Source organism: Maylandia zebra, linkage group LG8 (assembly GCF_041146795.1).
Source record: "Maylandia zebra isolate NMK-2024a linkage group LG8, Mzebra_GT3a, whole genome shotgun sequence".
NCBI lineage: Eukaryota > Metazoa > Chordata > Actinopteri > Cichliformes > Cichlidae > Maylandia > Maylandia zebra.
The window spans coordinates 21,947,902-22,009,039 of NC_135174.1; the positions used below are offsets into that span (position 1 = coordinate 21,947,902).

The 61,138-nt window shown below is 41.5% G+C and overlaps 1 protein-coding gene across 5 annotated transcripts; it reads right to left on the minus strand.

The window, feature by feature from the left end:
• Positions 1–2,109: 2,109 nt before the first annotated feature.
• usp54b (ubiquitin specific peptidase 54b) lies at positions 2,110–59,264 on the minus strand. Of its 5 annotated transcripts, XR_191331.2 has the most exons (21): positions 59,134–59,264; positions 47,853–48,450; positions 39,030–39,122; positions 30,986–31,120; positions 29,621–29,734; positions 29,403–29,485; positions 27,554–27,659; positions 23,983–24,129; positions 21,271–21,420; positions 20,519–20,711; positions 20,118–20,300; positions 19,568–19,787; positions 17,315–17,695; positions 17,105–17,232; positions 16,852–17,010; positions 12,204–12,351; positions 9,172–10,004; positions 6,949–7,076; positions 6,731–6,856; positions 6,369–6,508; positions 2,110–4,404 (listed from the first exon to the last, which is right to left on the minus strand). XR_191331.2 is itself a non-coding variant. In XM_004556592.3 (20 exons), exons 2-20 carry the CDS (start codon positions 48,006–48,008, stop codon positions 4,318–4,320), a joined length of 3,570 nt encoding a protein of 1,189 aa, XP_004556649.2. In that variant the 5' UTR covers positions 48,009–48,450; positions 59,134–59,264; the 3' UTR covers positions 2,110–4,317. The 5 variants fall into 5 exon arrangements, 4 of the variants coding, with proteins under 4 accessions (XP_004556649.2, XP_012776107.2, XP_004556651.2 ...); XM_004556592.3 differs by lacking the exon at positions 6,369–6,508; XM_012920653.3 differs by lacking the exons at positions 6,369–6,508; positions 59,134–59,264 and adding an exon at positions 59,045–59,129.
• Positions 59,265–61,138: the final 1,874 nt, after the last annotated feature.

Here is a 61,138-nt window from a genome sequence, read left to right on the forward strand (position 1 = left end):
GCCTTATTGTCTTTACTTTTCCTTTCACTACTGTTCTCAGGTTGAAATTACTTCTAACTGCGGTTCTCACTTCAGTTCTATTGTTTAGTTTTATAAGAATGAAGAGATAAAGTGCTGCAGAGAGGATGCAGGCAGTCTAACAAGGTGTAACCGAAAATTAAAACTCAGAGTTTACCTGACAAACTGATAAAGATTAATCTTTACATGAATATTTTTCTGCAGTGCTGTGGTGGTCAGACTGCTTGACTAATGCTGAAGACATTTGCAAGGAAGATACACACTTCTCTTAGCAACATCTCATTAATTAAATTTGAAAGGATCCCACTTTCTATTCTGACTCCAACTAGAAACAGTGGCATGACATCAAATTAATGCAATGTTGTGTGTTTTATATGTGATCAATCAACTTTCTCTGAGTAGCTATATAAAAATATATTTTTCATGTGTTCATTATGGAAGCTCAGTTGTGTTCTTGATAAATAATCATCACTTATACAAAATTCACTTCATCATCAGTGTGCATCTTCTTGATTATTGCACTGTTCATGGCTTCCGTCATCTCTTCATCTCACTCTGAATCTTTTGCATTTGCTAAAGATGTAAAATATTTATTTCCTCAACACACAGTTTCATACGTTCAGTAGTAATAATAAAAGGCTGCCTGGGTAAGTGCAATGTGTGTGCGTTTGTGAGGGTGCTTATGAATTATATCAACACTACTGTGCATGAGTGGGAGTGACTGATTGTAGCGGGTAAATGCAAGTGGCAGGCCAGCGTATCACTGCTTACATCTAGTGGTAGGCAGGCTAACTGCAGACTGACCTAATGGAAGACATTAGTAATATAGCTTCACAGTTTCACACACATTTAAACACTGTTTAAGAGAAATATGATGCAAAAAAAATTTTGTAGCAGTTTTTTTTCAAGTACTGCAGGAACTAACGCTGGTCAGTTACTGATCCCTAAACAATATAAATGATCCCTGAATAAATTAAAAAAAAAAATTGTATTAGAATATACAGAATATTTTTTATTTCGTTTTTGAATATTTAAGTGATTAAATAAATCCATCAATAAACTTCTGGCATAATTACAGCTGAATATTTGACCACTCTTCTTGGTAGAACTGGTAGAGTTAATTCAAACTGGTTGATTTCTTGGCAAAAACCCCGCTTTTAAGCACAGACCATAAATTTTAGGTAGGGTTGAGAATCAGCACTATGGAACGGCCATTCCAGAAGTGTAACGTCATCCTGCTTGATGGATTTGAAAACCAGTTTTGGATCACTGTCCTGTTGGAACAGCTAATTATGTCTAAGTTTCAAGCATCTAGCTGTTAATTTGCAGTAAAGCTGAAGAATTTGGAGATCGTCCTCCTTCTTCATTATTCCATCCACTTTGTGGAATGTATCAAGATTACTGACAGCAAAAAAAAAAAAAAGTCTCAGAGCACGCTACCACCATGCTTGTCTAACCTTAAATCCTCCATAGATATGTCTTGTTTTTTATTTGGTTTGTCCATGTGGGCAGCTGGAAATCAAGCTTGAAGGTATAGAATTTGTAGCTGGGACATCTTTCTTGGTTGGCATGCTCTCGGTCCATAGTGATGTACAGAAAAACCTGCTTCACTGAGGACAGTGACGCTGGATTTTCAGCAGTTTCCAGTTCATGACAGACTTGAGCCTTGGTGGTTGCTGGGCTGTTCCTGAACATCCTAACCAACTTAATTTGAGGTTTTAGAGGGCAATTAGTTTTTTACACAGGGTCATGTAAGTTTGGATTTTTCCCTCCTTAATAATAAACACCTTCATTAGAAACTGCATTTTGTGTTTTCTTTGTGTAATATTTAAATTTGTTTGATGAGCTGAAACACTAATTTTAAGCATTACTATTAGTTTCACTGACCAAAAATTCTTAAATTTTCTATATTTGAGGAATATTTTAGCTGTAGATTAGTGTATTATATGTAAATATATGAAAAACACTGCTTAAGAGCTTAATTAGTTTTCCTGTTAATTTGGATTAAGACCAGACTGGTGTTGGTTTCTTTTTTCTTGAAAGTTAAGTTCTTTTCGCTCTCCTCCCCACAAACAAATAATGAAACACATGTTACGGTGGTTACGCCCCCTTTGGGAGTGCATTGTTAATAACTTTATTGCAAAAATACAGGTTCCCTCTTTCCCCGAGCAACACCACCCCAGAACTGACACATAAAGTCTACACACACCCACAAATAACCATCTTTGTCAGTTAGCTTCCCACCCTCCTCTAACGCAAACACACACTTTCATCCTTTAGTTTACATTCATTCGCTCTTTCTCCCTCTTGCTCTCTGCGTCCTCGTTGCTCTCTTTTTGCATTCCATTGGTTGAAACATAGCAGTAGATGCAGAACAACAAAGTTCACCAGCAGCAATAAACATGAGATCTTCTCTTCCTCCTCTCCGTGTCTCTGCCAGAGTCCATGAGAGCACCCGTGAGGGGTGGGCGTGTCTGCCTCCTGACTGTCTCCAGTAAAGGACTGTGAGGGAAGGTTGATTTGCATAGCGGACTCATGCGCTACAATTGGCTACATTCTCCCACATCCAAAAAAACAACAACAAAAAAAATCCAAAAACACAAAAAAAACGAAGAAAAAAACAAAAATACAACCACAAAATCTGAACCTAAATGGAAAAATAAATTCTTACTTTAACTCTCTGAGTTAGGTGCCATCCTTTGGTTTAGTTACAACGTTCATTCAACATCAGTAAATTCTTAAAGAACATTACATTGGCCTTTTGTTTAATAAGGACTTTGTTAGTTTATACGATATTTAACAGAATAAAGCATATAATAAAAGTACTCTACACACGTCAGAATGCTACCCAATAAAGGGAAGAGTGAATTAAGTCGTAATAACTGTTCATACAACTGAGGAATGGTTGACATCTCTGATAGCTCACTGGCTGAAAATATACCTCTAATACATATCTATCATATAAAGCATGTTCATATTAGACATGTCACTGTCTTAGGTTGAAGATGAGCATTTTTCTGAACACATCTGAGGTCTCAAAACCAGTTTCAGTGGGAGGAGGGAGGGGAATAATAAAGTGTGAATTCATAAGTGTCACTGAAGTTCACCTGAGGCCTTGGAGTGAAAACAAACGGCATCGACTTCTCTCCAGCTGCTCCACGTTCAAATAGCCTTCAGAAAGTGCACTTCTGCCGAGTCACCTTGCAAAGTGCACTTGAGTCATCTGTTTTCATTGTTAAAAGCCTAAGAGAAGGGTTTCCTAACCTACATTCTCTCATTCCTTCTAGACTTTCCTCCGCTGCTGGCCTATTTCTGGTGCTACTGTTTCCTGTTTGGAACAAAGAAAGCAAGCGAGAATATAAGAGAGCAAGAAAAGAGGAGCAGAAAGAAAAGAAGAGGGAAAGAAGCAGAGAAAAAAGGAAGCGCTTTTCTTGTTCAAGCTCCCGGTAGAAACGGGAGAGCTGTCATTAGGTCGGCGAGCGGTTTGGGGGCAGAAACTCCAGCTAGACACTTGTGAAGTGCACTCCACTCCTATTTGAAATGCAGACATGAGGAAGTATCACTTTAAGTTTATCAATATTTGTTAATTATCATTATCAACATTCCATAAGGTCTTATTAATTAACATACAGGTTTCATATGTGAGTTTTCTGTACACGACTTAGTTATTAGAGAGTTCAGTCTCGGCAGATTAACTGTGCGCACACACAGGAAGAAAAACAAACCCAAAAACAAAAAGAGAAAAAAATATGGCTGTCCATCTGAAACAGACCTAGTTCAGCTACGTGTGCGTCCAACAAGAAATGCCCGTGAAGAGAGAGGAAGAGGCGTGGCTACTTGGTTAGAGTCCCCCCCTGAGCTAAAGGTCCTGTGGGTTGGAGGGCGAGTCTACAGAGAGCTCTAGTCCTAGTTGGATGCGGCTGGTGAGCGACTGCTAAAAGCAGCAAGCTCACCTGGAAACCCTCTGAAAACCCCAGGGGGAGACGAGAAACAGTCCCGGAAAGCAGGGGGAAAGGTTGAGGTTGTAGTTGGGGGTCAGAGTGACTGCATAGACAGAATAGTAGGGGGAGGAGGAAGGGAGGAAGGCAAGAAGGGGCTAAAGCAGGGTGCTGCAGGCGCTGAGGGAGGCTCTACGTCAGTGCAGATGTGCATGTGTGCGTGCATGTGTTTGCGTGTGCATGTCGTCTGAAGGAGGAGGAGGAGGAACAGGATAGGAGCTGAGTCGATCCTCCTGAGCCGATTCCAGGTCCGTCAAGGTGAAGCGGTTGTGGACCCACGTGGACGGGTTGCGGTAAGATATTAGTGAAGCACTGAAGGACCATGGTCTGAGGAAAGCTTGACCCCCGTCAGACACAGCCAGAAACTCCCTGAACTGTCCGACAGCTCCTGGACATGAAGATAAAAGGTCAGATTAGTAAGAAGGTGCACGTCAAACATGACAGATGTGGTCATTCACAGGAATATGCACACATGCTTCGATTTTACACATGTATCTTCAATCATGGGATTTACAGAGTGTAAAAGACACAAACTGTCACACACTGATGCTTTAAACACAGTTTTCAAAGATCTCAAGAATTATTTCCCCAAGCTCTACTTAAACTTGTCCCATACAATCTGATAAACTATAGCTGTACAGCATCCCAGGGGAAATCCCTGTGGGACACCTTAAAAATACTACGCTATCTTTTCTTTTTGTACATCGATACAAAAGCAGAATCTTATATATCTATATATATATAAGATCTATATCAAACAATGCAGGATGCAGTGACACCTCTTTTTAAGATGTCATTAACAGATATTTGACTGTTGATAAATAAAAATTTAAAAAACCTGTGGTGATAGAGGCTAAAATTTCAGAACAGCCATGCTACTTCTTTATAATCAGCATTTATTTGCTTCTTTGGCCCAAATGGGGAGATTAAATTATAAACTGTGAGTATGGATGCAGAATTTCCCAATCAGTGCATCACCCTCAGCTTCATATAATCTAAATAGTAAAATCTGTTAAATTCCACATTTGATTCTTTTTATATGGAACATTTAAAAACTGGTCATTCTTCACTGTGTATACATGCATATTCTAAACAGTGCACGGTTTATTTAGGATCTTTTGTATCTAGCATATCCTGGTTTCTGAAAACAGCATATAGCACTGTTTATGCATAAAACTGAGGCAGTCTAAAGACCTGCACATGTGAATGAAGCGCAATGCAAGACAGCCAAGAGCATTTGGCAAGTAAAAGCATAGTGCCGGGAGGCAGGTTATGCATAATTTCACCTTGAATTTAAAACAGAAAAGATCAAAAGGACCAACGTGCATGCTTGTTGATTCTTTTTTTCCCTTGCTTGTTTATTATAAGCTAATAACAGCTCAGATGCATAACTTTTCCTATAACATACAACCAACCATAAGACATAAAGAAATTGTATGTTAAAAACTACACATATATTCCAATATTTAATGCATGTATATTTTTAGATTAAGAAGTTGAAGAAAACCTGATTACTCAATTGCTGACTTTTTTAAACCAATTGTTTTAAGCCATGATTTAGTGAGAATTTTGAATGCACTGCTAATTAATTACTAGAAATTATCATTTCTTCTTATGTTTTTCTCTGCTAAGAGAGACCATTGGTGTGTGACATGTACAGCCGCTTGTAAAAATACTTTGGATCGATGCGCATTAGCTTCAGCTCCCACAGCGAGGTGTTATTTTTGCACTGTGAAGCTGAAGTGTAAAAACCTGAAACGACACTTCTGCCTGTCAAACTATTCACCACAATTTGAGTTTAAAAACTAATATGATGCAAACAGAGCCGACACATCTGCAGATATGTCGTGTGTAATACTGACGTAACAGAAAACCTAACAGGCTGAAATGTTTTTGCTTCGGGGGCCTTTTTAAGACATCCCTCTTGTTTTCAGCTTTTTTCCTTATAGAGAGTGGGAAGGTGTCTTTTTTTAACCTCTAAATCAAGGTATCAGTGTTTACTTTTCAGAATTTCAAATTTCCTTCTGTGAATTTTAGATGAACTGGACACATGACAGATTTGCAGGCCAAATTTCTTTTAAAATCACCTTTGGGTCTTCACATTTTTTGCAAATCAGTGAGGATTCCCTGGTTTTAGATATATGGATATGCAGCCTACTTTTGTGCCAGATGAGCCCAATTTGCCAGGAGGCGAATATTCACGAGAAAAATAATAAAAAAAAAAAAGAGGAGAAGACTTTTACTTTGCTCTAAAACAGACTTATCTGGCACATAAAGTAGCCAGCCAAAAATCCACTCTTGATGCAGGCGAAACACACAGTGCAACATCATATGAGCCAGCGCGGTGTTTACCTGTGAAGCAGTGGAGGGAGGTGGTGATGAGAAGGTGTTGGTGATGAGGAGGATGAAGGAGATGATAGTGGTGGAATAGCAACAGGGACTCAGAAGAGAGGAAGTAAGCAAGGAGAGGCACTGACATCAGCCTGCTTCACCTTTGAGAGAGACAGAGGACAGAAGAGGAAGAGAAGAAGAGAGCGGGAGGACAGATTGCAAGTAGAATAGCAGGACAAAAGGAAGAAACAAGACAAACAGCGGGGGGGAGGGAGGGGGGAAGAAGAGCACAGGGAAAAGCAATGTGACCGCAAGACATCAGGCAGGTGCAGTTTAACAGCATAGCCGCAAGGAGGCAGCAGAGCCCAAGTAGTCACACTCACAAAGCTGCGGGTTGCAGTCAGGCGGCTGCGGCGCGAGGTCACTACTGTGCCGCTCAGGCTGCGTCCAATTCTCCTCAGGTTTTCCCCATCATCAGGCTCCACCCCAAAATCCCGCAACATCATTGGCTGCAGAGGGAGAAAATGTCTGTCAGACGCTGGAAAATGGATCCAACTGATGACCCATGAACAGTTTCTGCAAAGGACTATGTAGGTGTTGCCTTGTTGAGGTAGGTGGGGGTGCTGGTGCAGTCCGCCCCGTACGCACTCCTCTCCATGTCTGCGTTGGGGGTCTTGGAGCGAGCCTGCCCTCCCACCCTGGATATGAGCCTCTCCGATGGGCTGCAGCCTGGGAACACACAGATGGTGAAAATATGAACAGAGCGTGGTCTGCAAATTATGTCAGACTGACAGCTTACATTTCCTGTGTCGTTCATGAATTCATTAATAAGTAACTTAAACAAACTTTGCTTATGATTTGACAAATGTTTACATACAGTATATATCAGGCGTGTCAAACAGAAGGCCACAAGGGCCAGAATCATCCCGGAAAAGACTCAAATCTGACCCAGTGGATGGCTTTGAGAAGGAGGTAATACATTTTGGACTATATTTTCAGAAATTTTGCAACTTTTCCCACTAAAGCAGACCTCCCACATGGCCATTTATACTACACCAATGTAAATAAGTAATAGATAATCAGTTACAATCATAGAAATTTCTGGGGTTTTTTGGTTTTTTTTACAATGGATCCACGATAAAAACGAATAAAAAGAAATGTTCTGTGAATGAACAACCTTATAATTACAGCACAGTCTGGGCAATGAGCTACATTTTATTCATTTTAAACATTTATTTCTTACAATTTATGCCCAAAAAGTTATGCAGATTTCTTTCATTTGCTACGGCAGCATTTTTTTTATCATGTAAAAGACAGTTGAAATTGCACGTCTTCTTTTTTTTTTAAATTGACATATTTAAGAGATTAAATGTGTAATTAAACTTTTTACACTGGCTAAAAGGGGAGTTTCACTGGTTTGTCCTATTTAGGATCAAAGTGGGAGATACAGTGTGGTGCCCACAATGTAAAATAAGTTTCACATCCTTGGTATATATTTAATGAGCCAGCGCGATGTTTACCTGCGAAGCAGTAAACAGACCGAGACCGAGGCCTTCACTGAAACTCCAAAGTTTTTTTTAAAGCATTTCTTTAATGTCTCTAAAATTTTACATTTAACACAGAGAGAAGTGACCCTATAGAAAAATCAATATAAAAGTGGAAAGCAGTAACATCTGCTGCAGTAGCCTGTTTACTGCAGTACTCTTTACTGTGTCTCAGTTCCATACTACATACTGATATGCACAGTATATAACATGAGGTAATCTCAACAATATACTGTTGTGCATGTTGGAAATTAACAGCTACCACTGCTAATTACAGTAAACAGACCAAAAAAAATACTGAAATTGTTAAATTGTCCCCATGTATAAACCAGTGTAAAATCCTCATTTTCAGTTCACAAAGTTCTGTTGATCGTACATATAATTTTGTAGCGGTTTTATACTTGAGGACATAAATTAAAAATGTGCTTATAGTTGGACTACAGCTGAATAAAAAAATCTATGGAGCATTTTAGCTTGCTTCAAAAAGTGAGCCTACAAGCAAAAAGAGTTTTCTATGTTGTAAATAAAAGACATGCGGTCACATTCCTTGTAGTCTCCACCATTTAGTTGTTTCCTGTGTTATTATTGTTTTCACATGTGCCTCGCTGTGGTTCTACATTTCCCTCCTTTCTGTCTTTGTATTTAGTGTTTTTCACCACTTTGCCAATTTTCTTAATCCATAAAACTTGCAGAGATTGTCAAAAATCTATCACAAATTTCTAAGATCTTAAGAGTCTATGTATGACATCCTTAATTCCTTTCTTTATCGTACATCAAAAGGCCCAAACACACTCACTACATGTATTGAATCAGCCATACAATATGAAAGCAATAAAACGTGGTCAAAAATGTGAACTTAAGTTCAAATCAAATATCAGAATGGACAAAAATACAAATCTCTTTAAATATGAGATGTTTCTGGTGCCAGACAGGCTGGTCTGAGTATTTCAGAAACTGCTGATCTACTGGGAATTTTCCCACACAACCATCTGATGGCTACTTCCAGCAAGCACAGAGCTCAGATCATCTCGAACTGGTTTATTCAAATGCCCTACACAGTCACCAAATCTCAATCCAACAGAGGCCTTTGGGATGTGGTGGAACAGGAGATTTGCATCGTGAATATAATTTAAGTTGATAGTGAAAATTAATAATTTAGTCATTACGCCACAACGGTATGTCATATTCTGAGCACAATTAATTTCACTGAATGGTGGGTTTAAATGTTCCAATAGTTACAGATTGTGTTATGGTGGCTATGTGTGTCTGTGTGTGTGTACCTGTCTTTCCAGCCAGCAGACTGGCCTGGTAAAGGGAATCAAGCTCAGAAAACTCAGCCTCTTTGCGGTCACAGCAGGGATTACTGTGTCGCCCTGGGGCATGCTGGGAGCTGTAGTGACCTGGAGAGGACTGGCAACTGTAGCTGTAGTTTTGACTGGATGCCTGCGGCCTGATGGGAATGCAGCGGTCTGGGGGTGTCTCGTACGGCGTCACCACTGCGTCGGGGCGGTCCAAACTCCAGGAGGACCAATGACGTGTCTCTGAAGCAGCTTCTTCCCTCGGCCAATGCTGAGCAGTGCCCGCGGGGGAATGGGGCCGCGGTGGTTGCCAGAGCGGCGTGAGAGGTTTCCTTTGCCCGGAGGCTTCCAGAGGGGAAGACAGGGGTGGATTAGAGGTCGGAGGGGGAGGAGGTGGGGGAGGCTGTGCGTGAGTGGGTTCAAGGTGTGCGGAGTGTGAGGTGTGTGTGACTTGTGTATCCCAGAGACGCAGAGGAAGCGAGGGCAGAGAGATGGCTAAGTGCTTCCCCAGTGGTCTGACACTCACCCCCCCTGCCTGCAGCAACTCACACAGCCTCACCCCTGTCCCCTCCCTCCCATCCTCCTCCTCCTCCCCTCTCCTGCCCGCGCATCCATCCTCCTCCTCCCCTTGGCTGGAAGGTGCGCAAGGGTGAGCGATGCTGAGGGTGAGCGGGGGTCGAGGGGGAGGGGGGCGATAGGGCGGAGGGGGCGGGTTCTGGCCTTGGCCCAGAGCAGCATCCCTGTTGGGCGTTGCCTGGTCCTCTTCCTCCTCCTGATTGGGCGTCAGCAGTACTTGGACCGGGCCAGGCTGTTCACTGGAGGACACAAAAGAGGGAGCGCGTCAGTCAGCCGGCAGCAGGACAGAAAAACAAAGCTGCTCTGACGTCAGGTGAGTTACTGCATAGAGGGAAGGTCACGACAGCACATCAGGTAAACAAACACACACACACACACAAGCTCACTTACATACCGGACAAACAGCCTTGTGCAAGCATCGCTTCGTGTATGAGATTTCACAGCCATGCTGTTTATGAATCAGGCACAAGCTCAGGTGCACTGACTGACTGATGACAAACTTAAGTGTCTGATTTGAGCATTTCCATCTTACACAGAATGTAATCAGATTTCCACTACTCTGCACTGGTGCAGTATATCAGCACTGAAAACAATCTATGACATAGACTAATTCAGTCTCATATCCTTTTATTGATTTGCATATATTGATAAATGAGGGATATGATATATGTTGAACATTAGTGGATTTTCTCAGCGACATGAGACACTATTAATGTTTGTGCGTGTGTGTGCTTGTATGTGTGAATAGAAAGTCTGTACATTTCTGTGTAGTGTGCACAGACACACGTGTGTCTATGTGAGCGCCCACCCCCGTCCCCCACTTTAACTTTCCTGTCTCTTTTCAGCGTTAGTAATTACCCAGCAGGCTTTGCAGCACTGAGCTATAAATCAGAGGCTTATGTTGATCAATAGAGGAGAGGAGGAAGGTAATAAAAGAGGCAGAACACTGAGAGCTTTGCCTCCACCTCCTCTTTTCCCTCAGTCTCGCTGTTAACAGTTTGGATTTACAATTTATTATTTTAGAAAAAAAAAAGTTTTACTCCAGTTTAAGTTCAGTTTTAATGAAACACAGACTAAAATCAATATTAACATGGCTTAGTTTGCACATTCAATCAGTCTCTGGTCTGTGCTGGTTCTTCAGAGTGGAGCAGCAAAACTAATTACAAGATCTAACAAAAGAATATTTGAGGTTTTAGGAGTTTAATGACCGCCCTTTAAGGCACATTTGAGATTATACATCTAATTTCCTGACTCAGTAAGAATCTAAGATCCTGAGAAAAGACTAGAACTTCACAATAAAGCTCACTATATTCATTCTTTTTTTCTAGGACATTCTGTACATTTTTTGCACTTGCATATTTTTAAAATCTAAAGACATTCAGGTTACTATAAACAAATTAACAAACAAATGCAGTGAGTTTTCCTAGGAAAACAGTTGGGATGATTAATTGGCAAAAAATCTGCAGGTCAATAACCAAACTGACCTTTTCAACTAACTTTCAGTTCTATTCTTTTAATGTTTTCATCATTAAGCCTCGTGTCTCTTGCATGTGTTGCATCCAATTGGGAATTTTTAAAACTATGTGTGTTTGGCTATCAAAAGTCATCAGTGCATCTCAGATTCTTAATACTTTGATTTCTGAATATTAAAACTGATGAAACTGATGTTAAAACTCACTTTCCCCTCCTTACGCAACAAAACTAACACGTCAGTAGGAAAGCAGACTGAATTTTTGTAACAGACAAACATAGAAGCAGAGAGCACGGAAACAAAGCGCGGCACAGGATCTGTGACTGCAGTCGCGTGGCAGCACACAGGACAGAAACACAGTGATGGACTGCAGCTTTGCAGTGCACAGAAGGACAGATCAGCAGCACACAAAGAGCAGAGGAAAGCCTTGGCAGCACAAAGCTACAAAGAGCAGCACAACAACAATGAAGGGAAGCAGTGAAGCACAGAAAAGCCGAGAGAAACTCTCTCTCCCTCTCCCTCTTTTTCTTCTTGATGGCAACACAGAGAACAGCAAAGCAGCTTTTTACTGCATTGCAACAAACACACAAACACAAAGCGGATAATAAGTTGCTGTATATAGTCAAGGGTGTGTGTTTGAGAAAACGTACACATTCAGACACACACACACACACATACATACACAGAGCTGGATGTGAGAGTGCAGTGCTGGGGGAGTGGGTTACAAAATCAAGCTTTCTGGGATTTTGTCCAGCCAGAGCTGAAGACGCACACATGAGGGTGTTGAGGCGTTTCTACACAGCCAGCACCCAGAGGACACACACAGCGGAGTCCTGAGGTGGGTTTGAGGACAGCTTGAGCTTGGACAAACACGAAGTGAGGGAGGAAGGGGAGGGAAGTGAGGGGTTTTGAGGTGATTTTGAGACAGGCACCGCTGTGGATACATAAGGGTTGACAGTGGTGGTACCTGCGTGGGCCCTGTGGGCGGGCGCTTCCTGTCTCCCGTTCCATTTCCTGTTCCTGCCTGCGTTTGATTGGGGCCCCAGTGCTCCTCATGCACGCAGCTACAGCCAATCCGCTATGAGCGTTAGCCTCATGCAGGGGTCTGAGCACAGCTGAGGATGTTAACAACAGAGCAGGAGATAAAAAGGAGAATAAGACAGAAAGATATAACGACAGAGTGGAAGCGAGAGAAAGTTTGAGGAACGGAACAAGAAAGGAGACACGAGGAGGGATGAGAGTAAACGATTATAATACAAAAGGAGAGAGAAAAGAGAAGCAGAGCAGAAGGAGTGTTTGTGAGGGGGCCAGCATGCATTACACTCTGCTGCTGTAAATCAATGTGTGAGTATTTTACATAAGTAAAGAGTTGCAAAGTGGGATGTCCTCAAAACCTAACCTAACTTCAATCCCCAATCATTTTGGTGAGAAATATCCAATCACTTAGAAGCTTACAATTCAGGTTTTTGCAGCAATAACAACAAGTTTTTACTATTGTGTTCAGAAGAAACTGGATCCAACACTCAACAGCTGCGATCAGTGGCTTTTAGATAAATGTAGAAACCATAGTGCTGTGTTTCCTCCAAATTTACTGCAAATTTCTTCAGTGCCACAGCTACTGCTGCTGGTACCGAGGGTCACAGATGTCATAGCATTTTGGCATTTAGTGCCTATTCCAAAGCCAAACTGACAGAAAATGCTCTAAATAAAGCAAAAATCTCACCTGACTTAAATTTGACTGCTCCCTGTTTCAAGGCAGTCTACTTGTCAGACTCTTAGCTGCCTCAAAAGCTGGTCTTTACTTAAATCACTCTGTGGAGGTCTCATTCTGACCACTTGCATGTGCCCATAATGTTCCTTACACTACCTACCCTCACTACTATGCTCGCCTGATTTAAATCCTTGCAGCCCCTTCACCAAAATGAAACCCAGACAGAAGGTGCAGAAGGAGACAACCCTTTAGGGAAGATTAACAAATTGCACCACATAAACCTGTTAAATCTTTAAAACTGAGATTGTGAAACCATGAAAGAGATAAAAAAAGCGAATGAAAAGTTATAGATGCATGAAAGAAAACAGACCCCCGCTCCGTTTAATGCACTCAGATGTTTTGCTTCTTAAGTCTTCCTTTGTTTGGTATGACAACCAGTTTATGCAGGCTCACTGTCAAGTCAAAGTTTGTGCCTCTTCTCTGCCTGGGCTACATTGTTTACCCTGATCCTGTGATTTCAACTTGCACAAAACTGGCAGTTATTTTTTCTCTGAGGACACCCTCTTGTTTTCAAGCTGACAGACACTGGCAATATCATAAGAGGAAACAATAGGAAGATTTCATAGCAGGGACCCAGCATCTTTTCCCACTTAGCAACTCTGATGTAATCACATTAATATACTAACTTGTACTGTTGGTGACTCAAAAATTGAACATTAGATAAATGAGTTGAAACTGGGGCTGCGTTCATGAAGCCACACACACCAGACAAGGGAATAAACTACAAAGATATTTCTAAGACCAAGGTTTTTTTTAGTGTGCACTCTCAGTGGTGCTAGTTGGTTACAAAGAATGCACAAGTGGACAACAAAAGAGCAGCCATCATCCGTTTTGGCTTGAGTTTATAGACTTCAGATTGATAGAGGCAGAAGAAAGGAAGGCGGATGGCAGCTCTGTTGTTGCTGTTGGCTGTAACCTCTGAAACACTGAGGCAGATTGTTTGAAGTATGCCCGAATCCATCGATACGGGTGTGGGAACTCAAATTCTGTTACACAATAGCACTGATAGTGATGCCATCTGTTCGTTCACAACTCGTCCTTTCACTTCATCAAGGTTGAATGTGCACACAGGTGAGTGTCAGGTACATGAGACTAAACACAGTGAAGCAAACACAGTAGGGCAGACAGGACACAACATAATAATCCCTGATGTAGATTTAGTTAGTTCTGAGTAGGAGGGGAAAACCTGAACACCTGCGGTTTATATAAAACTCTCACTTACACACACCTAAACACGTCTTCACAATAAAACATGACAGAAAAATATCTTTTGTGGATGAACTGATCAAATATTCATGAAAAAGTCACACACACAGGAATATGGACACATACTTTGGGAACACCATGTGTTCCCAAAGTCGATCTAAAGTCAAGCCTGAAGTCACACAGACCGTGCCCAAGTCTTTAATTTGAATGTTGAGTCGAGACAAGATGTGAACATAATTCTTTCACTGCTATTTATAAAGCTGGTAGCTGATTTGCAGCTGAGGTTGTTTTAGGTATAACTACTTAAACAGCATGAATGACTTTGTAAGTGGTGCCCGACACGAGCTTATTTGTTTTTAATTGCATAAACAACATTTAAGATGTTGATTTTGTGTGTGAGCGTGTTAACATTTGCTAAATAAAGCTAAATAAAGAGGCTGAAAGTATAAGAAAACAAAACATTTGACTCAAGGAGCATGCTAAAGGAAAAAGTAACTGATGTCATCTGCTTTCAGCAGAAGTTATACTATTTCCATTAACACCAAAATGCCTAATTGACATTGCTATCCACAGAGCTGCATTGCTGTTGTGGCTAAAAAGCATGTGCAAAATATAATACTCAGACCTGATTAAAGGAATAACTGAAAGTTTTTGTGATTCTGTGTATAACAGGTAAAAATGCATGTCTGGCTAATTTCCAGTTTAATGCGGTCTCCCTGTGAAGCACTGCACCAGCACTGGGTGCTACTAGTATGGAAGTCCCATTCTGACAAGCTGCACATCTGCAGTGTGTGCTGGATCCCAGTTCAGTTTAATTCAATCTCATTTCTATAGCCACAGATCACAACAACAATTGCCTGAATGAACTTTATATTGTAAGATAAAGACCCTGTAAAAATATAGAGAAAACCCCAACAATCAGATAACCCCCTATGATCAAACACTTGGCAAAAGTAGGACAGAAGACCTCCCTTTTAACAGGAAGAAACCTCCGGCAGGACCAGGAGCAGAGAAGAAAAGCCATATGATGCGACTGCTTTGGGGTAAGGGGAGGGGGGAAAAGGGTGAAGGATGCCTAGGCTGCATCACCTGATCCACTATAAGCTTTATCAATAAAGTGGATTTCCAGGAAGCAATCTTAAAACCGAAGAGGTGCAAGCAAAAGCCCAGAAATGCACAAGGAAGCAACCTTAAAGTGAAAGTTAGCTGTACTTTTACCCACGAAATGAAACTCATAAGATTTAGAATTTAATTTCGCATGATTCTTTTTTTTTTTTTGGCAGAAGAAATTGAAGCTTTCAAAGAAAACCGGGCATACACGCGGAGAACGTGCACGCCAAAGTTAGAATCCAGAACCCTCTTGCTGTGAGGGAATAATAACTAAACCAGGTGGAATTATAAAACTTTGTGATCCCACTTCATATGAGTCAGGCACCACAGTCTTCTGCTCTCCCCATGAAGCAACTCTGAGAGTCTAATATTAGAACCTCACGTCCTGGTACATACCCAAATTTTGAAGTCCATATGCACAGTTTATTATAGACATTTAAAGTCTCAGAGGGCATCTGTTGAGTAATTATCCCAGAGCCGATACCGATTCTCCAGAGACGGAGAAGAAATCACAGAACGTTTTGTTACAGGCCACATAGCAATACTCATAAACTAACTGTAAAATTAATGGAATGACCCTTAAAGTGTGACTCGAGTCAAAGAAAGACACAATCTAAAGCTCACACCATAACACACAGATACCCACATCATTATAGACCACACAAGAACGAAAAAGGTAGAGAAACACATTTTTGGAAGCAGAGGAATACACACACTGTAAACTCTGGAGGATAGCCAGGATATCGGAGCACTGAACTTGGATTGTGCTTGTGATTCTAAATAGGAATCACCCAGAAAGAGTTTCCTGCTCTGTGCCGGTCAGTGAACGCCCCACAGGAGTTTCCATTTTTGTAAAAACTCTGCTCTGCTCTGTTCAGCTACACTGAACACAGCTGGAACTGCTAGATCCACACACACAAACACACACAAACACACACGTCCTCTGAAATAAAACACACTGAACTAATTGACGGATGAAAAAAAAAAAAACATCAGAGAGAGACAGATGGAGAGACAGACCAACAGATGGGAACGAGGACAAAGACGAGGTCAGACAGACACATGGACGTACAAGTCACTGTGACTGTTAATCTAGACACAGGTGACCTCAAAACTGCACCAGGCAAGATTTTAGCATAAATATACATGTTATCAGCATAAAGCATAACATTTTAATACCAAAGATATATCCACCTTTTCTTTTTTGGAAGCACAAATTGAGACATGGAAGTGTCTAGATGGGCCTTTGCTATGCGGGTTTCTGCTTGGCGCAGCTTTAAATGCAATTTTGAGGGGTAAAGGTTTAAACACATTAAATTTACATAAATGGTTTCTTACTCATCAGCTGTTGTATAAGTAAATCAGTGTTGATGCGGGCAGTGAAATAGCAGGAAAGATCAATTAAACATAGGCAAATGAAGCCCAAATTGCATTCCGCTGGAAGTATTTCATAAGCATATAACTCCCATACATATTCACTACCAACTTCCAGCTGCTGATTTTCTATGTTTCCATATTTCATCCATACCCTGGTGTTGGAGCTGGTCCAGGTCCATGAACTTGCTGGGTTTGGGATTAAATCCCATGGCTGCCTCCCGCTCCGCCTCCCTTCGCTTCTGCTGCTCCTGCAGGCGGGCTCTCCTCACTACCTCCTCCTGAAGCTCGTCTAGCTCACTACGCCCTGGGCCTGAAAACACACACACACACACACGAGAAATATGGGGAATGAAAATATTCATCAATTTAAATGCATGTTGAAGAAATTAAGCAAAAACACACACCTGCATTAGTGCCACCACTCCAAGTAGGTGGGGGCAGCTCCTGCAGGATGGCACTGCTGCTCTTGGACTTGGGCACTGAACGCCATGAAGGACCTGACATCAGCACCCGTTTTTGTTGCCCCACCTCCCTGTAAACAAAGGAAAAGGGTAAACGAAAGGCATAAATGTTGATAATGCAAACAAACTAATCTGTATCTGTAAGTTTCCTACCTGTCGGGGCTGCTGCTGTTCCTCTCGCTGCTCTCGTAGCCACTCTCCATCCTCTGAATCAGACGTGGCTGGTGCTCCACCCCTCTCAGAGGTGGAGGGGCAGGGGGACCCATCGTCCGCCCACTGCCCAGAGACCTGGGCTGCCCAACCAGCCCAAACCCCGCCTCCAACTCCCCAACTTCTCTGGCTTCTACTTCTTGCAATCCGAGCAGTGGAGCAGGTCCCTCTAAAGGGAGTGAGTCCTGAGGCCCTAGAGGGAGAGGCGGGCCAGGCACAGTGTTATAGCCCACAGAGGAGCCTCTCTGTCGGGTGAAGATGCTGTCGATGTTCAGCGCTTCTCTCCTGGGCCTCCAAGTTGGCCTGTAGCGGCCTCCAGAAGAACTAGAGAGCAAAGAACAAGGATTCAATGCTGAACATGTCTACTGACTGAAAAAAATTAGTCTTCTGGTAAAAATTATTTAAAAACTGCAAAAGAAAGTAAAATTTTCTGCAGAATGTCTACTTTTGTTTATGATTCATTCTTTTACTTAAAAGTACAACACGTATAATTTTTCTTGTGTTAAATCCCAATTTCACATTGCACAAGAGATGAGAGCGAACAGTGGTTGTCAGGCCACTGATTGGTCTTTAGGCCTCTATGATTGTCACAGTTTCTCATGACGTTAGTTGCCGTGTGTCTGCAGAACAGTAATACCTTTATTTATGTGCCCATAATTTAGGACATGTTTTAGAGAAGATCCAAAGTGACATCTTTTCATAATATGGAGTACACTAATCACTAACATAACAAAATGACCACCTTGCATTACTTTATCAGCAAATTTTACAAAATAAGCACTGCCAGATTCAAGCGGTCTAGCTAAGCTACAACTAACTTACTTACTGTAGCTTTCTTGCTAGCTTACATTACTGCAGGCAAATTCAAATCTCAGTGAAAATGCGACTTGGCTAGCTTGACAAATTACCTGCTAATGTGATCCGTGATACTAACTTGTCTATAATGTTTTGTTTTCATGCAACAATAAATCTTGCAAAGGTGTATAACTGAAAATGTTTCTTCAAAGAACTAGCCCAGAGTGATGCAAGGCAGGGCCAGTTAGTCAGCTAGCCGTAACTCAGCTAAACAGTCTGGTGATCGATCTCAAGAGTGAGGTTACAGACTTTGATTGAGAAGCCAAAGCAATCTAACCAAGCACAAGTCTGTATGATATCAACCTTATCTTAACAAACGCACATTTTATTCATATTGTCACTACTGGAAAAATTGAATAGAAACAGCAACATTTCTGATTGGTGGAGGTCGCTGTTACCAAGAAAATCTGATTTCAGTCAAGAGTGAAGGACTGTAACATGTTGCTAATGAGGCTATACTTTGTTACATACACATCACAAAATACAAAATATATTCCAACCTTTTGTTATACACCAGTATGATAATGAAACCTATTAAATTCAAGAAGGTTGAAAGTCCTTTGTTGTGGAAACTAGATTTACAAAGGGTTGCTGGATGAGAAGTTCCTTTACCTTTAAACGTAATTATGTAAATAGTCTTGCACTTTTAGCCTTTTTTTTTGTCGTTTTATCCAAATCAAATCTTTTTATGGTCACGACTCACCTCACAACTGTTTGGCTTGTTTCAGAACTGAAAACTCGTTATATAAGGAAATCTCCACTGACATTTCACAAATGCCATTTCAGAAATAAATTGAAAATTCACTTCCAAAACTCTTAAAAAAGTGGGCATTCACAGCCTTTGAGCATGTGCCCCACAATAGGATGCTAGCTACAGTTCACTTAACAGCCACGATTCTTGTGATATTGTGCATTTTATTTTCTTTAAGCTGTGTTGTGTTATTATCTCAAACTTTCACTTAAAGATCAGAAGGAACAGACTGCTGTGTGTCTCACAGTGTGCAGAGCTGTTTAACTATGAACTCAAAGCGAGGAATCTGAGATTTTTCCTCATCTGGATTTTTTTCTAACAGGCTGAAGGGCAGCGTGTTAACTTTTCAATTCAATCTGGGGTACAGTGTTGAAATATATATATATATATATATATATATACACATTATAGTTATATTGAATGAGTAGCCTAACAACATGAAAATAAGCTCCATATCTAATAAGCACTTCTACTTTTTCCCCTGAAGAGATGTGAGTATTTACGTGTGATTTGAAGAAGGCATTACCGTGAAATATTTTCATCTTGCTTTCACCTAATTCTACAGCCGATGTGTACGAGTGCTGCAGTACCTGGACTTGCTCTCACTGCTAGTGCTCTCATCCTCCCAGTGGGGACCCCCAATCCCCCCCTCGCAGCCCCCAACTCCGGAAGAAGAGGAGGAGGACAGAGGACGGGAGGAAGAGGAAGAGGAGGTCAGAGGCCTGCGGGAGGAGAGGAGGAAGACAGCCGTCTCCTTGTACTCCTGCAGCGGAGGAGAGGGAGGGCGCGGAGGACCCTCCACTGCTGACTCTGAACACGGGAGAAAAGGAAGAGAAAATAAATCCAATAACATTTTTATTTATCCCACAGGGGGCAATTATGCAGGCAGCAGTGCAAATAAATGTGAGAGTAACCACTAACGAGGCGCATAACCTGAAGACTCTGCAGAACCCATTTCCCTTCACCGAAACTTGAAAACGCATAACTGTTTGCTCTTAACTATATCAACAATGATACTTTCTGCATCTCCCTGAAAACACTTGAGTATTTGCTGTTATTTTTTAAACCATTAGGGTTTCTTGACTGAAGGTGCAACTGCATTTTTTTTAAGGGGAAGAACATTTGGACCAGCAGCATTACCTCCAGCGTCAGCACCAAGCGGCGGTGTGCCAGTGTCGTAATTACAGACCACTGTGGTCTGGGATTCACTGGAGAGGTGGCTGCCTGTAGACTGGTGGAGGGATCGGCTGCGAGAACCTCGGTGACTCGAGCTGTCTGTCGAAGAGTCCGTGCGAGTATCGCTGGATATGGATGGCTCCCGACCTGTGGGAGAAAGAGAGGTGACCTTTTAGGTAATCCTGTATGCGCATATGTTTCCACTTAAAGGCATGATAATACTATAGCACAGGCTCTGCAGTATGCAGAGGCAGATTATAGGGTTGAAGGTCAGAGCTTTAAAGCTATAACCCCGCATGTTCTCAAATAATAAAGACAGATCAACCCGATCTGATATTTAGCAGAGTGTATCATCTTTGCTGTACCAGAGTCTTCACTGTCGTAACCAGCCTTGCTGCTGCAGTGCTGGAGCTCCAGCTGCGGGTTGGAGCTGGTACAGGGGTTTGGGCTCTCCTGCAGTATCACCGGCGTCCCACGGGGGTCAGCGTAGAGCAGCAGCAGGGGCTGATAGTGGCCTTTGATACAGCGAGACACTACGTCCTTCCACTTAGGGCCGATCTAGAGATGCAGAGCACACACACAAAAATATATATTTATATAAGCACACACACATAAAAAGGAAGTATAACTATCTGTTTTAGGATATAACGCTACTCATATTCCTCTAAAAGTAGAAGGTCAAATACACTTGGTGCTGCTGTGTCTTCATTGATATCATATTATCTCAGTCAATAATCTAATATGACCCTCATTGTGAACTATGATTGATAGCCTAGGACAGGTACATGCACACAAGTTCGTTCTCTTATTTCTGCTGAGTATTCATGAGGATTTTTTTAGCCTTTAAGAAAAGGACTCACACTTAAATTACATACATAATATGAACACAGTTCTTGCACTGAGATTTAAGCGCATAGATCTAAACAAAGACAGGGATTAAACCTTAAACACATAATCAATCTAAAGCTGCCTCTACTGCAAAAGACCTGACTGTGCAGCACTTAAACTAACATACAGCACAGCTCCTGTCATTTCTGCTCTCACAGGCACAAGTGAAGATGCAGCAGATGCTCCTCGTGTTGCAGCGTGCAGACTCGGGACTCAAACTACGTCTCACCTCTTTGACGTGGGCGTCGTCGAAGTACATCCACTTGCGTATCTTGGTCTGGAAGAAGAAGGTGGAGTAGTGCTTGCCATAGTAGCACACCATGCCCACCAAGTAGAGCTCCGCCTGGCGAGCCCTCTCCTCTGTCACACGGTAGAACAACTACCGAGAGAGAGAGAGAGATAAGAGGGAGGGGGAGGAGACAAGAAGGGAGGGGGGCATGCAGGGGAGAGGTGTGCGGTATAGGAGAGAGAGAGAGAGGGAGAGAGAGAGACAGAAGAGTTAGTTAATGTGAATACAAGCACATTTTTGCTCACCTAGTATATGCTGTATGCAGTAATTCTTCACTCTCCTCACTTTCCTCTGCTTGCGAAGCGCACACAAACCTACAGTGCTGCATACACGCTGCAGTTTTTCAAGCGGAAATGATGCACGGCTCTCACACTCATCTCTTAGTAAGGTCACTTGCTCCAGATGATACTGCTAGTAACATGCACAGACAAAGGCAGTGTATTGATAGCCATATGTATAATTCTAGCCACTGTGCTTTGATGAACCATATATCTCCATGATTCAACATAATAAGCTAGAATAAATCTAGTCCTGCAACCAGCAAATGCTTTCATTATTTATTATTTTGAAATCTTTAAAGAATCAGAAAATACATCTTAACAAGTTTGCACAACCACAACTCTTTTGTCCAGCCAGCAGCCCATAAATCTGCAGATAAACAACGAAGATCTGTATTAATTCCTTTTAAATTTAACAGCTGATTTACAGTTAACTGAATATAAAGTTTGGTTTACTGCAGCAGCAGCACTACAGTTATCTAATCTAAGGAGAAACGGGACATAAAAGTGTAAAAAAGGGGGATGGGTAAGATACAGAAAAACAGCAAGTGAAAGTAACTGTGGAGGGAAATGCACACACTTTTAATAGCTAAACACAATTTGGAAAATTCAATAGATAACACCTCAGATTTTCTTATTCAACAGCTTGTTTTTTTTCCCCTCACAGCTGCAGGATGAAAACAAGAGACAGAGCAGCAGGCGGAGACAGAAGATAGAGGGAAAAACTTGAGTCACTGTAACACATATTCATATTCACTAATCCATTATTCATGGATATCACTTCGGAATGCGGCTGGAGATGTAACAGGGGCATTAAAATGCATCAACATTACTCAGTCATGACGCCGACTATCAGAGGTCGAACACGTGTGTGTGTGTGTGCGCGTGTGTGTGAGAGAGGTGTAAAAGCTGTAGCTGTAAATGGAGAAGTAGCGTTCTGAGTTCTTTATAAGAAAATTGAAAGTCTGGAAGATTACGTCGTATCTGCACAGAATTTGTTTTTTTAACATGCTGAACTTGCACATTATTGCAAGTTATTGTGTATTTGTTTACACACACACACTGAAAATACATATACATCCATGCATGCGCTTGTGTCGGACAGTTTGCATGTGATAATGTGCTGAAAAATAATTTATGCATGTGCTTACATCTAGCAGAAAGCAGTTTGCTGTAGATCAAATTACAAATTACTACTCTTGGTCCGGAAATCTAGGACTCTACTGTATTCTGATTTTTCACACCCTGGACCTTATTCACTTTTATAACAACTCTCCAAAAGGTATGAGATATGCATAAATATTTTGTTTTATTGTAAAAACTAGGACTAGTAGACTGTGATGCATTTTCTCTTAAACAAAAGAGAGAAACCAATTTCAGTGTATGATTGTCAGGCTTGCGCTCTGGAGCATTGCCACTAACCTACCATGAACCCTTACTTGAAAGGACAGAAAACCAAAAAACTCCAGCACTCCTGCAAAACATTAGCATGCAAAAACACTCGGTATGCCAGTATGCATGCACTGTTAGCAAGAGATTACAATTATTTGGCTCTAAGCTTTTAAAAACATGCAAATTTTGCCTGTTGGTGGCACTACAGTAAAAGTGAGTTTTGTTTTTTGTTTTTTAATTGAAATCAGTTTGAGACAACCCAGCAAAAAAAAAAAAGGTTGAATTTACTGGTCCTTGAAATGACATCCCTTTATATCTACATTTGACTGAACCTTGAAAGGAGACCTCTTCTTCCTGTGAGACGACTCTATAAACCCCTGCAGCACTGTGCAACCAGAGTATCTGGGAACAATAGGCTTTGACTGTCCAGAGTGCAGTACAAATAAGCTCTGCAAGCAAACATTTTTAAGAAATCCCATCCAGCACTAGTTTTTGCATTTGTTTTGTTTTATTTGTTAATAATGTGTTGCTGTGTAATTGCAAACCTTTCACACCCAAATACAATGCAAATAAGATAAGATATGCATACGTTTGCATTTTTGAACAGTAAAGTGTCATGCAGATGTCAACTAAACTTTTTAAATTGCAACAAATTTAATCTTAGACGTTTCCATTGTTCTGCAAAAAAAACAACAAATTTTCACCTTCACTTCAATAAAATTCAAGTATTTATGAGTATTTTTACCGACCCTGACTGGTTTTGAAATTAGACTTGAAAAGGCCCAGGGGCGTCTGGTGCTTGCTGGGAGTTAACAGCCCTTCTGATTCACATATACACACTGCACACAAAGCTATTTTCGCCACAGAATATTAGGGAAATTACATCTGTGTATTTATGTCAGTTTGGGCTCAGCTGCTTGGATAGAAACACACGATATACGCTAATTTTGTTCAAAGGAGTGTATAATGTGCGGTCGCTTACATCTCCCAGACGCAAGCAGGTTCCCAGGCTGTGTATGACATCCTCTGCTAGGTCAGAGTGGTCTGAATCCCACACCAGCCCGATGGACACAATCTCCGGTGAGTTCATCAGCACCCGGCGGATACGCAATACCTCCCCACAGTTACTCTGTGAGAGCGAAAGGACGAGAGGAGGTTAACAAACAAAACAAAAAAAGAGTGCGTGATTAAACAGCTTTATTCATCATGTGTGATGAGGCTACAGAGTGTGCACATCACTAAAGCCATCCCTATTTGGCAGTAATGAAGACGCACACACATGGAAAACCTGAACAGTAGGAGCGTGAGGGACAGAGACAAAAGGCTAAAAAAAACAGAGAGATCATGAAAGGACTGTAAGAGAGAACGACAGAGGAAGAAGTGCTGTGCTGAGTTGTATTTGTCCCTTGGGCCTTCTGTTGAGTTCAGAACCGTGTGTTCTGAATCCTTCCTTTGAGTCATGACCCACCACAGAGCTGGTGCACACAGACACACACACAAACGTACACACATGTACACACGCAAGCATGCACGCAGTGCTGGCAGAGCAGGCTCGGAAACAGCCTGAGAACACCCTGGCAACCAGACACTTTGCCAAACACAGCACTCGCACACATAAGCACAATCGCACACAGAACTCTCCCTTTGTGGGCGGCGGGCTGTCTTGCACTGGCACCAGAAATGGCAGGAAGGTATTTTGCCAGGGTCTGCTTCTCAATTCTCAGAAAGGGACACAAGCACAAGCCAGGGAGCAGCAGCCAACCAGCACAGCACTGAGACACGAGGCTATCTGTATGCTTAGGACACATGGACGGGACACAGCTTCAGTTAGCTCTCAGCGCTGAGGGGAACAGCCGCTGACAACATCATTCATCAAACGGTTGTGCAAACAGATTCGCTCTGCTTCATAATACAGCATTGATCGGTGCAGCCTCATCGTTGAATTTTATATGCAAAGATTTTTTTCCCCCACCATTCTTTTTCTTTTTTTAAATCACTGTGGCCATGCAGACCTTTCCAAGACACGGAGAGTTATATAACAGGGCTGCTGGTCAAATGATACTGTAGGATCGCAGTATGCTGATTGTGGCATTCTTCAGATTAAAATGACACAAAGCTTGTTGTTGTTGCTTCCTGACAAATCAAAGAGCAGCGGAATGAAAATGCTTTCTCATCTTTAATAATGGAGTCACTGAAGAGATCGTTCATGGAGGATTGATAAACGCCTAAACCACCACAGCTGATGAGAGAGGCTGTAAACAAGCCAACAGTTTAGCTAGATTATGTAAACCGCTTTATTATATCAATACGGATCACAGCCAAAACTACAAAAATCCAACACACAGGCCCATTTCACAAGTCATTTGTCACCACCATGGTCACTGACTGCATATAATAAATGTATCATTATAGATAATGGATATCTGAAGCCATAAATCTATGATCACTTATATACATACATTTGAATCCTGCACAGCCAGCAGCAGCCAAGTATGTTAAATAATAATTCTAATTTTTTTCTTTCATTACATTGGATAGTGACATGTCTTATTTTTTCTACCAAATGAACAATCACAGTAACTATAGTAATGGATTACTTTGATGGGGTAACATAGCAATGCACTGCCCACGGTGTGTAGAGTTGTTTAAATCAGCTGCAATATAAAAAAAACTGCAGTCTAATTCTGGCTGGTTCTGAAGAAACTTGGTTACTAGTAAAAGTTTAAATGTAATATCTTTTAGTGAAGCATCACAGATTTATTACAGCACAAAAATATAGTTTGAATTTGGCGTCCAGGCTGGCATCCAGGATGGGTGTCATGTAAATATGTTACATAAAAATTGGGGAGCGGGTGGCATGGAGGTGGGGTGTTTAGCGCGCAACACCACACCACATAGATACTCCAGCATTCTCCCACAGTTCAAAGACATGCACGGGATTACGCTAAGTGGTGACTGCAATTTGGCTGCCGGTGTGAATGTGACAAATTGGCGACCTGTCCTGGATGGACCGTGTCTCACGCCCTGTAACAACTGGGATAGGCTCCAGCCCCCCTGTGACCCTGAACTGGATAAGTGGAAGAAAATGGATGGATAAAATTGGGGCATAATAAGTAAACAGCCCTCCCGTGGGTGGATGCTGAGGTGGTGGAAGGGTTGAAAATAGCAGGCAGGGATGCCAAGCAACAGCACTAGTACATCGGAGGGGAAGATAAGAATTTCTGCAGCTTAAATAGTGCATTTATGTTATATGTGCTCTGAAATAAATCACAGTATACACTCTGTAAGTCTTATAAGATCTAAATGTTTCATATAGATATATACACACCATTCCCTACTCAAAAAACATGAACGGGAGCACTGAGTAAATCCTATGAGTAAATAACGTGTCACATTAAAAGACTACATAGAAAACATGAACATTTTTATTTTGTTGTCACATGTCACAGTGATCCAGTATAATGTTTACATTTTGATGAACATCTGAAGAGCTAAAACACTGATCATCTCATCTACATATTCACTTTATTGCACTGATATTAGTTCACAACTCGCCAAATTTCAAATCGCCTGTGCAAAACTTCGCCATCAATCACATTATCCAGTCCCTGCACTGTCCTATCTTCAATCTCACACTTACAGTATCATCCAGCAGCCTCGCTTCCATCCAAATACCATCACTTTGTTTGAGCAACGCCCAAGGTGGTATTAACAAAAGATCAGCGCTGCAAGTGATGAAAGATAAACACAGACAGGTTGTGTGTCTCCCGTGGGACTGCGCACACAATGCCAACGTTTACCGTGGTTAAAGAAACACTGGGTGTGTGTTAGTGTGGCTGCAGCAGTGGAAGTGGTGATTGTGCTGTGTGACGAGAGGGGCAGCTGCTCGCCCGTGCCCAGAGAGGAGGCTCTTTGTACAGATACTTTGGCAGACAGAGGTGGGTGTGTGTGGTCAAACTGGATCTATTCAGCAGCAGCACTTCCCCATGTGGCATCGCAACACACAAGCCTGCAGAACAAAGGAATCATTGAAAATTCCTCTGTTTACGTACGCCATTTTTTCTCTTCCCGTTATTGCTTTTACAGTTCGCATTTCGTGCACGGCACTTACTCCAAAAACACTCCGTCTTCATGTATAATTTCAAACCGATCTTCCTCTGAACAACCAAACACAGTTTTCTCCCACAAGAAGAAACTGATGATTGCCATCATTTACTGTATGGGAGGTCGACGAGGACAACTTGGAAAATGCTTCCCGTAATAGAAAGAGAGATGAAAAACGGGAAGAAAATGCAAATGAGCCGCTGATTATGCAACAGAGACCCGCCGTAGCGAGAAGGAGGAAAAATAACAAAGAAATGATGAAACAAGTGCAAATTATATTTTCAGAATGTGATTTTCACCCTGCTTTAGTTTCCTGATTACATTCTTCTCTTGATAAAAGGGAAGAAGTTGAGCGTGGAAGGGCACAAAATGAAATGCACGTTTTCTGTGCACGTTGAAAGGAGTGCACGTGCGTCATGCAAAAGTGTCCTGTGTGTGCACGCTCTCACGGGGCAGTTGCGTAGGTCTCCCATGTTGCTGGCGTTGCGGAGCAGTTCTCCAAACATGTCCGGCGTGGGTTTCTCTCTGCACTCCAGCATCCTCACTGCCTGGTTACTGCAGCATTGGATACACACACACACACACACACACACACACACACACACACACACACAAAATAAAATAAAATCAGACACCCGGTGAGTGAATGCATCCCAGAGTTAGACCCAAAAGAAGGAAAACTTGATAAGTTTGTTTGTTTGTTCCTCTGCATTTAGATATTGATGCTGGTAATGAAAAATCCCTCTACAGTGGGTAACTTAGCAAGACAAGCACTCATTAGGCAAATGTGCAACACACTATACTACGAGGCCAAATGAAATTTACTCCAGTATTTCTCTCACTTCACAAACGTTATATTCTTTAAATGAAAAAATAATAAATAAGAAAAAGATGTAGATTATATAGACATGCATGTCAGCTGTGAAAAAACCTTTTAAGTCTGAGAACATTTCTAAACCCTGTCTGACTGATGCTGATCTTTGACCCCACTGTAGTAATTGAGCATTAACCATATATCAGCATTACTGTTGAAGAAGTTCTTCTACAATTATCCACTCAGAAAGCTTTACTTGTCCACCATAAATGCATTTTTCTCTGACAATCTCCTTCACTAAAGCATAAAACAATGACACTTACTAATACTAAGCTCTGTTTATCCCTTTTAAGTACAATTGTCCTCTGAAGGACAAGCTCAAATATATGTTATAATTCTCTGTGAATACAAAACAAAATTTACAAATCTGTCTCAGGCTTGGTACCCAGTATGGGATAATGCGTGCATTTATTCGGCATTGTGCTTTTGTTTTTATTTGTTTGCTTTTTGCTTTTTCTAGTGACATATTTCTTTCCTTTAAGAATAACAATTTTAAAAACCTGTCCTCCTCCTAGCCGTTCTCCTCGCCTCCTCTCACCTCTTCCATTAGCCTGAAATGAACTCAACCTCTTCTCTGTACACTCTCTCACTCGATTTCAACCCCTTGCTCAACCTCTCCTCTTCAGATACACAGTCAGATGAGGAGTCTAAGAAAGCAGAAAATACAACGACAACAACACACCGGCTGGGTACACTCTTGCACCGTGTGCTTGAACCACACATTTGTTTTCTCTTTTTGGTGCCCTCTGACTATCTTACTCATGCTGACTTTTGCATATTTGGTTATCTAGACTGTAAACAACAGGCTTCATTAAGGGTAAAAATAGCTTGGCAGCGCTCACAGGCACAAACAGAGACCTGTGGTACCTCTGTGCCCCACAACTACTTTGACATAGAGTGTTTATTTGTACTTTTGCCCCCTCCCCGCCATTCATTCCTCTATTTCCTCGGCTGTGTTTCATTTCCAAACGGGATATAGGAGGATCTGTCCTCTTATTTCTGTCTTGTTTGGCCTTTCCGGGGCCCTCACTTCCACTTATAGATTTATGTCGGCCCCTGGGTCCGCTAAATCAAACACCTGATTGATTACTTTCCCTGCACCTTATTTCATTGACTCGGCACATGTGCTGGGTTTTTTTGAGTACGCACACATCCTGCATGTGTATTTGTCAACACAACATCATCTACCTGTACATGGGGGAATCGTTTTGCACATCCTCACCTGCCCTTGCACGAAGATACACGTGTGTGGACGTAATGTGTGATTGCCACTCACGGTTCAGTAAGGGACCCGTTCAGGGAAGTAGGGAACACGCTGTACCTTCCTTTACTGCCACCCCGCCACAGCTTGCTGCCAGATTTACTGCAGTGTGTGTAGGTGTGTCTGTGTGTGTTTAGGTGTGTAGGTGTGCGTCTTGTCTTACCACAGGGATGTAGTGGAGATATAATGAACCATCTGAATGAAGGGCAGGGGGTCTGATGTGGCTCCACAGCTGTTACACACACACTGGAAACGAAAAGCATTCTGAGGTTCATACCAAGACGTCGCGCTCATGTTGTTTGGACGGTTTAATTAATGCATTCAAAAAGTGAAAGATGTAGCAGCTCTTTGAGGGCGCAGAAGGGACAAACATCCCCTTACCTGTTCGAACAGAGTCATGGCAAACTTCTGGTGTGGAATACAGTGTTTTGCTGTGCAGATGTCCTCTCTACTCTCTGCGCTGATATGGAAGTGGATTCGCATCAGGAGGTTCTCCTGAGAAACACGTGGGAAAGACATCAGTTAATGTGTGTGTGGTATGTACGGAAATATGGTCGGTTATAGTGTGGGTGCGTGCGCGAGCGCGTGTTTGATCGCTCCTCTCTGTTGGTGCTCTTGTTAATCTGACCGTGGGAGCTGCATCTATATTTCATAAGAAGCCGACGGATTCCCTGACTGAACACATTTACTACCAATCGATCAGACACCGCCTCTCAGGCACACACATAAAACGCACACGAAGAAAGAGAGAGGCACAAAAGTGGCGAAAAGAAAGCAACAAGAGGGTTTGAAAAGAGGAACGCGCCGAGGAAGTGAAGTAACAGAACCTGTGGAGTGTCACCAGAATATTTTAGCATCCGCTGCACGTAGAACTCAAATATTTTGGAAAGATCAATCATGTACTGTACCGTTTCATGAACCCGATCGGGAGTGATTGCTGGAGGTTGCTGGCCGTCCCTAGGTGTACTATTCTGAACCAAGACCTCCTTGTAATTGTTTTGTTTGCTAGCACACAGTTTGAAGACTGCAAACACCTGCGAACTACTTACCAACTGTGAAACCAGAAAAAAACAGAAAGGGAGAACATTAAATTAAATTTGTGCCTCTTGAATCGTGTTGGCTGCAGCACATTCAAACTGAAGATGAACATTCTCAGTTTCCAGATGGTGTTGCACATCTTCAAGTTACACTGCCACAGTAGACCAACTGTAGTTACTGTGGGTAATGCATGTTTTTCCCTAGCGACTGAACGCTGCCAGGGGATGTTTTAAATGATTATGTTTTCTTCAGCTATCAGAAAGGAGTAATGATTTTATCTTTTGGTCAGATTGTTGGCCGACAGAATAAGATAGCTGTTTAAGTTTGGTTGCAGAGCTCCTGAAAAGGCACTCAGGGGAGATGGTGTGTTTTCCCATTAAGTTCAATGTTTTTCGTAAGCTTGAAGATACATCAGATGAGATGACAAGGAATCCCTCACAGCATAACAGTGTAACAACCCAACAGGCACCGGCGGTGGAGTCACAAACACAGAGAGTCTAAACAAAAAGTGAACACTCCACGCTTGTCAAAAGGCATATTTCTTTGAGGCTGCTGTGCTCGATATCTCCTCTCCCCTGAAGGCTTCCGACTGCAGTAAAGATGTGGGAGTTCCTCAAACACTCGCTCAGATCAGCCTTTAGGCATCCCCTCACCTCTTATTTATGTGTGCAGGTGTGTGTGTGCGGATAAATGTTGTCGCAGACTCACAAAGCACTCAGCAGCATCGTCCATGATGCCCAGCTGAAAGCGCTGTTCGTCCTGGAAAGTCTTGGCCAGAGCGCTCCGCAGTGCATCTGAAGGCAAGACGCGCTCACTGCTGAACTGGAACTGAGCAAAGATACTCTGCAAACAGAAAGACATCCACGAATCTGTTAATTTCTTTTCTTTTCCTCAAAGATCCATTACTTTACTTTTTTACAGAGCAGATCAAAAACCTCTAAACACAGCTGCCCTGTAAAGAGGAACCATGTTCTGTCAAATGACCCATAAAACAAAGAAACACACAAACAAAGCTAGTTGTGATCTTGTCAGGGACAAAAGTGCTGCACAACAAAGTCCGAGTGGACTAAAACAAACGGCACAGCTGGCCTCGATATCAGACAGTATCAATAATAAATGGCATTTGTAGTTCACTTTTCTCTGACAAAAACAGCTCTGAGAGTGCTTTGGAGCCGTAAAACCAAATCAAACTGTTGCAGGAGGCTCGGAGGAAAAGCTAGGCCACCGAAGTGTGTTTTGAGGGCAGCGATCAGAGTGGAAGGGAGGATCTGTCATTTTGAAGAGGAAGAAGACGGCAATGTTTATGCTCGTGCAGGTGTAGCAAGTGTTAAGTGTTAAAATTGTGTCTCTCTTTATCATCATGCAACGTCTCAGACTTTAGATGGTGAGCCACTGGAGTCCTGATCCCCTGATTTAGGCATTATACTATTCTTCTTCTAACTGTGCAGCTAACTTTTTAAATACGTTTGGAAAATTAACTGCTGGGAAAAACTGATAAAGTGTTTCTAATTTCTTTATAAATATTCCAGGTAAATAATTCCTGCCACAATATCATAATTCTGTATTTTTTGATCAGATTAATTTTAACAGGATTATTTAATACAATTAATAATTGATGTTTTTGGCATCAAATTTGTGCATTAAATTCAACAAAATTCATCTGAAAACCAAAGAATCGGCAACTGAAGATGTGGAGCCTGGCGGGGGCTGTATTTTGGCTTTTAGGAAGTCATTAGCCGTGTTTATAACACAGAGTAAGGCGAGAGAATAACGGCACAAAGCAGTAACACTGATCGTCTTGTTATTTCGGAATTTTCGGAAGCCTAACTCGTATCTGAAAATAAAATTAGATTAATGGCACAAACCTTGTTACCTTATTTGGTCAGCTCATTTTTGTAAAATTGCCTGTTTGACTTAAATACCTTAAATCCTACATGGGATTGTGAAATTTCAGCCAAATTTTAGTGGTTGACAGGTTCGCTCCAATAAAATTGAAAGCTCTATATATCCAGAAATAATTCCACATACAGAATATTTGTTTTAATAATTTGGTAATATAATATGTGATAGAAAATATATATATATTTGAGTAATTTTGTAGATATTTGTGTAGAAATAATAGCGCTGCACTTACTTGGGTCATGGGTCAAGGTTGAATTAGATTAAATTAAGGGATTAGATGAACAACTGTCAATTCAATTTCCATTCAATTTAATTTATATGGCACCAAATCACAACGGCTGCTTCAAGTTGCTTTATGTTGTAAGGTAAAGACCCTACATTAACACAAAAAAAAACAGAGAAAAACTTAACAGTCATATGACCCTCTGTGAGCAAGCACTTTGGCGAAAGCGGGAAGGAAAAAGTCCCTTTTAACAGGAAGAAACCTCCAGCACAACTAGGCAGGGAGGGGCCTGAGACAGTTGTAAATAGTGGCAGTAGCTGCAGAAAAAGTAGTGGCACAAGAAAACGCAGTCTGAAACTTAAGCGTAGTGATGTAGGTCTTAACACAAGCACTTCACCCAGTATTGAGTTCAAGCAGAGGCACCGAGAGCAACTTTTGACTGAAGCTGGACGAAGGAGAGCTGCAGTGTCCAAAGAGGGAGAGATAAAAGCATGGATGGACTTCCTCCAGACTGCCAACGGATAAAAATGACCTAATTTTTTGATGGTAAAAATTCTCAGTAGGGGGAAAGAAAAAAAAAAAAGCAAAACCGAGCAACTATTTTTGACCAACGCTAAAACAGCCCAAAACAGAAATAAACATAAGTCGCTCTGACGTGTCGGAGCAGTGGTTGGTGCTCTGCTGGTTTCCGTCCCAGTGGTATTTCAGTCACTGATTAGATGGCTGCGCTGAAACGCAGCGGGTGCTCTGTGTCTGGAGGACTTAGAAACAAAAAATTTAAATAAAAATATTCTAACATAGTCACAGTTCATCAGCATCCACGTGTCATGATTATGTCCACGTTGGTTCCATTTTTGTTTGGTATACAGAAATATAAGATCATGAACACAGTTAATTTATCTTAAACACCAGCAAGTATTCCTATTTTGTGAATGTTTTTCCATCTATCCTCATGTTACTGAATCAGTGCAGATAAATACTGGAATTGCTACATGTGATAAATTGCACTATGGTAAAGGTTTTTTATTCGCATTCAACAAATGCTTATCTAGTTCAGGGTCCAGGGTGTGCTGGAGCCTAACCAAGCTGACAGGCAGGCTCCAGCTTGAACAGGTCGCCAGTCTGTTGCAGGGCTAAAACACATTTGACACTTAAAGTATTCTGAGTGGGTATAACTTTAAATAGATTAGAGCTTTGGGAAGCTCTGGATTAGAGCTAGGCAAGCTAAAAAAGTTAATCAGTTAATTCCTTAGCTTCTTAAAATCCACATGGACGCCAGCGAACCTCCTCAGGTTAGTTTCAGATTGAACTTTACTTTTACCTACATGCAAAACAGAAAACAGAAGCTGTTGTGTTTCAAAACTCTTGCATCCATTTCAGCCTAACAGTTCTTTAAGTGTTTGATACTCATACTGTAGATGAAGATTCTGTTGAACTTGTAAAGACACCTTCATAAAATTGTGACTTTTCTGACATTTTACAGGCAAAACATAATAAAAGATAATTTTTTAATATTAAAACAGGCATTAAAACTATATTTTAAAAAGTGGTAAGATTTTCTGATTGATCCTTGAGGGGAAGCAATAGAGTACTTGTGGTAATATTAATTATATGGTAACACTGTATTGCATGGAGTATTGCACATTATGTTGCAATGCCATTCTGCACTTCAACTTGGCAAATATCACATATAGCACTGGGCAAAAGTCTTGACTGTGTCTTTTTTTTTTTTAAACTGAGGAAACTGGACAATTAGGGGACAAATAAAGAAGTGGCAGACATAAAAAACTGTCTGCTGCAGTCCTTAAGAAAAAACTCCAGAAAAACCTGGAGAGATGCCCTTCAGCTGATCCTCAAGCCATTCATCAACTAGGGAAACGGGTATAAAAGAGCGAGTTATGCTAAATTACTCAAGGAATGGACTGAAAATCTGTGGCAACAAGTCTTACAGAGTGATGAATCCAATTTTGAAATTTTTGCTTCAATATGTACAGAGTAGATAAGGAAAGAAGTACAATAGTGAGTGTCTACATGCTTCTGTGGAGACTCTGTCTCCATTTTAACCAGTGGTTTTGGGGATCTTGTAAAAATGCATGGAATCCAGAAAAATACCATCAGATTTGGACCCAGCCTCTGATTGATAGGCAACATTTTCCAGCACGACAGTCATCTCAAACACACCGAGTGAAAATGTGTTTGAAAGCATACCTGGGTAGAAAAACACGCAATGAAACACTATCAGTCAGAGCACAGACCTCAACATTATGGAAGCGTTATAGAGAACAGAACAAAAGGCAGCCAACATCCAAAGAACGTCCAAAGAAGAGCTTTGAATGTCCTTCAAAGGAGCCTGGAAAACACTTCCTGAAGACTACTCAAAGAAAGTTTGCCTGAGAGAGCTAACGCTGAGTTGCAGAATAAAGGCACTCAAACCCAATATTCACCTTTAAGCTCATTAGAACTGTAAAAATTGTTTTTGCCTTATATGCTGTATTGCCATGTTTGCACATGTTGGACCTATTTCCTATATAAAGAAAAAAATTAGGGGTGGCTTGAGCCTTTTGCACAATACTGTAGGGCTATTCTTAAGCTGCACTAGCCTTCCCACAGTTGCTGCTCTCTTCAAGCTACTTTGCAACCCACCTCAACCTCAAATCTGCCTTTCATGCCACCCTTTGATGTCTGCTCTATTCTGTGCTGAGTGCTGTTCTACAAAAACCAAACTATAACCACAAATTGTCTTTTGACTATAGTGGTCCTGACTGAATTACAAAAGGGCGATTCAGCAGAAAGAACAGAGGGAAATTTTATCCATCAAGTGTAAATCTATCGAAGACAGAAAAATGTTGCATTTCAGTACAGACTGTGACGGAAAACGTACACTCATTTGATTAAATTGCGTTTGCTGGAGGCTGCTCAATAATTTTCTGAAGCTTCAGTCAGCAAGAACAGCAAACAGTAGAAAAGGGAAAAGTTGCTTCTGAAAACACAAGTTAACTTATCAGGCAACTTTTTTTTTTAGTAATTAATATATTAATTTGCATCAAGCCATTTACCTAAATTAATTATATCTTTAGAGGTTATTTTTATGAAATGTGGGGAAGTGGTAAAAATCCTAAATGAAATAAATATAAATAATACAGACTTGATTTCTCAAACTGGCTTTCAATTATTATTATTAATGTCGTATCAAATTAAAAGTCAGATTCATTGAACCCTGCAATAACCCTCCGGGTTCCTTCAAAATGTATTTGCCAAAGCAAATAAGTCTGTTTGACAGACAGCTGAGAGTTCACTTCCACCAAACCTAATCTTCCTGCGCCTAATCACGGAGCAACCGACTTCAAACATTAAGTTCACAACAAAATTAATGTGAGTTTAAACTGGATTTTCAAGCCTGATTGCAGCACTAATCTTAGGTTTAGCCTAAATTAGGATCTAATTAAGCCAAATAAGCATTTAATGAAGCTGTGAAGTGTGATTTAGTCTGGTGCTATTAAGTTAATGATTTCTTCATTTCAGGTGTTATTTTTGAAATTGTGGACGCACGATCTAGCAAGATGGCTGTGATCAGGTGGGCCGGGCATGTTATAAAATAATAGGCAACAATAGGCTTCGGTCTGTGTGTGTGCGAGCCGAGGGTTGGCAGTGGGAAAGGTAACGCAGTGAGGGAGAGAGCGAGCGAGAATAAGAAAGGGAAATAGAGAAAGAGAGAAGAGGAAAACGGAAAAGTGAGAGCAATAGGGTGTGAGTGTGTGTGCTGACTGCAGCAATGCACCAAGGAGAATGGAGGGGGAATATACCCTACAGAGAGAGGGAGGGAGGAGAGAAGGAGGGAGGGGGAGGAGAAGGGGGAGGGATGAGGCAGAGTGAGTAAGAAAGGAAGGTGTGTGCGCGTGTATGTATGTTTGTGTGTGTGTGTGAACTCAGTCCGAGTGTGAGGGCAGGAGCAATCGACGCAAACTCCCACATTCATTCATCTTTCTGCTTCCCTTTTGCTCGTTTTTCTCCTCTTCACCTTCTTTTTTCTTCCTCTGTCTTCTTGCTCATTGCAGCATGTGTGTGTGTTTGTGTGTGTGTGTGTGTTGCGTTCGGGTATATCTGCATCCAAGTGTGCGCATGTGTTTGTGTTGTTGTTGAGAGAGATAAAATGTTGCAGTGATTTCTAAGGGGATAGCCACAGGCAGCCTCTGAACTTATGTTTACTACGAAGGCAGGCGCCTTCATCTGCTGCAGAGATCCCCCTCCAAAATAAAAGGATCCACAATCTGCATTTATGTCTTTGGCTCTTTAAATGTGATGCGTGAAAATTTAAGCAACCATTAAAGTTCATCTGGCGTGTGTTTTGGCTAGTTGCTCAGAGACTTTTATCTCCACTGCTGTAGGGACTACAGCCACAGTGTAAGAACAATGTTACATCTGTTCTTTGGTGGGACGGTTAATGGAAACTGACAGGAAAATGTAAACGCTTAGCATGGTGACAATACCTTTGATTTCTACAGCTGTTGCACCGCACCCCAAAAAGCTTGAGGGTGTGTGTAGGTGTGTGTGTAGGTGTGTGTGTTAGAAAGATTTGTGAGCATCTTAAGACGTACGTGTGTAGCAGCATAGCGTGTTCGGCATACAAGTAGGACCTTCGTGTGTGTGTAGTATCCCAGCGTGGGCTCTGCTAGCTCAGCGCTTTCAGTCAGCCAATTAATTACAGAGAAGCACTGGAGACAGAGCAGCGTGTGGAACACACACATCGACACCGCTACACACACACACACACACTGAATCACACCACACCACATTACACACAGCACTTCTCTTCACTCAGACACATATTTGTCATCACTGATGCAACAAATGGCGGAAACAGTGCTGCATAAGACTCGTTTACTACGAGGGTCTCACGATTTCACCGATCTCCTGTTTCTGTTTGGTTACTTTGCCACTGCTGAAATGATGAAATATAATAAATATTCATACATATAAATATGATAAATTAATTTAACCAGTACACAAGTCTATAAATGTGCTGCTTCTAAACACTTAATAAAATCTGCTCTTCACAGAACCACATGTTGTATTTTTACACTATGTGCAGAAAGACAAAATACTGCATATGAGCAAAAGCCTATTTTAAATGCAGCCAATAACAAAACAGGTAAATTGTGTAGATTAGTAGGTTTGTTGTCAAGTTAAAACCTCATCTTCACAAGCTGTTTTTAATAGTTTTTGAAGAAGAAAAAAAGAATAAAGGTCACTAAGTGGAAAGAAATCATACAAATACAGGCAAGAAAAAAATATATATAATGTAGCAGCACTGCTTATACATTGCATGTCTTTGGCTTGAGATAGACTAGAGTAAGTGTTGAACCCTTTAAAGCGTGAACCATTAAACCATGAAATTGCCAAAAAAATCAAATGTTTTATTATAATGGATAGTTTATTAAAGTATCCGACTAATTTGTTTAAAAAACAAATTATATGTATAATTCCATATATGACTTTTAATTTGTATCGTATTTCCTACATCTGCCTTTTTTTAAATTGCTTAAAATGTACTGTGCAATTTATTTTGTCTCAAAAACTGTATGTATCAAATATTATATACTAGGCATTAAGGGGTTAAAGTGATCTGACATGAAAATACAAATCTGTGATACTCATTTTATACACGAACACCTGAGCTGCTTCTTACTCCTGCTGCTTCAGATACCTCTTTTGCACAAGTCCTGGAGCCTTTTTGAGAACAGGGTAGCAAAGAAATTGGACTTATTTTCATGGCAAGAAAATCATGGCTAAAAGAATCTGCAACTGCATCTGCAAACCGTTGCTGAATTCTCTTCAGCAGTGGATTCAGCTTCTTGGTAGAAATGTGAACATCAAGTCTGGGCGACAGCACCATGCTGGTTGTAATGGCATGCCTTGAGGTACAACCTTTAGTAACAATGAGGCTAATGTCCAAGACCAAACCTCCTTTGAAAATGGTTGTGTTTAAAACTTTTGTTCATCTGGTGTGCTTTTTTCCCTCTTTTAAAGCAAATAATCCAAAGTATTAGAGTGTTACATAACCAGTTGCAAGAATCCCCCCTGCTGAGTTGAAAGAGATAGGTTTCCCCGACCACTGCGTAAATCCATAAAAGAATTTAGTCTTTAATTAGCTTAAAAAAACCCAAAATGGTTTTGGTTGTTATATAGCATGAATAAATGAATATAAGGACATGTAAAAATAAACATTCCTGTGTGTGCAGCTCTAATTGTTTCTAATAATCTTCTGTTTGCTGTTTATTAGTTTGTCTTATTTCATTTGCATCATATCTCCCTCTGTTTATCTGTCATTTACTGTAATTAGTCTTTTCGTGATAACAAATAAAAGGAAGGACCCAATGAAAAGAAAACACAATAACATAGTTTTGTCGCCCTACACTGGTTGGCAGATAAATGTAATGGAATAATAAACTGTTTGCATGTTAAACCATTAAACTGAAGTATAAGTGAATTGTGGACCATAATGGACCAACAGAAACTGTCAACCAGGAAAACTGCCACAATGAAATACAGCAGAGTAATGGGCACTGCTTTAGGTTTACAGTAAAACCACTACAAGCCATTAGAGGACAAAAGGAGGGGATGTTTTACCTTCAAAGCACAGAAGATGCACGAGTCCTCCATGCACTTATGAGTGGTCAGCTGTCGAAAGCTTCTGCGGAAGATGTCAAGATGCCAAAGAACCTGAAAGACAGTTAATGAATTTATTATTTATCCAGTGTTCAAACTGGAACCAAGTCCTTTGTCCCTTTTTGTCTTAATTTTATTGTTTATTCCTTAGATTTCAGTTCCCTCTTGTTCCTTCTTTGAGCTTCAGCATGTTTAAATTTCTTGTTTTTATTTATTTCTGCGGGTTTGATCCTGCTCTGCATCACCGAGAGCTAGATTTTTAACACATCTGTTTTCTTATTTGTTTGCAACTCATGTGCTTCACATGACTTTTAATCAAAGGGTTGTTCTTGAAAAAAGGCAATTTTGGAGTCTCCCAAAGAGCCAAAGCAAAACATTTAGTTAATTTGCTCTTCATTTACTAAAAAATAAAATGCACTTTTGATTATTGAGTGATCAGAAATAGCAGGAAACTGCATTTGATTCATGTCATCTAAAATTAAATCATTCTGCTCCACTACCCACACAGCCCAAAGATCCATGTTACGCAAGTAAAACCCATAAATCAGATGTTAATTGAGCAATAAGTAAAAGTTTGAATACACCCTTCTTTTGGTTACTGATTTAAAAGCTTCAGTATGTTGGAAAAATTCTTAAAAGCTGAACTTTCATTATTTAGTTCTTAAAGCATGCTTGGAAAAGCAACACTTTGATCTATGTCCTTGAAAAAGATCCAATAGAGACTTTTTCTCTTTTGTGCCATCATATACTACCTGCACCTAAAAGCAAAATGCCTGCTTGTGTGCGCACTTTGTCTGTACTGATTTAAAACCTTCTGTCAGGACTTCTGGGAGAAAGGACGCAAACGCAGGACACAGAGGCAGGTTGAATAACAAAAAGCAAGCCCTTAATGGCTGTTATGAAAAAAGGAGATACAGGAAGTGCAAAAGACTAGAAAATAAAAACAGGGGATTAAAAATGGAACAAAAGAGGAAAAAGATGAACAGACAGTGAGGAAAACACAAGTTTATACACACATGCAGTCGATTAAAGATAAAGAAAGTTGAAAACAACTGACACAGGTGAAAGTAATGAGGGTGGGGTATGCAATCACAAAGGAGGGCAAACAGGAAGTAAAGCAGCTAAAAACACACACAGTCATTACCAGAGTAAAACAGGAAGTGGGAACAAGAAAAGAAAGAACACACTGGGAAAACATGAACTCTATAAAAACACAAGAAAGAATATCAGTTAAACCAAAACAAGGCCAAACTTGAACAAATACTAAATTAAAAACCAGGACAGCCAAATTATTGCGTGATTAATATGAATTAAATCTCGATTTGGAGCGACCTGTTTTCACAAGATTTGTTCTCTTTATTTCTGATGGTTTCGCTGCTTAGAAACTGCAATTGCGTCAGTCGCCATAATCAGTGGAATTACCATTTTTGAATATGCAGTAAGGCTAAGTTTGGTGGCGTGACAGCTCGTGGCTGCAGGTTGGCATAGTAACACAGCATGTTTTCTGGTATGTTGGTTTTGCAGGTACACAGCAGCCAAAAATAGCGACTGACAGCACCGCTGAAAAGAAAAGAGCAGGCCAGGTGCTCTGTTTTTCTGGAGTTAAAAAGTTTGACTAAAATCTAAAACAAATGAGATCCGTGAGTTTAATCTGCACCCAGCAGTGTGGCAAAACGAGCGCTTTGTTCTGTGTTTGAAGAGATGAGGCTGCTCACTAATGCTTTTGATGCATGGGCTCAAACAGACAGTTAAAGATGCAGCAGGGAATCCTCTTTTACTTCTTTCAACATGTTTTTCAGGTATTAACGTGGAAACCTGCAGTACATACATCATTTATATATGTGAGAAAGGATGCTTCAACCCCACGTGAACTATAGTTAAGTGCAGTAATTCATGGCTTAGTGTGATATTTTAACTTTGATTTAAGAGAAAATGAGACTGATGACATATTGAAAAGCTAAGCAGACATCAGATTGCACTCAGCAAGTGGACTTCCTCTTTTGCCATCAACCTGATCTGTTTACCTGCATCCAACCAAAGCCTGCCATCCTCAAGAAACCTCTGGTAGTAAACCTCTTCCCTTGTCCTTTCTGAACAGTTCTGCGTACAGATTTGCAAAATCTGTTTATAGAGGTTACTCACACTGTAGCTTTGAAAATAACTGAATCAAATGACTTTCAGTAATGTGAAATGATTGCAGAGAATCAACACCCAAGTCTGCAGCGCGTGATGGCTTTCAGCCATTTTCAGCTAATTGTTTTTTTCCATCAGCTTCCACTGAGTGTGCTTTCTGCTTTGTATATTTTCAGCAATAAAAGACAGTCAGCAGACATGGCGATGGAAAACTACCAGCAAAAAAACTCAAAGAAACTAAAGAGAAAACAAAAAAAACTTGCAGAAAGGGAAGGTAAACCAGCTGTTGCCGTTCTCCCTCTCTTCAATGCATAACTGGAAGAAAGAGCTTTGAGTGCATTAATTCAGCATGATGTTAAAAGATAATATTAACATAGCAGTGTCCCTTAGGCCTCTACAGAGATCTGCAGAACAAATGCACAAGACTGCACGCACTTACAGTATGATTGCAAAAGAAACCTGAGCATTACACTGGAATGTGTGTCTTATAAAGAGAGTGATAAGTGGAAGAAAGAAAAGACAGCTGATAACAGACTGCATGCTGACGCCAGTGTATCCCTTCTATCTTCCCCTCCTCACTGTTTCTCCTCCTCTTTCTGTAGTTTATTTGGTCGTGATGAATCGGCTCCCTGCACAGCACTGCAGCAGCCACAAGGAGGGCACAATCTCTCCATGCCCATCTCTCTTCATCAGCATGTATCTATCCATCTCATTTTTCTCCTCCTCTAAGCACATCCCTCGCTTTGTTCCTCCCCCTGTCTTTCTCGCCCCTGCTATCATTTGTATCATTTGTTTTTCCTTCCTCTTCGTTTTTTCCCCCTTTTTCATTTCTTTGTCTTTCTCTCGCAAACAATGGTGAGACTGCAGGAACATCTTAGGGGGGGGAAAAAAAACACCAGTTCTATGCATGACAAAAACGATGACCTCATCAGCTAATGCTTTACTTGGTGTGATAAGTGACAGGATGATACCTGATGCACGAGTGCCAGATTTATGATGCCTTGGAAAAAGTTTGCACAAAGTACGCTCATGTGTTCACTGCATATTTGTGAGATTTATGGTTCCCTGAGACAGCACTTCTGCTCAGACCTGGTGCAGTTTTAGTAAGGCTACTTGTGCTGCCTCGGCTAAAGTCAAGAAACGCAAGATTACACAGATTACATGAAAGACTGCAACAATATTGGCTGCGGCTAAATGTAGATACAGACAGGTGGCAAATCAAAGGAATGTCTACTGCAGGAAGGAAACTTTATTCATCTATAAGATTTTGCTGCTTTGATGATGGTGGTGAAGACCGCTGTCTAACATCACAGAGTGAACCCTTGTGCCCTATGGATTGGGGAGCCTTGCCATATATCAGAGACAAAGGCGATCACTATCAGCAATGTCGTATTGATTTGGCCCAAAACATGCCAGCAGAATGGCCCGCAGGGGTACGCAGGGCCATCAGGACCCCTGACAGGAGAGGTCACGGGATCAGGATTTTTCTCCTTTAATGTGTCATTCCACTATATCTGTGTTATTTTGGCAAATACAGTACCACACACTCATGTAATCTTTATCATTCTACTTATTCATGATTCACAGGAATAATACAGCTTAAATGCTCATGTTAAAATCAGTGTGTGAGCTCATGGCTCATTGCCTCATCTTGTTGTGTGCATCTTTATGGGATTTGCAATTTTTGGGGGTTGTGGTCTGTCTCTGGCAAAACTCCCGTATTACTTAAAAAACATGCAGATTCACCTTTTTTAAGAAGTCAAAGTGAGTTGAAACTCCAAATAGATTACATTTTTTGGTACTTTCTTTGAGTCATTATGGCCTGAACAACATAAAATGAACTGACTATGGTAATACCCAACGCCTTATTTTCATTCTTGGACTCACCTTGAGTAGTTTTGCATGATTCACTGTTCAAAATAGCTCTAATTCACTGAGCCTTGGTGCTATTAATCATCAGTCTGAACACTTGCTTTAACTTGCGTCTAATTGGCTGACCCTTACAAACAAAAGGTTCAAACAGCAGGTGGGTGGAGCTCTGTGACCACTTTTTAATGAAGCCTACAAATGTCAATTGATTTGCTTATAAAGAGCTAAATAAATAGGTTACCATCACATATAAATGGCGTTGGGTTGTGACTTAGAAGCCTTGATAAGCAGTCTTATTATAAATTCCTGTAACTTTAAAGGCTTCCAAAATGTACATACACACAGCTGCTGTCATTAATAATTGGAAACACTGTCACACTGAGGCATTTCCTGCACGTCAGCTGATCAGCATCAGCTGACTCTCTTAAATACCAATCACATTCAAACATCCCCCGGTAGTCTTCAATAAAGACAATAAGGAGGCCTTCATAATCGGATAACCGGAGCACCACCTGCCTCAAAGTGCTCTTAGGACTCTGTTGGCTGAATTCTGCCCTCCATGTCCCCAGCTCCTCCTGTTCCAGTCTTCTATTACCACATCTGGTAATGCCATCTCATTTCCTGTGCTTTTTGTTTAACACATGATACTGTTGTCATCGCAAAAGCGAGTTCATAATATCCTGTACTTTTGACTCGTGTATCTGTCATTTAGAACAGCAGTCCCCAACCTTTTTTGCGCCACGGACCGGTTTATGCCCGACAATATTTTCACGGACCGGCCTTTAAGGTGTCGCGGATAAATACAACAAAATAAAACTAGTACCGGTACCGAAAAAAAAGAAGATTTATTCATAACACACGTGAAAAGACCCAGGAAAACCGAGTTAACGATAAAAACGATAACAAAATAACGCTGAAAACCGATTAAAAACCCTGAAAACCACACATTTCACACCTGAGCCTCAACTCTCGCGGCCCTTTTGAATAGTTCTTAAGCTACATACAATTGTAGCCACACTACAATTTTTTGCTCTACCTTCCCAATGCTGATTTTATTTCTCAAGTTTAATCATCAACTGAGCTCTGCTCCAACACTCAAACCTGCTCTGAATTCTTTCATTAAATGATGACTTTCAATAAACGCCCTTCGTTTTAATTCCCCCTGCATCAGTGATGAGTTTGCCTTTTGCATCAAATCACAAATATCGGAAATGCTTCAAAAGCCTGTTTTGTTGTCTGGTTCCTAGGATCATATTCAAACAAGTGCAAACCTCAAACTTGTCCCCACCGCTAGACCTTGAAATTGAGTAATGTTTTCTTTTTGAGTGTTTTTTGTATATTGCCTTATAGGGCTACTGGCATAATAATAACAACCATGCTAAATTTCTCCTGTTATTTGAATATTTAAAAAAAGCAAATTCCTTCAAAGTTACAAGTCAACACAAAGAGGAGACATTGTCTCCCAAAGAAAACACTGCTGCTAAACTACCTCCAATCCCTTGTTTGCAGTCCAGGCTTTTCTTCTATGACTTATCAGTGTCACTATGTAACACATTTCCATAACGCTCACGTAGCGGCTAGTTTGGCACAGCCTCAAACAAAGAATAAGCAGCTACCTTGCACTCCGGCCTCTTTATTTGCTTGCCAGAGTCTGTAACTATAAAACGTCTCAGCTACAAATGTTCTGCTGTTGGCAGTCAGAGTGAACATAAGAGTCTTCGTGCACTCACAGCAACCAAGGAACTAAAGAATCAGTGCATTACTTTGATTTTTTATGGAAGTTTCTTTGCAATAAAATGTCCAAATGCTGAACATTAGCGTTAGCTTTGACTGTATGCCCACTGAACAGAAGCTAGAGAATGTCAAAATGTTAGAGTTGAGTGCAATCAGAAACTGCAAAAATCTTAGGAGTCAGCAAGAACTGTGTGAATTTTTTCTGCTAAGCCACAACCTCAACTCGGCTGGCTTTATTCTTAGCGTTCCCTGATGGTGAATACGTGAAAAATTAGAAGGATCACTTCCACCTAATTTCAAGGAATTAGGCTGGGAATTTTCAGAATAATCTTGCTGACAGACAGACTAAAGGCAGCGGAAACACCTCTTCACTGAAGCTTGAGCGTCCACCTCGACAGGATCAGAGTGACCAGTAAAGCATGCTGACCTGCACCATGGCATATTTAGCATACTGCGTCTGTTTGCACACACTAAATATTTTTCTTTACTATTAAGTAGTGTGGCGTGCTACAGCAGTCTCTACTTGTTCAGGGTCAGATTCTGATTCAAGCAGGTAGTGCTGAACTCTGACATCAGTACAGGTCCTGCAGCAATGTGCAGTGTGAAAAATCTTACTTTACTTTCACTTCAGCTGTATAACTGCAGGAAAACCAATGCAAGCGTATGATAAAAAATTTAACTTTGCAATCCATACAGACATGTTTTGTTTTTGATAAGAGTCATGTAGAAAACGCTGCACATCTACAATCTTAATTTTGCTCTTCCCTACCACTGCATCACACACACACAAGCACACGCACATGTGCACGCTGATGCCTGATGAGTGAACCCATGTTTCTTTTTTATCAAAGCCAGCATTATCCATACATCCTTTAGCTATGATATTTTTTTACCTGTGTTTACACAATGAAAAGTTGCTGAACATGCGCTTTACCTCGGAGCACCTCGCTCATTATACTACATAAATTGATACAGAAAAAAAAAACACTGATGCAGCTGCTGTCACACAGCAGCTCCACTGCAGCAGCAGCAGCAGGAGGTTAACTTCTTTGCCCAAGGGGCCTTGAGGAGCAGGAGAGAGAGTATCTCACTTAGTATCGATGCACAATAGCAGTAAGACACTATACAGAACAAAGAGCAAAGCTTTTTTTTACAGCTAGCTGCTGAATGGACTGGTTGACAGTGTTTTTTTTTAATGTTAACAAGATCTTAAAAACGTGATTTATAAATATTCATGAAATAAATGAACATAAATGAATAAATAATATGTGATAATGGTTTGTTTCAGTGTAAAAAAAAAGAATATTTTTGGATTTCAGGCAGAAAATGTAGGGCTCTGTAAAAATAAAATGTTTCCCTATTAGAGACGTGGCATTTGTACATTTTTACATTAAAAAAAACTAAAATAATTTCTGCAACAATAATGTTTGGTTGCAGGATAACTGCTGATGAAGCAAGTTGTAAAGCTGAAATCTGATGTCTAATTGTTAATCTCACCTGCCAACAGACAGTTAATACAAGCAAAAACGCCCACATGAGCACCCCCCCCACACACACACAGACACACACAGTAAAGTACTGCCAACTGCAGCTCAGTTCTTTAACACTGCCTCAGTTTATCCTCACTCATCTGTGTCCTGCTAAAAACATCCTCTCCCCATTCTGTGTGTGCATGTGTGTGCACATGTGTGTGTGTCCTTGAAGTGGCCCACTTCCTTTGGTGCTGAAGCTGCACTGCATGCCTCTGTTGAGGCATTTTCTTTATTTCGCAAAAAAAACCAAACTATATGTCCTTCACTTTGTCTTTTCATCTCTCTCCCTCTCCCCCCACTCCCTTCTTTGCTCTTCACAAACATTCTGTTCTTTCTTCTTACCTTATTGGACTCTTTAATTCCTTTATACCTCTGAGCGGCATCCCCTTCGGTCTTCTCCTTGGTTTTTTCATACTGCATACTCCTCATCCCTTTCTTCTCTACTCCTCCTTCAGCAACTTTTCCTCTTCACATCTATCCCTCTGCTCTCTCCGACTCTCCCTAAGCTTCTGCCCCGCCACCCCCTCCCTCTTCAGCTAACTTCTCTCTTTTCTTACTCTCTCTCTCTCTCCGTCGCTCTCTTTCAAGCCAGTACTCAAGAGGTATTTACTGTGTGTGTGTGTGTGTGTGTGTGTGTGTGTGTGTGTGTGTGTGTTCATGTGAGGGCAGGTATGTTTGTGCCAGCTGGAAGTCTTGGGAGGAGGGAAGCAATCTTTATGTGTGTGTGTGTGTGTGTGTGTGTGTGTGTGTGTGTGTGTGTGTGTGTGTGTGTGTGTGTGTGTGTGTGAGGAGATGCAGCAGCACAGCATAAGCATCCACATACTCAGACTGGATGTCCACACTGAAGCCAGACGGTCAGCCATGCCAAAACCAACCGAAACACGCAAACCCTCGTTAATATGGCACTAATCTCATCCCCGTCGCGCTTTAAGAGTAATTTACTGCAGGCTTCATGAAAGTGTGTGTTAGCATTGTGCATTATGTCCTAAATGTGAAAATATAGACACAGATGTTGAAAAATGAGTTTTTATATAAGAAAGTAGTTGCTATTTTTTGCCAATAGTACACAAACTTAAACTGAAACATTTTCACTGTAAAGGCTTTCAGAGAAACACAGATTTGGAGAAATAATCACCTGTATTTTGTGCTTTTCTTACATAGAAGAGTGAGTTGTTAAGCAGCCAGAAAGTATTTGGAGCTGTGTAATTTATTATTCTTTATCACTATAGATAAAAATGCAGCTTTTCTTACAGAGTCTACATATTTTAGAGGAAGGTAAATGGAACAGCAGACAAGTTAAAGTGACAGATAATCAAATAAAGTCAGATTTTTTTTAACTTCTAAGAAAACCTACGAATTTAGAGCACTTGAACTAGTGTGACAATTACTCATGCAGGTGGATTAAGATCAGGTGCCATTGAATACTGCTTTAGTCGTAAGAATCTCCATGAAAAACATTTTAACGCCTAAAACTTTCTGCCCAGAAAATGCTTGTGCATGTGTTTATCTGACTGACCTGCAGGGCGCTGTTGAGGAAGCAGCTGTTCTGTCCCGGCTCGTTGCTCAAGCCTTTGCTGGGTGCGATAGAGGTCATGGTTCTCGGGGTCACCAGCCCCTGCACCCCACCTACCGCTCCACCGCCCGACGCAAAGTAGTTCCTCTTCCACGACATCACTACCTGGACGCCCCCGTTTCCACGACAAGGCGGAGAAGGGGCGGGGCAGCAGACCAAACAACGGCCTCTATGTCACTCCCATGAGAGAGAACGAGGGAGAATGAGAGAAAAGCAGAGGAGGACAAAATGGACGGAGGAAGAGGAGGGAGGTGGCGGCCGTAGATTGAAGAGACGCGGTGTGTCTTAGACGGGGATTTGGCACCCATACAACCCTGCCCCTCTCCAGCCGTGTTTTTACTTTAAAATCTGTCCACTTGCATGAGCCAGCGGTTGGCTTTTTGTTTTTCTGTTTTTAGCTCCTCGGATTTAGCAGTTTGTGTTTAAAGACATGAGAACGTTTCCAAAGCGTCCTTTGGCAGATTCTGTCACATGGATTAGACAGCGCTGCTGCTCCCATGTGGGGACTCCGTCGATGCTTTCTTCTCCTCTTTTACTTTGCCTGCAAGACACAAAGACCAACCTGTTAGGACTCTGCACACACAACAACGAGCAACAAGAACCTTTAGCAGGTTTACCAACAGGTACAACTGTGGTACTAAATCCTGTTGACTCCATAGACAGAGTGATGTTCCTTTAGTACCAATGCAGCTGAAAAAAAATGACGAGGACTTGTAAAGACTTAAACAATAAACTCTGTTCCAGGGTGTTAACCAGATAAATGAAAGTGAGACTGGTCTACCCCTCCTGAGAGTTTGTTTGGCAGATACAAGAATATCACTGATAACTATTCCCTCTATTGCCTTTATACTTATTACAACACGCTAACATGGAAACAACATGAACAAGTAATCACCACATTCGATCACTCAAAGCAAAACTGCAACTTTAACCTAGATAGCAGCAACATTTGGTCCTAATCAGGATACTTTGGCACTTTGGCTCAGACTTTGAGACTAGATGTGGCCCAATAGTCACAACATACCAACCCAGTCTCATGGCATGGGAATAGTCCCACGTTTTGCCGCGATATCAGGTTGAACACACCTATTGTCTTGCACATGTTAAGTAGATCCTTTGGGTCACATGGGTTGCAGGTTGGGAACTCTGCAAGACATTTACAACCAATTTTTGCAAGGCCATATGATGTTGGAGGGTGAACTTGGTCTATAATTATGATTAAGTGGGTGGTTTGTGTTAAAGTATCATACACATGATTGCCAGGACTAGGTTTCCTAGCAGAACTCTGCGTGGTAACAAGATGATTAATGTCATTCCCTTCACATGTCAGTGGTATCAATGTAATGGCGGATCACTGTATACTTCTGAAATCTGTCTTGGCCTCTTTTATGGCATCAACACATAAAAAAGGCAAAATAAAATAATGAAATACATTTAAACCAGCAAATTTTAAAAAGGCGGTAAAGGCTGTTGCTTTGCCATCATGTAAACATCATACGAACACAATAATATGAGGGAGGGTAGCAGTGCATCAGTGGTAGGACACAGGAAGAAATCTGTTATGTCATTTCATAATCAGTACTTAGGGACATTATCTGGAGCTTATGCTGGTTCAAGCATCAATATGCACGGCTTCTAAACATGCGTGTGTGAGATGATAAAAAAAAGGCAATCTGTGTGTTTGTTACTCTACAATATGTGTGCGTGGGTGTGTGTGTACATGAAGTTGCATAACACCACAGGGCAGTAGCTAGCATATCCGCAGTGCCCCCTCCACCCTCCCTCCCTTCCTTCCTTCCTTCCCCTATAGCTTCCCCACTTTTGGCAATGCTCCCTCGCCTGATTGCTGGGTTGCGTTACTGCCACAGCACCCCCTTGGCAAGAGGCCAGAGGGCGCAGGGATGCTGCGGCGAGCAGGTGAGCAGCGTGGGCAGTTGCTATGGCGATGGCCACATGGGATGGGTAACAGTGGGGTGGGGTGATGGGGGGTGGGATAGAGCTTGGGGAGGGGACATCGTGACAAGGATGGCAAGTGAAATGCATCAGAGCGAATACAGAAGGAAACATTATGCAACTGTTAGGCAGCAACATTGTCAGTTCATCCACTTGTCACAGTCACAGAGTTCTACTGCAAACTCTATCTATCTATCTATCTATCTATCTATCTATCTATCTATCTATCTATCTATCTATCTATCTATCTATCTATCTATCTATCTATCTATCTATCTATCTATCTATCTATCTATCTATCTATCTATCTATCTCTTATATACGTTTATCCGTTAACAAACAAATCCAAATTGCCTGAGGATTTAAAAAGGGATTTGGTGTGCCATTTTTTTCTCTACAGCACAGCATTCTGAGCTTCTTTCTCAGCATACAGTGTGCATGTGTGTGTGTGTGTGTGTGTGTGTGTGTGTGTGTGTGTGTCCCGCTGAGCCTGTGTAGAGTGTGTGATCACACATCCTCTCTCTGACTGCACCCTACAGCCCCACACAGCCGAGATCGCTCTGGCAAGCCTTCGCACAAGTGCTGTTTATGCATGTGTGCATGTGTGTGTGTGTGTGTGTGTGCTCATGCGTTTGTGTGTCCCCACATCTTCGGCTAGTTACCATGGAAATAGGCCAAGCAGCAGGCACGCGGGGGAAAAGCCGAACCATGTGATTTTACAGAGAGACACACTGTGCTGCACTGGTTGAGATAGCGCACACACACTCACACACACACACACACTCACACATGGGGCTGGCAAGTGATGATGATGATGTGTATTGATGCTAGAGACTTCCTGGAAGCCAGAGTGAGTCAAGGCACAAGTCATTCAAATTCCCTGACCCCGCACTGGCAGGCATAAGGAAACCAGGACCTGTGGATACAGCACAGACAGATGGAGGAGATTTTCCACGTGTGATGTTGAGGTGAGGACACTCTTTGTGTCGTGCACCAAGACACTAACCTGTGACCTCATGTCCGCCTTATCAACTTGGTGGAAGTCAGCGCAACCTGGCTTGGAGCATGAGGCAGTTGTCACAGAGTGAGCAGTCACCTTTTCTCAGCAGTCAGTAGTCATTTTCAGATATCCATCTCTGCCAGCTTCTGATACAAATAAGCAGCGAGGGCTGTAGTGCTCTACTAATAATTTCACTACATTTCTCAGTGGTGTTGTGGTAAGGTTGCAGATTTCTAAATTTAATAACTTTTCAGCGAAGCTTTTTCTTAAGTAGTGCATTAGCATCCATTTTACATTTACAGAGCATTTCAGAAGCTGAGGATCAGCAACGGGTTCTGCTGCAGTCTGAGAGAAAACTAAGGGCCAGATTTCCTGCTGCAGCACCGCAAGTTGGGTTCTGCTGTGAAAAGTGGCAAGGCTGCATGTAAGAGGTGGGAAGATTTTTGTAACTGACCCTGTTGCATATGTATTTCTGGGAGTTCTTTTCTCAAGGCACAAAACTTAGAGAGGACAACATTTAACTGAAGAGTGCAAAATGATTTATTAAGATTTGCGACACGCAATTCTGCTAATTGCACCAATATTTAATGCCACAAAATGGCATATCTTATTTTTTGTGCTTCATATTGAGATGAATTGTCTGCAGCTGGGTTTAGAAAACAGTAGCTTTTATCAATTACCCATAAAAGTAACCCCACCTATGAGTGCTATTTGGGAATCACACTCACATGCTATTTTGCCTTGTTTAGTAAATCTCTCCCTAAAGGAGGATTCGGATGTATAAGTTGCTTCAACATTTTCTAGTGCATGTGCCTGACATTTAGCTGATATTGTTGTTCACTGACCTGTTGTAGGCAGGAACATCATTACAGCATTAGCAGTTGGCATGACCTAAGCCAGCTGCCTGTGTCTTACAGGGTGATTACTCACCACAATGATCAACTTGTACTTCATTCTGATGTCTAACAACAATCTGCAAAAGCCAGTTTCTCACCACAGTCATTTCCACAGGATTGCAGAGAGAAAAAGTAAGTACACCCTTACTGCTTCCATAGAAAGTAGATGCTGGTGTTGATAATAGCGGTGCTGATCTTTAGCAAGTGTGACGACCTTTATAAAAGCTGAGGTTTTGGCAGTTTGCAGGTCTGGAGCATAAAGGTGTGTGTTAACACAAAGGTATGGGGCAAAGACATCAGTAATGAGCTTAAAGAACTAAGTCCTAAGCGCTACCTATCAATGTGGGAAGCGTCGTAAGGCCATTAGAAAACAATTTAAAGTCCACCATTCTCCTTAAAGTTTATCCACAACTGGAAGCCATTCAAGACAGTTGGCAGGAGTGGACCCCGAAGTCTGACTGTGCAATTCTCAGAGAATCTGCAAAATAACAGGTTTCCAGGAGAAAATATCTTTTCTCTAAAAAGAATGTGGCAGAACAACTTTGGTTTGTAAAGATGTATCTGAACAAGCCGCAAAACTTCAAGAACACTGTCTTCTGGAAAGACAAAACCAGAGTTAATATCTTTGGCCATAATGCACAGCACTGTTTGGTGAAAACCAAACACAGCATATCAGTGCGAAAATGTCAAAGCACCTGTCATGCACAGAGGCAGAGGGGTGATGAGTCGCACTTGCTTTGTAGCCACTGATCCTGGATGCCTCACTATCATCAAGTCGACCATGAATTTCTCTGCATGCCAAAGATTCAGAGTGGCTAAAAAGAAAAGTATCAAGGTGTTGCAACGGCAAATGTGATTAAAATAAACTTAAGAGAGCTGAGCTTAAACAAATGCCTTCAAAGCACACAATGATGTAGGAGCGCAATTATTGTACTAGATCTTTTCTCTGTGTAGCTACTTGAATGATATTCATCATCCATTCAATTAAAGGAACAGTTCACTCCTATTTTTGAGAACTGCAAGGAAAAGGCCATCTGCTCCCATCATATACACGAGAAGGCATTCATTTCTATCTCAAAAACTGGGTAACTCACACCAAAACAATCAAGATGAATAAAAAGCACTTTTGATGAATGAAAAAATTGATTTAATAGTAGTTTAACTCTATTGAAATCTTCTGTTCTGTTCAACTAGTATCAACGCTGTTGATGAATGACACCTGAACGCACACAGCTGTCCACTGTCCCATGTAGACCTGTGTAGTGGCTCCATCAATGCCAGCCTCCATTATACTAGCACTAGAACTAATAAACTATTACCACTACTGCCACTAGTGCTGTTAATAATACATTGCTTTCAGTAATAATATTTTTGATGTCCCTTTCTCTTGAACTGTCTCGTCTTCTTCTGTCCTTTATCTATCTTTTACTCTTCTTCCTGTTTTTCAGCTTTACTTCAGCTCATCAAGTGATACGCAGGAGGTTTGCAGAAGTTTATCCAAGGACAGAATCTGACGGATGGATGGATGCCTGTTTGGTCCCCGGTGCACTGTGGAGCCTCGTCTTTGATCCATATAAATGTTAACATTCGATGAAAAACATTCCTCTACGTTCATCTGCTATTCTGTCGCTCTGTCACGTCAACATTTGACACTGTATGGCAAATACAGCAAGCTTTTATTGAATTTTCTCTTCTAATCTCAGTCCTGTTCTAAGACTTCTTTCCATCTTTCTTTGCTTTGGGAAAAAAAGTCCACAGCTTCACTGTGGTCTGTATTATAGCCGTTGGGTTTCATTCAAAGTATGTGAGCTATGATGTATCGACCAGGAAAAACTGAATGGACATATCAACACTTCTATGTCCCTCCTCCCTATTCAGCTAACTTGGGCTTCATTAGTTTTCCAATTAGGAATAAAAATTATTTTATTATTGAGAAGGTCAGGATGGTAATTTTAGTCAAACTGTGGACCCCAAGCCTTTTTAACCTCACATGTAATGAGGTGAGAATCGTCCTTAGAGGGATTTTTTTTTTAGTATGTTAATCTTTAAAGAATTCATGCAAGAAAAAACAATCAAACCAAGTAAAATTACATTAAAAACAAGCAGTTTATGAAGCAGAAATGCAGTGTGCTCCCTTTTGTTTATACCGACAACCTCCAGAGAAATCAGATAATAGAAAATGTTATAATATGGCCAAAATATTAAATATATTAATATTTAACATTAAAAGTCGTGATATTTTTCTGCATCACATTCAAAAACCCTGGGTATTACTACACTGCTATTACCGCTACTCTTCAGATTTTCAGCCACTTCAGTGACGTCTGTATCTGTTGGGTGATGACGTCTGGCCCACAGCTCTCTCAGAGGTGTTGGGATTGTGCACAGAGCCAGTTTGGCTCTTCTACACCCAAGTAGGAAAACTATTAATAGAGCTCACTTTGTGAACAGGGCTATTGTCGTGTTCAAACCAGGCGGTGTCTTTCCCAAACTGTTGCCAAAAACTTGGAAGCAATAAGTGCACTACAATCTGAGCAAATTATACATCAGTAGCTCTTCTGAAGCTTGTGATCGCATTTTACACAGATGGAGTGGCCAAGCTTTAAGTCAGCAAGATTTCGAGTCCTTAAAATGTGTTTAAATTGCTTGGAAATCTGAACATTTGCAGTTTTGTCAGAACTGAAAGAGCTCCATCTGCAGAGTAAGACTGAGTGATACGTTTAAAGGATGCAGAACAACAACATCCATCCATTTTCTTCCACTTATCCAATTTGGAGCCATGGGGGCTGGGGCCTTTCACAAATGTCATAGAGCGAGAAGGTACACCCTGGACAGGTCACCAGTCTGTCCCAGGGCTAATACAGAAAGACAGCTTGTATTCCTCTCTACAGCCAATGTAGACTCAACAAATAATCTAACAGAGAGAACCCACGCACCTCTTAAACAGTTTTAGACCTAAAAATCGAATATTTTTAGGTCTAAAACTGTCTACCATGGCTGACTCCTCTGATTACAAAAATATAATGAAGCAGGGGAAGCTTGTTGGCAAGACTACCTTTGTGTCTGACAAGTCTCTACTAAATGAGCCTGCAGTGACTCTCAGTTTCACAGAAACATCCTATCTCAGTTTTAAAATACCAAGATGGCAATGACAAAAGTGTTCGGTTTGGGCCTTCACAACGAAACTTCACTAACCAACAGATGATGTCACAGTGTCTTTGTCTTTTAAATACAGTATATGGTTACATTCACATGAATGACAAGTCCCAAGTGGAACTGATGGTGAATATTGGTATTTATTTATGTTGAACGCAGAGGAAGCGATTCATGACAACCAGAGATCACAGAAAGTCAGCGGTATCTGGCGTCATCAAGCAACAGTTGGATCCTAAGATATGCTTGTTTTCCAGTACCACGATTGTGTCATTTTGATGAGAGCCTATCAAGAGGGCTTTTCAACCTACGCAAGCATGCTCCTGTGAAGTCCTCCAAAAACCCAACAGCATGTAGCTCGGCTATGCGTAGATCGAATGCTGGTTGGTTGGCAAGTGGGCCAAAGAGGTTCAGGGAGTGCCAGGACACTTTTCACTGTTTTTATCACTCAGTTCCACTTTAGCTAGTTTACTGTTAGAACTTTGCTCTTCTGCAGCTGGCTGACAGACCAGCAACAACACAACCAAGAGTAGCCCACAAACAGGCTGTTCATACCTCGCCCACGGTCTGCACTGCCAATGGTCAACAATGTTCACCCCATAACTGCAAATGTATCGTACAGTTGCCGGTTTGCATAAGCAAACCACCGACTGATATGGCAGGATGGTAAATATTGTTAGATGATTACCTAGGCAACCAGAAACTGTCTCATTTTATCCTGTTTTTTCCTTTTAAGTTGTATTTCCCATCTTAAAAACTGACTGGGAGGGTATTACTTGACACTATTTGCTGTCTCTCTCTCTCTCCCTCTCTGCTGTGGGTTAGTATGGCTTGGTGACAGTGACACTGGTGTCAAGCAAGCTGAACAAAGAGCTGATACTGTCCCCAAGGACAATAGCCTGCCTCTGACGCTGTCTTCTTCCCTCTGAAGCAAACCTACAGGCGAGAAGTATATTTAAATATTGCTGTAAAAGAAAGACTCGATCTTTCAGAAACTACACGCTGCCTTTGTTTGTCCTTTGGCTGCACTTTCTTCACTCCTTTCCATTCACTTCATTCCTGTTCTCTGCTTCTCACTTTCTTCCACTGACCTCTATTTTCCATTTTCATTCACTCTCTCCACTTCTCTCCCACCATTCATCTCTGTCTCTTTCCTTTCAGTTTCCAAAAAAACCCCACATGCATGTTCTCACATACACGCGCACACACACACACACACACACACACACACACACACACACACACACACACACACACACACACACACACACAGTGGTTTCCCTGTAATTGGGTTATGTGTAACTTCAAATAGCCCCGGCTGACAATAGGGAGAGCCCAGAGTTCATCCTCCCCTCCGTGCTTCTCCTTCTCACCCCTCTTTCCCGCTCTAAACTTATATTTGTGTGTTTCATGTGTATGTGTGTGTGTATGTGTGTATGAACATACTGTATGAGCACGTGTCGCTGCATGTGTAAGCATATTACCGAGACGTGGGTCTTTTTTTTTTAAAGCTTCAAGGTTATTTTCCTGATCACACTCTGCAACATTAAAGTTTACATGTGAAATAATACATGTAATTGCATGCACCCGCACAAAAACACACACACGACCCATTATAGCTGTGCACATGAGCTCACCCGATCCTGTTAGTAGAAAATAAGAAGAGTGGTGAATATTTGCTTAATATTTAGGCTATTACATAACCATCAATATTTACAATGCATTCTGGGAATCATGTGCGATTTTTGCGGTTTTGGTGAGAGAGAGAAAAGAGAACGAGAAACGGCATTCAGGGTTGATGGAGGACAGGAATGGAAAGGAAAGGAAGAAGAAAAAAGAAAAGGAAGCAATGTAAGTAAATGAAAAGAAAGGAGAGAAAAGATAAGGAAATCAAAGAAAGGAAAGGAGATAAAGAAGAAAATTAGAAAAAGAAAAGAAAGGGGAGGAAAGGTAAGAAAATCAAAAAAGGAAAGGAAAGGAGAAAAATTAAGAAGTTAAAGAAAAGAAAGCAAAGGACATTAATGAAAAGGAAGGAGAGGAATGAAATGAAGCAAATGGAAAAGAAAAAATGAATAGGAAGTCAAAAAAGAAAAGAAAACAAAGGAACTAAATGAAAAACAATGATAGAAAAGGAAACCAAAAGAAGGAAAGGAAAGGAAAGGAAAGATGAGATCATAAAAGACAAGGCAGAGATTGAAGAAGAGAAAAAGAAAAATAGAAAAGGGCACTGCAGACTTGGAGAAAAAGTGGCAAAAGAAGGGAAAAGAAAGAGAGGAGAGGAATAAGTGGGACATTACGCTGAACAAACAACTATGGGGAAAATGAGAGAAAGAACACTCCAGCGGATGGTAAAGGTCATGGGAGACATGCAATATAAGCGTGTCGTGTCTTTACTCTCCTCCTTCATCTTCTCTTTAATCTCCTCTTCCTTATACCTCAATCCTCTTATAATCGCATGCATGTTGATCCAACTCTAACCACAGAGGCAGAAACACTTTAACTGAAACGCCAACAGCACACAGGCCTATGCTCTGTAAAGCCCAGAGAGCCTAGTGTTAATAAAGGCAACCTAAAAACAGACCCAAAACTCAAAGTTAAATGCAAGCATGAAAGAAAACCTTTAGCCTTAGCTCTGAGGATGTTCATATCACATGTCAAGCTGCTCAGTCACATAAATCGCCCTGATTAGTTTGAGTACTTAAATAATGCCAAAGCAAAGTAAATTCTCTCAGAGGGGAAGCCAGCATGTCTCTCTGGCTTTGTGTTTGGGGGCAATAAAGACAAAACAGTCAGAGTTATCTTTCGCTGCATCCCTGCTGCTTGGAGTGTGTCACAGCATACAACATCAAAGCAATCAGGTCATAAAAACACAGAAAAATCAGTGCATATAAGGATACGGCTTTGAGATGGTGTTTTTAAACTGAAATAGTGAGAGTGGCCATGAGTAGACAGCAAATAAGCAGGGATGACATTAATACATACACCCTTATGTTTATATTAACCTTAACTTCAACTAAATTTGGAGCCTTGCAGAGCTTTTCATCTCCAGAAAACAAAAACTGATGAGAAAGACCAACTTAAATGTCAAGGCGACATTTCAGCTCAGTTTGGAGGGTGACGGTGGGCTTCTGAGTGCAAGAGAGAGAGACACAAAAGAGAGAGAGAGTGGGATCTGAACTCCTCATGTGGAGGCTTCATCCTGTTCAACCAATGCTCATCTCTGCAAGGTTAGCAGGTTTCGGGTCAAAGCATAAAAGTTGGGACTTCAGGAGTCACCAGAATGCAAAACAGACACACAAAAAACAAGTCTGCGTGCTCCTGCGTGATGACAAGCCTATATGAAAACAAGGAGAACTGCCAGCAGCCTGTACCCTATTTCCCCCTTTTTTTCTAAGGTATTCACGTGTGTGCGTGCGCGAGGCACGCGGCAGAAGGCTGTGTCACCGTCTCTATAATGTGACGGTGCTGAGGGCCGGCGCTGATGCGGGCCAAAGTCATCAATCACGCAGATCGAAGCCGCAACATTAAATCACTACAGACCCCCACCCCGAGCGATGACAGCGGAGCGTGAATCCGTCCCGGTAAAAAGCCGCGGTCTCTCGGTCATCCATCTATCAACAAGTACACGAAAAACACTGCCAACGCCAAAACATGCTCTGGCGCACAGGAGCCACGCGCTCAGTAGTGGCATGTAGCTTACCTGAGTGGACTTAGTGGGACGACCTGAGCAATAACACCTGTAACTCTGGAGAAACGAACCCGGGGCTGGTTTGATGGGGAAGGCTAATTAAAGCTGTGAGCGCCGTGCAGCACGAGGGAGAGCAGCTGCGCAGAGAGAATTACTGACCCGAGACCACCTGATAAAATAATAAAACTGACACGAGACAGAGCAACAGAGCGAGCTCCGATCCCGCCCCTGCTGCTGCTCCTGATGATGATGATGATAATGATGATGATGAAAGTAGTGATGATAATCATGGAGATTATGGTGATGGGGAAGAAAAAGATAGCCATCCTCTGAGACTGTCACGAGAGCGCATCTGGTGGTGGGGGGGGTGGGGGGTGATCACATCTGGCTGACACGCTGACTGCCTCCTCTCAAAATATCAAAAGAGAGACGCACGCACACCTACTCTGTCCGGTGCGGTCACATGCGTTTCGACCCGGTCTTTGTAGCGGTGATGCAGCCCGTGCGGTGCGCAGTGTGCAGGTTTTTACTCACCCCGGCTGCTGTCGCCGCCAGTCTCCGTCCGATCGCGTGTCCTACCGTGTGACTTAACGGGAGAGAGGGCGAGCCGTGGGCGCATCCAGCCCCCATCAGCGCCATCCAGCGCTGCGGTCGCGGTACACCGCTCTCGCGATACCATGCCATCTCCTCCAGCTCTCTCCGCTCCAATATGTGACGTAGCGCTTTTATCACGCTGTTTGCTCAGCCCGATGCCGCCGCCTTCTGGGCACGAGGCGCGTGGAGCGTGAGGATGGTGATGATGTCATCCCACGGCTCACCTTCTGCCCTTACCTGTTTTTGATCTCCCTGTTTTTCTCTCGTATCTGACCCGCTGGCAGCAACACGCAGAGGACATCTGTTTAGTTTTTGTAGCTGGAGACGTGCCAGCACCAGTTTAGAGTCACTAGCAGGGACTGCTGGTGGAGCAGGTGAGAGGTCACGTGGACACCGTTTAGTTTGACACTGGGAGGTGCGCGTGAGAAAATAAAACGGTTTGAAGTCTTTCAAGAACATGTATGATTAGAGATGTGTTTTACTCGTGTTTGGCATCTTTATCTTGAGGGTCAATCGAATTTGCCCGCCAATAGCTATCCATCCTCTGCGCATATCCAGACCATCTCAGTCCTGCCTCTCTGACTTTGTATCCTAACTGCTCAACCCTGACCTGTCGGTGTGATGTACTAACTAATTTCTAATCCTGACCACTGAGGTCACTCCAAATGAAAATATTAAGTAGCTGTAGTGTGTTTTAATACTATTGTAAAAGGTATTGGAATATTAGGCTACATGTCAGAGAAAGGTGGAGTTAAATATTTCTAGGGATTTGCCTTTTGTTGAGTTAGATATAACTCCCATGCTCCTTTTCCCAGTAGCCATATGTTGTTTTTCCAATTTTACACATTTTCTACTGATGAAATCATTCCTGTTATAATTCTTATAAGTGTTGCACAGTTACACAGTTAAGTAAGTATCCTGAACCTTGCTGCACAACATGGCATCATTTATAACCTAATCAAATTTACAACGCCTGTCCCTAGATGTGCTTTTAATATACCTAAAATAATATGATCCTAATCTTGTGTACAGTGATTTCAGTTTGCACATTTTGCAGGCTGGGTGTTTCTTTTAAGCTACATGCATCAAAGCTTCTCATTACTGAAATTACTGAATTATGCTACTTTACATTTTTACTGTTGTAGCATGCCCGTAGCTATTGGTCAATTATGCAAAATCATCCATAACCACTTAAACAGTTATGGGTTGCAGGCTGATGGAGCCTACACCAGCTGCCCTGGGACAGAAGGGGTACACATTCAACAGGTCACCATTCTATGCAGGGCCAACAGAGAAAGACAACCATTAATGGTCAAATCAAATTCTCATCTACAGGAAGTTTAGAATCAACAATTAACTTAACATGTTTCTGGACTGTGGGAGGAAGCCGGAGCACCGAGACAGAACCCATGCAGGCACGGAAATAACATGCCAACTCTGTACAGAAAGGCCTCCCTGTATAAAATGATCCAAAAGCTAAAAGTATTATTCACTGCCTGATTGGTCTATCCAAGGACAATGTCCTTGTCATAAAGTCTTTACAATGTTTACTTTGTAATTACTGGAATGGCTGTCATTACATTCCTTCTATACTCCACTTACCCCTTCTCAAAAATGAACTGCACAGTGGTTTACTTACATACTTTATTCAGGAACATTTTTTGCCAATTAATGTAATACATAATTTAAAATTGGTATTTTTTGTTTTGAGAAGACACTTTGTGTTAACTGTAAATATACTCACCTCACTTTTTGATGGATCATTGTGGATAAAGAATAGTCTCAAATAGTTTTAACAGGGGATCTTGTTATTTATAACTTGTTTGTTTTGAGCATGAATATTCTTTCTCATGTAGTAGTTTTCTATACCACAAACTTTAATCACTATTAGATGGGTTAGTTTGAAAAAAATGTTTATATATGTCATAGTCTGTGGGAGTGTCTG

Excerpts from the sequence above, each read along its gene's own strand:
- usp54b (XM_004556592.3), bottom strand. The coding sequence starts at position 48,008 with ATGTCGTGGAAGAGGAACTACTTTGCGTCGGGCGGTGGAGCGGTAGGT. Across the intron at positions 20,712-21,270 it reads ACGACGCCCACGTCAAAGAG|ATCGGCCCTAAGTGGAAGGA; the intron begins GTGAGACGTAGT and ends CTGCATCTCTAG. Across the intron at positions 4,405-6,730 it reads TGACTGCAACCCGCAGCTTT|GAGCTGTCGGACAGTTCAGG; the intron begins GTGAGTGTGACT and ends CTTCATGTCCAG.